At 39.9% G+C, this 72,089-nt stretch overlaps 2 protein-coding genes, 1 long non-coding RNA gene and 1 pseudogene across 4 annotated transcripts in view; 1 reads left to right on the top strand and 3 right to left on the bottom strand.

Annotated features, from left to right (window-relative positions):
* Nucleotides 1-18,281: 18,281 nt before the first annotated feature.
* On the bottom strand, nt 18,282-21,059 carry LOC119767014. Of its 2 annotated transcripts, XM_038254234.1 has the most exons (3): nt 18,615-21,059; nt 18,489-18,501; nt 18,372-18,383 (listed from the first exon to the last, which is right to left on the bottom strand). In XM_038254234.1, the coding sequence occupies exon 1, from the start codon at nt 20,675-20,677 to the stop codon at nt 19,847-19,849; it is 831 nt and encodes a 276-aa protein (XP_038110162.1). In that variant the 5' UTR covers nt 20,678-21,059; the 3' UTR covers nt 18,372-18,383; nt 18,489-18,501; nt 18,615-19,846. The 2 variants fall into 2 exon arrangements, with proteins under 2 accessions (XP_038110156.1, XP_038110162.1); XM_038254228.1 differs by having other exon boundaries at nt 18,282-18,501.
* A 1,575-nt stretch (nt 21,060-22,634) lies between these two features.
* LOC119767043 lies at nt 22,635-23,260 on the bottom strand. The gene is made up of 2 exons (XR_005277287.1): nt 22,982-23,260; nt 22,635-22,892 (listed from the first exon to the last, which is right to left on the bottom strand). It is a non-coding gene; the product is annotated as an uncharacterized LOC119767043 (long non-coding RNA).
* Nucleotides 23,261-40,672: 17,412 nt separating this feature from the next.
* Nucleotides 40,673-42,049, top strand: LOC119767017 (annotated as a pseudogene).
* Nucleotides 42,050-49,232: 7,183 nt separating this feature from the next.
* The window catches only part of LOC6049897 (scoloptoxin SSD14), a 49,407-nt gene continuing 26,550 nt past the window's right edge, over nt 49,233-72,089 (bottom strand). The window contains 7 exon segments of the mRNA XM_001866542.2: nt 49,233-49,513; nt 49,572-49,685; nt 66,009-66,040; nt 66,043-66,078; nt 66,164-66,209; nt 66,271-66,394; nt 66,492-66,537. Coding sequence (XP_001866577.2) covers nt 49,367-49,513; nt 49,572-49,685; nt 66,009-66,040; nt 66,043-66,078; nt 66,164-66,209; nt 66,271-66,394; nt 66,492-66,537 — 545 coding nt within the window. The 3' untranslated portion in view covers nt 49,233-49,366.

The raw sequence follows: 72,089 nt of genomic DNA, 5'->3' as shown, positions 1-72,089 counted from the left end.
GTGGAAAACAAAAAAGGCCTCTTTTGGCCGCCCATCGTTTAGTCTACGAAGAAAAAAGTGCGAAGCACTTAATTTTTCATCGAAAACATCAACATCAACAGATCCAAAATGTTTCATAATAATTCACTTCAGCAGCAAAAAATATGTCACGCTTGAGCTTGAACATAGCCGTCTACTTTGCTTATGTTTACAGCTGTAGTGCAGTTGTATTAGTGGGGAGCTTTCGAAAATCACGCTACGCATTCTGTCTTTTCAGCACCCAGAGTTGTATTAGTGGGGAGCTTTCGAAAATCACGCTACGCATTCTGTCTTTTCAGCACCCAGCTCAAACTAACAAAAACTATGATTTATTTTGAAACTAAAATTTCGTGACGTTGCAACGCAACGAAAAACCCTGTTTTCAAAAACAGTGCGTTGCAACGTCACGAAATGTTAAGAGTCTTTAAAAATCGAGGTTTGATTTTTTAGAAAAACTAATGATTGCATTCGATTTGTTGGTCAATTTTACACTAAAATGGAAGAAGAACTCCAAATTTGCCATTTAACAGAGCAGAGTTAATGGCGAAACATGAATTGGGTCAGGATTGAGAAAAGTCACGCGTTGCAACGTCACGCTACATATTCCCCTCTCAAAAATAGAATATTCGCTTAAAATAATGTTTCAACATTGTTTCTTATAGGAAATTTAATGTACTTTCCGAATCTGTAATAACATATGTACCTTTTCAATGTATTTTTTTAATTACAGCCGAAATACTGAAAAAAGAAAAGTCAAAGCGTTGCAACGTCACGGCGGAATGTGTCATAAGTGTTTTGAGTTCGACATCTGAAATCAGCCATGGCCACTAGCATTTTCACAACAAAACTGCATTTATATTTTATGATTGAATTAACCATCCAATCATTTTTTGACTGATTTTTTAACATTAGCAAGTCGAAGTAATGTAAGTTTAAGGATATTTACTAAAATAAAGCGAAGAAATGCAATTTTCTAGCAAAAATTATGGGGGTCCAATATAGGCCAACGAAAATCCAAACTTTTCCAAAACTGGACCCCTGTTAATTAAACCTTCAAAAATGATGAAAACTGTGTATTCAAGCAAAAGTTTCTCTAAAACATACAATAAATGCTTGTTGTTATCAACCTAAACGCATATTTTTTCAATTATGATTATCAATATAGCTGTTTTCATGTTAAAAGTACCAATAATGCTGAAGCCGTAAGAATTTATAATTAATCAAAACTATAGTTAATTGTACTTAACTGAAGCACCATAATTGCAGTTTGAAATGATATTTTATAATAATAAATCAATAACAGAACTTTTTTTTCCAATAAACATGCGTGGTTTTATCAGCAATTGTAAACAATTCTATTGTTTAGTTTTGGTCAACCATTTATGTAATTAATATGGAAAAATTTGCATCAAGATTACTTTTTTAAAATTATTTTTATGTTTACAGTGATTTTTGAGACGTTTTCTCTGATCTTTTTCGGAAATAATTTGTGTTTAAATGTCTGTTTGGTTTTTGTTGTTTAAAGCCAAATTTGTTAACAAAAAATATTTGTTTATGATGAAAAGTGAGCAAAATCCATCTTTTATTCATTATATCTATCATTAGACCTACACCATGCATCAAAACATCGGTTAAATTTGGTATAAAAATAACAGTTTGCCTATAGTGGACCCGGGTCCACAATCGGATTATGGACCCGGGTCCACTATAGGAAAAGGGGGTCCACAACAGGCAAAAAACTTTTTTTTTCAAATGGCAATTTTTCTGCTCAAAAACAAATAACTGATGAAACAAATAGTCAAAATTGTTCAAAAGACTTCAGATTTTATTGTTTTGTACAAAGGGTTATGAAAAAGTGCTTAAAATATTGAAAATTTGTGAAAAATGTGCTTCGGCTCTACTAGGGGGTCCACTAATGGTTAAAATACCCTATTTAACAACGTGGGTTTTAAAGAAAACCTGGATGTATGGATATCAAAAGATCGGAAATTTTCTGCCCTTTCCGATGCCACATAGGTTGACTTGTGAATCGTGGACCGGTTCGGATGCCGGCGGATTTTCCGACGCCGTAATTCCGGGTTGGTACGAAATTCCAACGAAAAATCTATTCTATCCATACAAAGACCCCCAAAACGGTGTTATTCCTACTCCAAAATGTTTATTTAGCAATTCTATGGTAATATATTGACATTTAGTTAAATTGAAACATTCCAAAATTAAGTTTTGATAAGAGCAGTTCTCTACGAAATCGGTCTTTTTTCTTCAATTTTAGTTTTTGTATTTTTTAATCCTACTGAAACTTTTTTGGTGCCTTCGGTATGCCTAAAGAAGCCATTTTGCATCATTAGTTTGTCCATAAAATTTTCCATACAAATTTGGCAGCTGTCCATACAAAAATGATGTATGAAAATTCAAAAATCTGTATCTTTTGAAGGAATTTTTTGATTGATTTGGTGTCTTCGGCAAAGTTTGGATACAGACTACACTGAAAAAAAATGATACACTGTAAAAAAAATTTGGTGATTTTTTTATTTAACTGTTTATCACTAAAACTTGATTTGCAAAAAAACACTATTTTTATTTTTTTTTTATTTTTTGATATGTTTCAGAGGACATAAAATGCCAACTTTTCAGAAATTTCCAGGTTGTGCAAAAAATCTTTGACCGAGTTATAAATTTTTTAATCAATGCTGATTTTTTCAAAAAATCGAAATATTGGTCGCAAAAAAATTTCAACTTCATTTTTCGATGTAAAATCAAATTTGCAATCAAAAAGTACTTTAGTGAAATTTTGATGAAGTGCACCGTTTTCAAGATAAATCCATTTTTAGGTAACTTTTTTGAAAATAGTCGCAGTTTTTCATTTTTTTTAAATAGTGCACATGTTTGCACACTTTTGGAAATTTTTTTTTTTGAAAAGCTGAGAAAATTCTCTATATTTTGCTTCATCGGACTTTGTTGATACGACCTTTAGTTGCTGAGATATTGCAATGCAAAGGTTTAAAAACAGGAAAATTGATGTTTTCTAAGTCTCACCCAAACAACCCACCATTTTTTATTGTCGATATCTCAGCAAGTAATTGTCCGATTTTCAATGTTAATACATGAAACATTTGTGAAATTTTCCGATCTTTTCGAAAACAATATTTTCAAAATTTTCAAATCAAGACTAACATTTCAAAAGGGCCAAACATTCAACATTACACCCTTTTAAAATGTTAGTCTTGGTTTAAAAATTTTGAAAAAAAATGTTTTCGAAAAGATCGGAAAATTTCACAAATGTTTCATATATTAACATTGAAAATCGGATCATTACTTGCTGAGATATCGACAATAAAAAATGGTGGGTTGTTTGGGTGAGACTAAGAAAATATCAATTTTCCTGTTTTTAAACTTTTGCATTGCAATATCTCAGCAACTCAAGGTCGTATCAACAAAGTCCAAAAGAGAATTTTCTCAGCTTTTCAAAATATTTTTCCAAAAGTGTGCAAACATGTACACTATTTAAAAAGAATGAAAAACTGCGACTATTTTCAAAAAAGTTACCTAAAAATGGATTTATCTTGAAAACGGTGCACTTTATCAAAATTTCACTAAACTGCCCACCATTGAAAAAACGGCTAATATCCACTTTTGGTAAAAACGAGATATTCGCACCAGGTGGAAGAGGATGTTCCAACGCATCTTCTGGAACTTGAATTTTACTGAAATAATGCTTAGACTTGGCTGCCGATGCGAAAAAACAAACGGCTAATATGTCACTCTTATGGGAAATTGCCTTGACGGAGATTTTGTCACAATCACTAAAACGCGTTTTTCTCCGAATACTTGATTTGGCATAATAGCCGAATTTTCAATCATGGGCAGTAAAGTACTTTTTGATTGCAAATTTGATTTTACATTGAAAAATGAAGTTAAATTTTTTTGCGACCAATATTTCGATTTTTTGAAAAAATCAGTATTGATTAAAAAATTCATAACTCGGTCAAAGATTTTTTGCACAACCTGGAAATTTCTGAAAAGTTGGCATTTTATGTCCTCTAAAACATATCAAAAAATAAAAATAGTGTTTTTTTGCAAATCAAGTTTTAGTGATAAAAAGTTAAATAAAAAAATCACCAAATTTTTTTTACAGTGTATCATTTTTTTCTGTGTAGTCTGTATCCATACCTACAACTATGCCGAAGACACCAAATCGATCAAAAAATTCCTTCAAAAGATACAGATTTTTGAATTTTCATACATCATTTTAGTATGGACAGCTGCCAAATTTGTATGGAAAATTTTATGGACAAACTAATGATGCAAAATGGCTTCTTTAGGCATACCGAAGGCACCAAAAAAGTTTCAGTCGGATTAAAAAATACAAAAAAAATCGAATGACCGAAATCCTAGAGAACTGCTCATAAGTTTTATATAGAATTTACAGAGTTACATAAACTTGAGCATGAGCATGAGCATGGTTGACTGCCAATGAGCTGCTACTCCGTTATTGACAGATCAGCTGAAGTTAAACAATGAATCAAAAATGATCAGTGGGAGCCAACCATCCGTTCACTGTTTAACCCCTGAAGACCCCGACTTTATTAGTCAATACCGGCGCCCTCCCAAGAAGCCTGCAGTTCAACAAAAGGGAGGAATGTTAGTCCGATAGTTGAAGTTGCAGACTCATCAAGCACATAGTTTTTCGCTATATACTTGTTGATACCGCTTGAGACCGTTGAATCCACAGCATCTCCTTCAAGCATCACGTGATTAATTTTTTTTGGGTTAGTGGGATAAGGTATTGGCTTTTCGATGCCTCCCGAGCTACGACGCTATGGGGAGGACTTTCATAACAGACCCGTCGGCGAGCCTTCCGAGCAACGATGCAATGGGAAGGTCTTTCTGGTTAACACACAAAATCACTCACACACAGTTATTTTGCTCCACTATTAACTCAACGATCCAAATTGTCAGTGCGTCTTTCGTTCATTATATAGAATTGGCTTTTTCACCGCAAAAAAAATTAAACCTTATTCGAAAAATTTAAACACAATCCACCCGACACCGTGCCTTCCGATCATCGATGATATAGGAAGGGCTTTGAAAATCACAAAAGAAATCACTTTTCTCTCCGCATATTTTTTACGACCACGCGCTCCCTTTGCCAATTATGCACTCTGCACTCGAACAGCGACACAAAAGAGACGGAAAATAACACGAAAAAACAGGACTGCGCGTCCCACAAGCACCGCACCACTATGGGCCATCTCCATACAAACAGGCGGCCAAATTATTTTTATGCTTTTTAAATGTTTTTTCATACAAATTTGGATAATTGTATGGTATTGAAATGATATACGTCCATTTTTATTACTTTTCATGTTTTTCAATAGTTGATTTTTTATAATAAATAGTCTTTTCATACATTTGCAAGTGCAACAGAATTGCGTATATATTGTATTGCAAGTTTATATTATTAAATTATGGATAAGTTAATACATCCCCACTTTAAGGACACAACCCCTCCCTCCTCTTTCTTTCACCCCCGCCCCCCTCCCCTCCTCCCCTTCAACTAAATTTTGTTAAGCGTAATAAATTCATTTTTAATCAAATATTTACTATTTACTGCTGTGTGTTTCTTTTTGTGAGTCCATGCCATATAACTTGAGACACCAACATAGAGAATTTGCAGCAAAGCTAAAAGACACGTGTCGCCACCTATGAACAAATAGCGTAAACCTATGATTTTTAGAAAAAATGTGTTTTTTCCTTCCTAATCAACATTTTTATAAAACTTATGCCGGATTCGGATGAGAAAAATTATTTCCAACAATTTGGTGTATAACTTTCCAATATTTGTTTGATTTTTCTATGAGAAAACTGTAAATTTAGAAAAGATAGTAATCTGGACTATTTGGCAAGAAAGTCTGTCAAAAATCAATAAAAATTTTTGAATATACGTTAACACATCTGTTATCAACTATATAACTGGTTATTTCCTTGATATATACAGGGAAACTCATTTTTTCGTGTTCAAAAACATGTTTTTTAAAGAAAAAGGTCACAATTTTTTGCGCGCCCAAAAGTTGATGTTCATTATTTTAAAGCAAAAAATTTTTCTCGTCTTTTGCAATCAGTTTCATTAAGATTGATGCAGGGAATCATGAGAAATAAGCGATTTTGTTCTTCAATCTAGCTGAAAGGAATACGATTTTTGGCAAGTAACCTCATTTTGGCGCCACCTACATTTGAAACACAGTCGTGCTGCAAAACCTCAATAGAACTTAAATGTGGATCAGTTTCATGGATTGATCGCAGAAATTCATCATGCTGAGTCAATATTTTGCTGAAAACTTTTTTCGGTATCAAACTGAGATTCTCCAGTTTCGCTTGAGAAACTTCGGTACGAATACCTTATTTTGACTAAGGTACTCAATTTTAAATGTAGGCAACAGAAAAATCCAATAACGAATTCTTGAAACCAGGTATTGATTTTTGAAGCGACGATGCCCACGAAGTAGGTAGCAAAGCAAGTGAAATAAACGGGCGCATATTGAGGTTTTGCAGCGCGACTGCGTTTCAAATGTAGGTGGCGCCAAAATGAGGTTACTTGCCTAAAGTCGTATGCCTTTCTGTCGATTAAAGAACAAAATCGCTTATTTCTCATGATTCCCTGCATCAATCTTCATGAAACTGGTTGCAAAGACGAGAAAAATTTTTGCTTTAAAATAATGAACATCAACTTTGGGCGCGCAAAAATTGTGACCTTTTTCTTTAAAAACATGTTTTGGAACACGAAAAATGAGTTTCCCGTATATATCAAAGAAATAAACAGTTATATAGTTGATAACAGATGTGTTAACGTATATTCAACAATTTGTATTGATTTTTTACAGACTTTCTTGCCAAATAGTCCAAATTACTATCTTTTTCTAAATCTACAGTTTTCTCATAGAAAAATCAAACAAATATTGGAAAGTTATACACCAAATTGTTGGAAATAATTTTTCTCATCCGAATCCGGCATAAGTTTTATAAAAATGTTGATTAGGAAGGAAAAAACACATTTTTTCTAAAAATCATAGGTTTACGCTATTTGTTCATAGGTGGCGACACGCGTCTTTTAGCTTTGCTGCAAATTCTCTATGTAGATTGCAGCAAATTTTGATAAAACGTAAATGTTCAAAATGGCATATCTCCGAAAACGCAAAAAATCGCAGGCTGGAAATTTCAGCAATGTTAGATTATGATCCAATCTTTCAAGTGATCTTAGTTTCATGTTTAGCATCGGTTAGCAAAAAAAGTACTCGATTAACAAACACAAAAAAATAAGTTTTGTCAAAAAATGCTCCAGTTATTCGATGAAAACTTCAGTTTTTGGTTTGGAAACAACATTTTATCTATTAATAGTTTCAAAGGTTATCTCATTACCTTTCCAACGATGTATAATTGTCCTAATAAAATATTTAAAATGGCTGAGCTATGTTAAAATTAAACAATCAGCTTTTTTTTACGAAAAACGCTAGTTTTTTACTCCATTTTTTGACTTTCAGCTTGCGTATCTCCGTAATGAACAAACTTAGAGCTTTGAAAATTTGGATTTTTCTTAGTTAGAATGTTTACTTTCGAGAAAAAAATACCAAAAAATATTTGGAGAAGGTCACTTTTTTGAAACTTGGCCACCCAATGTACCATAGTGCGCACTACTGATGCCATTGTTTAATTATAATGACCAATCACCCCATGCACTCGAACAGCGACACAAAAGAGACGGAAAATAACACGAAAAAACAGGACTGCGCGTCCCATAAGCACCGCACTACTCGAATTTCCAGAGTTATATAAACTTTTATACTAAGTAGTTAGTAAACTTTATATTTAATCCAAATTATTTTTTTAATCAGTCAAGGAAGCCTATTTGGAGTTGAGAGACTGGATTTATGGTGATTTGTCAACAAATAACTTTATATATGTTAATTTTTCGAAAGGTGTACAAACTTTTTTTGCACCTTTTTTATTTTTGTAATAGTATTTGTAATACAACTTTTTATAGAACACATCTTTTTATGAGCTTTTTGTAGCAAAATGTTCGGCATGAGTTTCTGAAAAAACGTAGTACTAGGTTTCTGTCAAACTTTAAATTGTCACATGTTTCATCACAAAATGTGCATAGTGCCCAAGGGGTGTAAATACTTTTTTTACATACTGTATCATTTGAGTGGAAGAGACTGTTCACACCTGTGTGTCCTTTTGAAATGTTAGGCCCTATTTGATCGTCAAAACTCCAGTAGATCCTCGATTCGCAACAATGGTCGATACAACCATAATCCGAAAACCGTTAGTTCCACATATTAACGAATTTTGTCCGATATCTTTTCATTATTGATTGATCGAGACTCTATGGAATTTTTGACAATTCAAAATGATTAGTATACCACTTCAATTGAAATCAGAAATTCTGATAGCATTACTAAACTGGCTTACACTTAACTGGAGTCTGGAATTATTAACACCTAAACTTCCAAGCTCGAGAAAATGCGGGAATTTGTATGAAAATTCCCACTTTTTCCCAAGCTTGGGAGTTTAGGTGCTAAACAACCTAGAAAAAGTTACAAAAAAAAACTAACTATTCCTCCCCATTATCAAACAGTTTTAAACCTGTTCCTAACAGATTTTACGAACAAGAATATTGAGACTCAAATAAAAAATTTCAATATCTTGCATTTCAATATCCAAAAACTTTTATAATATATAAATATAAAAGTTGTGAATTCTATCAACACAAGTATATAAATATAAAACAGGGTGGCCACCTCGGGATAAAACCGGGAAAACCAGAAAAAAACCCGGGAATTTATTCCACCGGGAGAAAACCGGGAAAAACTCGGGAATTCGACTGACAAACCGGGAAAATATTTTAAGTTTAGTTAAAATTCGACAAATTCCTCTTGAATGACACTAATGTTTACTTTTCTCTACACTCAAACCCCGATGGTTTGACATCAATTGTTGTCAAACGAACGGGGTCACGTTTTAGTTTGACACCACTTTTACGCGGAGTTCACACACACTACCAAACGTTTGTTTTGATAGTGTGCGTGAGCGCCGTGTAAAAAGTGACAGCTCGTCACTTTTACCTTCTTTTTTTTCATTGTTTTTTTTTTTCACTCGCGTTCGTTGGCCGATGAGTTTTTTGTGTTGTTCTCTATTTATAGTTTTCTATAAAAACGTACCTGTTTTTTTGAGACTAGCAAGTCGTATTGCTGGATTAAGCCCTTTCTATATCATTGATGATTGGAAGGCACGCCGTCGAATATTTTTTAAGGCTTATGATAGAAAATCATTTCAATAAATGAAGCCCTTCCTACATCACCGTTGATCGGAAGGCATGCCGACGGAGAATTTCTGGAGAATCGCGGTCGAATTAATACTATATTTAAATCCCTAGATCTTTCCGCAGCCGGCTGCCTAAGATTTTTAAAATTTCAACCGATAAACACATTGCTTATGGTCGCATCACCTACCACAGTGAATCCTGACCTCATACCCATTTTACTAAACTCATGTGATACTTTGTCGGAGACGCAGTCGATTTGGCGGTCCCATCACTCAAGTATCGGACAAACATTCCCATCCACTTCCTCGTGTCTTACCTCTGGTCGTGGCCGGCGTCGGTATTGATCAGCATGATAGGGACCTTTGAAAATCGCGAAGGGGTGATGATTGGTTCCTACTTTTCATCTGTGGTCCACGGAGCAATGTTTGGGGGGTCCTGGTCAATAACGAAGTAGCAGCTACGGGTAGACACCAATGCTATGCTAGTATTCCATGATATATTTCTTTCGCGAGGGGGGTAACCACAATTACCACTACACCACCGGACCCGGTTTAAAAAAAAAAAAATGTTTGATAAGCTGCAATTTTTCCGATCAAGTTCGCGTGTCAATAGAAAATTTACTCAGCGCTATGATTTTTAAAGTCTTATATCAATAAGTATTGAATTTCATAAGCACAATAAACAATTTATTTTTATTTTATTATTTATTTCAATATCAACTTGAGGGTGCACAGCAGCCAAGGAAGTTGTTGTCAAACTTACGGATTTAACCCTTCAACAATATGATTGTAAAAAGAGTCAAAATCTGCTTTATTATTTTTTTGTAGACAGTAACTTTAGGGAATAAATAACCGATAGTTCCCATAATTTCGAAGATACTAAAATTTGCGTACCGGAAATCGTGGTGATAAAAGCTTAGCAGAGAATACAGTTCAGACTCGATTATCCGAAGGCCTCGGAAAAAAATAAAAAAAATATTTATATTGAAACAAAAAGCCACAGTTTCAACATTTGCATGAAAAAAGTGTTTTAAAATGTATTTTACACTAGTTCAGTTGTTTTGCAATGTAAAATGTAAGATTTGACGAAAACAAAAATTTTAGCGAAAAAAAAAATAAACATCGAAAATTTTCAAAAATTCAATTGATTTTTAAATCAACCCAAACATGCTAAAAATGATTCTGAACGCAGGTGAATGGATCTAACATTGATTTCAGTTGATTCCACTTAAATTTTCATTATAATTTTGAAGTTTTTTGAAAAAAATTTGCCCCCTGATTTTCGGGCCAAAATTTTAAATAAAATTTGTACCAGCCTAAACTACTTTAAATGATTTAGAATTATGAAATCCAAGATTGCGGCCAAAATGGCTGAAATGCAATATTGAAAAAATGCATTTTAAAAATTTAATAGGCAATCAACCACTCAACAGCGACTCAAATTAAGTCGCAGAACTCGAATTTGATGTTAAAAGTAAGAAAATAAAAAAATAGGAATTGTTTTTATTGTTCAAACCTTCGGATAATCGAGACGGACTGTTTACAATTTTTACTGTAAAACATTTGGTGAAATTTCAAAAATCTGTTTTCAGTAGTATTACGAATACGAATTTTTCAGTTCAACCCATATAACCATTTTTATGGTTGTAGTACCTGAACTCAAAAAATCTTATGGAAAGTAGGATATTGAACTCAGAAAATCATGATTTTTGGTAAGGGTGTATAAGATGATGTTTGGCTTCCTCAGTCAAACAAATTATTAAGGACAAATTGCAATGAACTTTGTGTTTGTGTTTTTAAATCAGATTCGAGTACTTTTGTATAATTTTAAAATGTCGGAAATGTTTGGAATTTAAGATATTTTTATATAGTTATTTGAGAATCTTTCAACAGTTAAATGCCTTTCAAATTGTGTTCAAATTCAGAACATTTGAAAAATATTTTCTTTTAAAATTTATATTTTTCTTTTTAAATTTATTTTAAATTTTTGTTTATTTTAAAATTGTAATTTAAATTTATTTATTTTTTGTTGTGACAAATGGACAGTATTCATGACTGCTGAGAGTCGCAGGAATCTCGCCCTTTGCTATTAGTAAGTATCCAACAAAGCAAAAGGTATAGCATGCATTTGATACTGGCAACTCCCATTCGGCTGTGTTCTCGTCGCTGTCATGTTGTAAACTGGAGCCGAGGGAGGTCCTGTTGTGAATTCTAGGTAGAATTCGCCATCACCCAAGACACGAAGGCACGAAGGATAGACCATGTCTTGGGGGGTGAAAGGATGATATGATTTAGTGATAATACCACAATTTTAATATTTGTTTTTCTCTCTTATTTCAGGGGATCTGGTTGGGAGTTCTAAGTGTTGCAGACGTCTTCCACTATACAGAATGAGATCTTCTTTCTATCATTTCCTGTATTTTGTAAAAGGTGATGCGCTGAATGTGGACATATAGTTTATCACACTTACTCCATACGGTGTGAACGTGAAATGCTGTATGTTTGCAATTGGTGCATTGGCTATTTTCAAAAACAAGCTAGATTTTCCCCATTAATTATTGAAAGATAAAATTTAGTAAAATCTATCCATCTATTTATTTTGCTATTGCTATAACTTGTCCCTTACCACACAAACTTCAACTACTCTATTCTTCAAACTTGGAATCGCAATACAATATTGTAGAAATGTAACTGCTGAAAAAAAATTGGTAAGAAATTTGAGCATAACTGTTATTAATATGATTAAAGGTACGTTCAATCTGTTTTATTATATATGTTAACTATTCAAGTTTGTTTGTTTTGTCCGATATTTCACAACTTCAGTTGTTTTCTTGTAAACTTATCGTTACATTTTGGTAGTTCTGTCTAGTTGCAATAAATAAGGGTTCTTTATTCTTTCTATCTGTGTTAGTATGTTATTCAATGTTCGATTTTATTTTACATTGTACTTATCCCATCTTATCTCTTTTTCTCTTTCATGTAACTTGCGAGCATACGATGACCAAAAAAGTCATTGTATCAGCCAGAACAAGTGTATTTTTTACAAAGCCGTGAAAAAGAACAAGTATTTTTATAAGTGTGTGAATAACAATCGGTCGTTGAAGCTAAAAAAATGTGAGAACGATATCGCGCCGTGGTTCAGTGATAATAAAGCGAAGAAAGTAGACGACGATTCCGCATGAAGACTATAGCGGAAATTATGTGTTAATTGCACAATGGATGAAGGTTTTAAGTTGACACTATCAAAGGGAATGGTAAGATGCAATAGTAATATTGCTAGGTTTGATAGTGTCAAAAGGTAAGATCAAGGAATAAGGATTATATGAACCTATATTGTCATAATTATTGTATTGTCTGGCACTGAAAATTCTATCCGCTTTCTACCCCCAATGTGTCCTGCACTGGGGTGCCTGGGGTAACTTCGAGTTGACCTGGGCCGCCCGAGGAATTATGTCGTAGGTGGCTCGTGTACCGGTTCACACACCTCTCCTCGTGGCAAGGTTTTCCGTAGGTCTACACTCGAACATGCAACATGGGACAGCATGAATCTTCAGCTGAAGCCGGACGAATGTATTCCGAAATTACAGAATTACAGAACACAAAAATTGAGTTTTTGTTCGGTTTTATTTAATTCTCATCTGAAAATTCCGTAAAAAAAGGTTGACTGAATTTTGACTGTTTCGGTTGTGTTGTTCAGAAAATCGCAGCACGATCAATTGATTTTTAACCATTCTGTGTTACTCAAAAATTTCAAAACATCCAAACATGTTTATTTTTTCTTTTTTCAATAAATTTGGCACGGCTTATACAAAGGATGTATTGAGAATTATGTTTATGTTTGCGCGATCTGGGAGTCGCGATGAGGGGTTGAAGTACAGGCCAACTCAGAGGGGTTTTTTTGGACAGTTACATTTTTTCTAGAAATCGAATCAGCAAAAAAATTAAGGTACCGATTGTTTAAGTATATGGCACTCTTTTTCTGGAAGAATCGTTCTTCTTGAATTTACAAAAGCTTTTTCAATGAAAACTGCAGAGTATTTGTAAAAATGTTGTTGTCTTTTGCAAATCTTGTCTACACATACTCATACCCAACATTGTAAATGCTATTTCCTGCTTTCCAGTAATAATTTATGTAATTCTTAAATTTAATACAAAACGATTTTTTATTGATTTTAAGTTAAGAAAAATTGTGGAGCATGGAGATGAAAAATCACAAGCATTATGGAAATTAAGGATTTGGACTAAAAACTGTTAAAAACGGCTTCTTACTTTTTGTACTCAATTTAAAAACTTTCTTGAGAAATAAAAATATTGAACCAAATGTATACGTTGCGTATGCGTTCAAAAAGAATTTCGATACTAACGTCAATCTATAAAACAAAACATTGTAATTTGATTTAAAACTATATGGAAAAATTCCTTCTGGCCTCGGGAGAAAACCGGGAAATTGAAAATCCAAATCTGGTGGCCACCCTGAAATAAATAAATGAATAAAATAAATGTGTGATATATATCAACATCGGAAACCATCTTTGCATGCAAGTACCCAGTCACGACGTTCTAGCAAGATTCTAGCAGAATTCTTAGAAAGCTGGATATTCTTAGAGCATTCTAGCAGAAATGTTCCACCGTTCTAGCAGGATTCTGACAGAACCAGCTCTGCTAGAATATTTCGTGACTGGGTAGCCCTGAAACGACGGCACATGTGTGGCTCCATCTCCAGGGCATTATGGATACTTGTTCAAATTAAATTCATTTGAACACAAAACAAACTAAAAAAAAAATTCTTCATGTGTAGCTATCGAGAAATTAAAAGTGCAACATGGAGTTAAACTTTCTGTCGAGCTGCTGTGAAGTTTACCATGACAGCTGCGAAAGTTTCACTCCATGTTACCGGCTCACATCTCTCTTTTTAATTTCTCGATATTTATTAAAATTTTGGGTACCGTCAACTGGGGTGAATTGGGACTCATGGGGCGAATTGGGACAGCAGTTTTAACCATGTTAGAGCACAATATTTTGATTTTTCTGATTGGTTTCGGATAGAACAGACTCAGACCAACAAAATGTGTATACAGTAGTTGTTCGGTAACTGGGCGTTTTTTAACTGGGCGCTCGATAACTGGGCCGTAGCCCAGTTAAAAAACAGACAAACGTCAAAAAACCAAAACAAACCGAAATCACCGAGGGGTTAATGGATGCAAAAATCATGTTCAACAAATAAAAAAAACTTTTTTCAAACTTTTATGTAATTTCAAGTCACAATTAGGGAAATATGAAAAGTAATCATTGAATTTGAGCAACTTTTATTTTTATATTTCACCAAAAAAATATTATGCATCGGTAGTCCCCTCGTTATTTTTCGTTCAGCCCAGTTAGCGAATAGCATTCGGTGACTGGGCTACGTTCTCAGCCCGGTTACCAAACACCTACTGTATCCCAGTCACGGCATTCTAGCAGGATTCTTACAGAATTCTAGCAGAGTTTACTAGATTTTTGCCATCATTCTGTAAGTTTCCTGCCATCATTCTCACAGAATTCTGGCTCAAATGCAATAACCGGTTCTGGCAGAAGCCGGTGAAATCAACCGGTTTTGTTAGAATCCTGCTAGAATTATGCTAGATCCATCTGACAGGCTATTCTGCTAGAATGCTGCTAGAATTTTGCTAGAAATGTTCGGTTAAAATTTTTGTGAGAATCCTGCTAGAATTTTGTCATAATTTTATTGCTGAAAATATGTCAGCAAAATAAAAGCTGTGTTTTGTTTCACACGAAATTTATTTCTATTTGTATTACAAAATTATTGCACTGCACTCAGGTTCCCTGCAATACCAACATTGAGGCAGCTGTTGTTCTTCCGAGACAACTGTTTTGTTCAGTTATCCGATCTGCACGAGTTGAGAAGGTTTTCCTTGATGCCGAGTATGAGGAATCGGAACTCCCAGTTCCAGGCCGGATTGTCGCCAGTACCGCAGAGCCACATCTACAAAGAGAACCAGAGAAGGTCGGTTAAACATGCGGAGAAGTAAGTTGAGGTCATCGCCATAATGATTGAAATTCGTAACAGGTGTCGCAATTTTCGGAGTGGATGCTTACCTGCGAAGGGATTTTGTAATTTGCCAGCAAATCATAGGATTCCGACCTCGGTTCCGATGGGATTTTAAGATTGTCATCGGAGCTCGAAATAACAAAATGGCCGCCGGTGCATGGGATGTTTGCCCAGACGGACACCCGTTTGCGGCCACTTTTGAAGCCCCGTGACAGCGATTTGGCCATAACATGACTTCTGCGATTCTGCTTCCGATTGGTCCCACAAACTAAACCAAGCAGGTTTTCGACGTTGATGTTGCTCCCGAAAAAAACGTGCTCAAATGGTCGAGGTAGAATAAAACGTGTGAAAATTGAACTTGTTGAAACACGAACTGAACCTTCCCAACAAAATGTCGTCTAGATAACACTGGACTCCTTCTACCCCTTTCAAAATACCCTCAGTCATGATAAACTGGAACGCGGAGGCCGCGTTTGAGATCCCGAAGGGTAATCTCTGGTAGGCAAAAAGTCCCTTGTGCGTGTTGATCACCAGATACTTCTGAGAATCTTCCGACACTCTAACCTGCATGTACGCCCCTTGCAGATCGATCTTTGCAAAGTACCGGTAACCACTTAGGTTCGCAAAAACATCACTTATGTTAGGCAAAGGATAATGTTCGGAACATGCAACATGGGACAGCATGAATCTTCAGCTGAAGCCGGACGAATGTATTCCGAAATTACAGAATTACAGAACACAAAAATTGAGTTTTTGTTCGGTTTTATTTAATTCTCATCTGAAAATTCCGTAAAAAAAGGTTGACTGAATTTTGACTGTTTCGGTTGTGTTGTTCAGAAAATCGCAGCACGATCAATTGATTTTTAACCATTCTGTGTTACTCAAAAATTTCAAAACATCCAAACATGTTTATTTTTCTTTTTCAATAAATTTGGCACGGCTTATACAAAGGATGTATTGAGAATTATGTTTATGTTTGCGCGATCTGGGAGTCGCGATGAGGGGTTGAAGTACAGGCCAACTCAGAGGGGTTTTTGGACAGTTACATTTTTCTAGAAATCGAATCAGCAAAAAAATTAAGGTACCGATTGTTTAAGTATATGGCACTCTTTTTCTGGAAGAATCGTTCTTCTTGAATTTACAAAAGCTTTTTCAATGAAAACTGCAGAGTATTTGTAAAAATGTTGTTGTCTTTTGCAAATCTTGTCTACACATACTCATACCCAACATTGTAAATGCTATTTCCTGCTTTCCAGTAATAATTTATGTAATTCTTAAATTTAATACAAAACGATTTTTATTGATTTTAAGTTAAGAAAAATTGTGGAGCATGGAGATGAAAAATCACAAGCATTATGGAAATTAAGGATTTGGACTAAAAACTGTTAAAAACGGCTTCTTACTTTTTGTACTCAATTTAAAAACTTTCTTGAGAAATAAAAATATTGAACCAAATGTATACGTTGCGTATGCGTTCAAAAGAATTTCGATACTAACGTCAATCTATAAAACAAAACATTGTAATTTGATTTAAAACTATATGGAAAAATTCCTTCTGGCCTCGGGAGAAAACCGGGAAATTGAAAATCCAAATCTGGTGGCCACCCTGAAATAAATAAATGAATAAAATAAATGTGTGATATATATCAACATCGGAAACCATCTTTGCATGCAAGTACCCAGTCACGACGTTCTAGCAAGATTCTAGCAGAATTCTTAGAAAGCTGGATATTCTTAGAGCATTCTAGCAGAAATGTTCCACCGTTCTAGCAGGATTCTGACAGAACCAGCTCTGCTAGAATATTTCGTGACTGGGTAGCCCTGAAACGACGGCACATGTGTGGCTCCATCTCCAGGGCATTATGGATACTTGTTCAAATTAAATTCATTTGAACACAAAACAAACTAAAAAAATTCTTCATGTGTAGCTATCGAGAAATTAAAAGTGCAACATGGAGTTAAACTTTCTGTCGAGCTGCTGTGAAGTTTACCATGACAGCTGCGAAAGTTTCACTCCATGTTACCGGCTCACATCTCTCTTTTTAATTTCTCGATATTTATTAAAATTTTGGGTACCGTCAACTGGGGTGAATTGGGACTCATGGGGCGAATTGGGACAGCAGTTTTAACCATGTTAGAGCACAATATTTTGATTTTTCTGATTGGTTTCGGATAGAACAGACTCAGACCAACAAAATGTGTATACAGTAGTTGTTCGGTAACTGGGCGTTTTTTAACTGGGCGCTCGATAACTGGGCCGTAGCCCAGTTAAAAAACAGACAAACGTCAAAAAACCAAAACAAACCGAAATCACCGAGGGGTTAATGGATGCAAAAATCATGTTCAACAAATAAAAAAAACTTTTTTCAAACTTTTATGTAATTTCAAGTCACAATTAGGGAAATATGAAAAGTAATCATTGAATTTGAGCAACTTTTATTTTTATATTTCACCAAAAAAATATTATGCATCGGTAGTCCCCTCGTTATTTTTCGTTCAGCCCAGTTAGCGAATAGCATTCGGTGACTGGGCTACGTTCTCAGCCCGGTTACCAAACACCTACTGTATCCCAGTCACGGCATTCTAGCAGGATTCTTACAGAATTCTAGCAGAGTTTACTAGATTTTGCCATCATTCTGTAAGTTTCCTGCCATCATTCTCACAGAATTCTGGCTCAAATGCAATAACCGGTTCTGGCAGAAGCCGGTGAAATCAACCGGTTTTGTTAGAATCCTGCTAGAATTATGCTAGATCCATCTGACAGGCTATTCTGCTAGAATGCTGCTAGAATTTTGCTAGAAATGTTCGGTTAAAATTTTTGTGAGAATCCTGCTAGAATTTTGTCATAATTTTATTGCTGAAAATATGTCAGCAAAATAAAAGCTGTGTTTTGTTTCACACGAAATTTATTTCTATTTGTATTACAAAATTATTGCACTGCACTCAGGTTCCCTGCAATACCAACATTGAGGCAGCTGTTGTTCTTCCGAGACAACTGTTTTGTTCAGTTATCCGATCTGCACGAGTTGAGAAGGTTTTTCCTTGATGCCGAGTATGAGGAATCGGAACTCCCAGTTCCAGGCCGGATTGTCGCCAGTACCGCAGAGCCACATCTACAAAGAGAACCAGAGAAGGTCGGTTAAACATGCGGAGAAGTAAGTTGAGGTCATCGCCATAATGATTGAAATTCGTAACAGGTGTCGCAATTTTCGGAGTGGATGCTTACCTGCGAAGGGATTTTGTAATTTGCCAGCAAATCATAGGATTCCGACCTCGGTTCCGATGGGATTTTAAGATTGTCATCGGAGCTCGAAATAACAAAATGGCCGCCGGTGCATGGGATGTTTGCCCAGACGGACACCCGTTTGCGGCCACTTTTGAAGCCCCGTGACAGCGATTTGGCCATAACATGACTTCTGCGATTCTGCTTCCGATTGGTCCCACAAACTAAACCAAGCAGGTTTTCGACGTTGATGTTGCTCCCGAAAAAAACGTGCTCAAATGGTCGAGGTAGAATAAAACGTGTGAAAATTGAACTTGTTGAAACACGAACTGAACCTTCCCAACAAAATGTCGTCTAGATAACACTGGACTCCTTCTACCCCTTTCAAAATACCCTCAGTCATGATAAACTGGAACGCGGAGGCCGCGTTTGAGATCCCGAAGGGTAATCTCTGGTAGGCAAAAAGTCCCTTGTGCGTGTTGATCACCAGATACTTCTGAGAATCTTCCGACACTCTAACCTGCATGTACGCCCCTTGCAGATCGATCTTTGCAAAGTACCGGTAACCACTTAGGTTCGCAAAAACATCACTTATGTTAGGCAAAGGATAATGTTCGGTATAGATCGCCTTGTTCACGGTCACTTTGCAGTCCATACAGATCCGTACACTACCGTCTGCTTTCGGCACAACCACGATCGGCGATGCCCACTCACTGTGCTTGACCGGAAACAAAATCTACTCACGCACTAACCTATCCAGCTCACTGGACACTTTCTCCTTCAGGGCAAACGGAACTTCGTACGGCCGGTAGAAGATCGGCCTGGCGTCCTCCTTCAGAACCACACTAGCTTCAAAAGTCTCGATTGGTTCTTCCAAGCAACGTGGTGCGAGTACTGTCCAACTTAACCTCACTTTGATCGACCTCTGCGACCTCGTTCTCAAAAAATTGCCTCCACTCCGGGTACAGCACATCTAACCAGTCTCGCCCGAGCAACGGATGGAACGTACTTTTCCCGTCGATCACGATCAAGGTCATCGTGTACGATCGGCCATCGCACTTCACTCTCACTCGTATTGACCCCGCAATGTTCAACATCGTGCCCGAAATAACCCTTAACCTCACTTCACACTTCTGCAGCTTCAAGCGCGCAAAATTTTCTCGGTAGTCGTTCACACAGATAATAGTATAGGATGCCCCAGAGTCGATCTCGAATTCCAGCCACTTACCGTCTAGTCACAACCTCTTGAACAATGGAACGTTCACCACGTGGTTGACCTCGTCGTCAGAGTCGACCACGCTGTCGTCGTCGCTGCGGTTCACCACGTTCGTCTTGTTGCTCCAGCATGATCGCGCCATGTGGCCCTTCTTTCCGCAAGCGTAGCAACGGTATTCCTTGCGGCCACGTGGTCCTCCTCGCGAGCTGGGTCTGCCTCGCGAACTACTGCGCTGGCCTTTCTCGGGCTGCTCTGGCTTCCGGGACTGCGAACGGTTTCGTCGGTTGAAGTTTCCGCCATTGACTTGGTTGGCGTACTGCTGCTTGGCCTTCATCTTCTGCTGGTCCTCCTCAATCTGCTCCAGATTCTTGGCTTTCGTGACGGCTTCGTCGAACTTCGTGTTATCCGGGCTGTTCATCAGCTCGGCCTGGATTTTGGCGTTCCGTAGGCCGGCGATGAATTTGTCGCGCAGGGCTGCGTCGAGGAACTGTTCAAAGACACAGTGTTTCGACAGGGCTTGCAGCTCGACCGCGAAATCCGCGACCTTCTCGTACTCGTGCTGGCTTCGCTTGAAGAACTCCACGGACTGGGCGATCCGGTTCTTCTGGGGACTGAAGTACGACTTTAGCTTGTCGGTAACCTCCTTGTACGTCGACTGCTTGTGGGTTTTCGGGTACAGCAACTGCTGCAGCTTCTTCAGCGCGGGCAAGCCAATAAAATGGACGATCAGCTTCCGCTTAAACTCGTCATCCGTAATGCAGTTGAGCTCGAAGAAATTCTCGGCTCTCTCCAGGTAGTCGTCGAAATCCGCACTGGGTACGAAATTTTCCAGCGTCCCAATCAGCTTCATCGCGTGTTCCGCCGCGCCGACGTTACTCTACTTACTTACTCGACTACTGCACGCGTTACCAGCAACCTCGTTGCTATTTTCCTTCGTCGCCAATGTCTTTTTGGTGCGGATTAAAAGACTAGTTTCACTTTTACCTTTGAACTTTATTCTTCAACTGCTGGATCGGGAAAGAGCTATACAATAGTATTACAATGGTTTATATAGGGTGTCTACAGGAAGTGCTTAGGTACTAGAAATGCAACACACTTGCAATATAATTTAAGAGATTCAAGATACAACTACTCTGATCTAGACCACCTAAACGAGGGATACTTAACAGGTACAAGGCCAGCCAATCAGCGAGCAGTTTTTCCTGTAAGAAAATTCATACAAAATTCTAACAGAATTCTGACAGGGCTGCTAGAATGATTCTAGCAGGATTCTAACAGAACCAATTCTGTAAGAGAATCTCGTGTCTGGGATCCATTTCCAAATTTAAAACCTTTAAGTACGGTCATCCCACATATTCGGAACACCCACAAATTTGGAACACTTTTGTGATAATTTGTCAATAGCATGCCAATTGCATCTTTTCTGGCGGCCCTACTATTTTTAGGACCTTCATTTGGACATTCTCTTACTATTTCACTAGTAAAAGTAGTACTTTTTAAACAAAAACTACATTTCAAGACGATTTTATTCCGAGCAGCAAAACACTGCCTCCAAATTGCCTGTTCCATGATTGTGGAATGTTATTGTGCCTCCCACAATTGTGGAACACCTGAATTAAACTGATATTTTCACACAAAAAGTTATCAGATCATTCATGAAACATTACTAAGATTGAATTTCGTTGGTTTCAGTACGTGAAGTCATTATTTTGTAAAAAAAATGTACGCGTGGAGAGAACCAAAGTTTGTTTACATCCGTAAGAAAAAAGTGTTCCGAATTTGTAAATTTCGAGGGTCAAAGTTTTTCTTCAAAAACTTCATATAAAAGATAAAATTTGCAGTTGTTCGGTACAGCATTCGAAGGAAAGCTTTCAAATGAAGGTAAAGGCGAATCATTAAGTTCAATTATCGATTTGCTATGATATGTTGAACATTGGCCGATCTGTAAACTGTTCCGAATATGAGGGATGACTGTACTCTAAACACTGCTGTCCCTATTCAGACTGTAGTCCCGATTCACCCCAGATGACGGTATCAAAATCAAACAATAGGTGCGATACTAAAAACTATCGAGAAATTAAAAAGAGAGATGTGAGCCGGTAACATGGAGTGAAACTTTTGCAGCTCTCATAGAAAACGTCACAGCAGCTTGACAGAAAGTTTAACTCCAAGTTGCACTTTTAATGTCTCGATAAAGCTCGTCTTATCCCTCACAAATTTTGCTTTGTCTTCGGTCACTCTTCCGAGAAATTAAAAAGAGAGATGTGAGCCGGTAACATGGAGTTAAACTTTCGCAACTGTCATGGTAAACTTCACAGAACCTTGACAGAAAGTTTAACTCCATGTTGCACTTTTAATTTCTCGATAGATATCTAAAATGATGTAAAAAATATGTAAAATGAGGTCTCTAATAGCGAAGCAACAATAATGTAAAATGTTGCGTCGTACTAATCAGCGAAGCAAGATCCGCCCAGTCACGGCGTTCTCGCAGGATTCTTACAGAATTCTTGCAGAGAAAAATTATTCTTGCTAGAACGCTGCCATCACCTTGCCAGAACTATGTAAGAATTCTCACAGAATTCAAGCTCAAATGCAATAACCGGTTCTAGCAGAATCCGGTTAAGGTAACCGGTTCTGTTAGAACCCTGCAAGAATGCTGCTAGAACTTTTCTGACAGGCCATCCTGCTAGAATTCTGTAAGAATGTTGCTAGAATGAGACGGCAAAATTTTCTGCTGGAATCCTGCTAGAATTTTGTCGGAATTTTATTGTTGATTAAATTTAGGAAAAATCTTGGGCAACATAAAATTTCATTTCGAACAAAATTTATTTCTCTGTTAATTACAAGTCATTTTCTGCTCTATAATGCAAGTCATATCACTTTTTAATACACCATGGAGGCGGCTGTTGATCCTTCGGCAGAACACTGCATGCTTTTCTTTCCCAATCTGTCCGAGTAACCCAGGTTGGAAATATGTCGCGAAACGAATCGATGTCACGATCAATGATGCCGAGAAGAGAATCCGGACTCCAGATCCGGGGTCTGGATGTCACCGAAAGCCATGCCTGCAACGAGCGGAAAAGTAGGTTACGTTTCATAATGCCTAACAAATCTATTCGCAATGTATGCCGAAATTGTGGGAGTGATGGTTTACCTGCGATAGTGTGTTTTAATCTGCCTGCTAAGTTTTGATTTCCGACGGGATCTCCAGATTGTCCTCGGTTCTCGGATTTTCAAAATGGTCGAAACTGAGACAAACGAGCGAAAATTAATCTTGTTGAAGTGTGATTTGAACCGGTAAACCGCCAGCCAATCAGTGAGCAGTATTTTCTGTTAGAAAGTTCTTGCAAAATTCTTAAAGAATTCAGACAGGGCTGCTAGAATCATTCTAGCAGGAATCTTACAGAACCAATTCTGTAAGAAAATCTCGTATCTGGGGGTGAACGCAGGACGGTTGCTTTGTTCAATGGTCGATGACTGGCAGTCTATGATGACAGGCGCAAAATTTTGCGTTTGCGTTCAGGCCTGACGGACAATCCTGGACCTGGACGCAAACGCAAAATTTTGCGCCTGTCATCATAGCCTGCCAGTCATCGACCACTGAACAAAGCAACCCCTGTAGATTGTTCGACTGACAGTTGTTGGAAAAATCGAACTGGCACAGCGTTCTGCGTCCATCACTGCGTCGAACGGACAATCTTGTTCTTAGCTTTACCTTTTGACGGGTGCGACAACGGTTTGCTATGATACCGGTTTTCTATGCGCACCTGGCTCAATTTAGAACTGTCAAAGCGGAACCAACTTACTGTGTGACAAATGATGTCAAGAAGTGGCAAGTATTGCAATAGATCTATAGTTTATTTTGTCAAAAAAGTCGAGGGCATCAAATATCCATAATCTCGTAACTTCTATCCGGTTGCTCTTCTGATTCACAAAATTCCCCCACTTCATACGTAATTTTTAATCACGTTGAAATCAAAAAACGACTATTTGGCCACCCATTGTTTAGTTTACGAACAAAAAAAATCACGAAGAACTTTATTTTTCAGCGTAAACTTTAATATCATCAGATCCAAAATGTTTTAAAAGAGTTACTTCTGCAGCAAAAAATATGTCACGCTTGGGCTTGAACAAAGCCTTCTACTTTGTTTATGTTTACAGCTGTAGTGCAGTTGTGTTAGTGAGGAGCAGTGGGGATCATTCGGAAATCACGTTACGCATTCTGTCTTTTCAGCACCCAGATGCGCACCATCTCGTCACGACCCAAACCCGACACAGCTCGGTAGCTTGATCGAGGGGCAGTTCACTCCGCGTTACAATGACAAAACGCGCCAAAACAAGCTCGAAATTCTAGAACGCTGCGCAAGGCGACGATTTTTTTCACAACGCCGCTGCCCAATATAATGCTGATTTAATGCTGCTATTTAGTGCTTCGCGGTTACTTGGGTATGTTGGTTAGTACAAAACGTCATAAACAACGGACCCAAGTAACCGCGAAGCACTAAATAGCAGCATTAAATCAGCATTATATTGGCATTTAATATCAGCAAATAATGCTTCAAAACATTTAATCAGCACTTTTCCCTTGAGAAATATTTCAAGTGGCGCACAGTGATGCCGGTTTAACGCTTCGACGAAAGCTCGAACAAAAACAAACTGCTTTATCGACGTCAATGCTGTGGGAAAAAAGAACAGCTGCTCCACTCACACTTGGTGGTGGGCCTCCTTTGTTTTTTTTTCCTGTTCCATTTCATGTGTGAGTGTGACACTTTGATGTTATTCTTGCATTTATTTTTCTCGTCGATCTCCAGGATGCGCGCCAGCCAACTGATGTATTCTGAAATGGGTGTTTGTTTTGAAAGTTTTAATCAATGTGGTGGATGCATCGAACATTAATTAAGACATTCTTTCTGCTGTTTCGAGTTTCCGTTGTCATTTCGTTGGACGGAAATTATCGATTATCACTCAGCAAATTGCGGCCATCCAGTCAAGTGCAGTACAATTAATTACGGGTTAAAAGGGACAAGCACTGGCTAACGGCTAACGGGAACTGCTTTTCCGAGGAGTGCTAGGTCCACGGTTGGCAAAATTTCACAAAGTGTATCAGTTCCGGAAAGCAGCTTTTTGCTTGTGAGAAAAGTCATTCAATTTATCAGAGACCTTTGATAATGTCCTTTGTGCTATGGGAATATGTTTTGAAAAATTTGGCTTCATTCCAGGCTGCAGTTTCCCAAAAAAAAAAACAAACAAAAAAACACTTCAATCAGCGGGAATTGAACCCAGTCCATGCCAAAATAAAACTGATCCTCACTTGGGGAACTGCGCCTTAGCCCGCACGCTTATTGGAACGGTATGACGGGAGAAGGATTAAAGTCAATAAGAGCGTGCCTGGTTGAAATGTTTCCCGTATCGATGGGTTACTTTGTTGATAAACATCAAATGCTTTGAAGCACATTTTCAAGGTCGTAAATGGTGATTTAATACCAGTTATAATGCTGCAAAGTTTTGGTACTTTGAAGCAATCGCAAAGCTTATTTACTACTTCAAAACATTCCAGTGCTGATTTAGTACTGAATTAATACTTCAATTTAGTGCTTGTGGTTACTTGGGGAATTATTTCTTCAACTATTATAAATGAAAAAATCTTTCAGCAAGTAAAAAACCGCATCACATGTAAACCAGAACGACTTTTTTAAAGGCCGCTCTACCAGCACCAACCTTTTAGAATTTGTAAATTTTACACTGAATGCAATGCATAATCGCAATTTCGTAGAAGCAATTTACACAGACTTTAGTAAGGCATTTGATAGAATCGACATACCATTATTAATCTTCAAACTGCAGAAAATTGGAATACAACCGATTTTTTGGAATGGCTTAAGTCATATTTGACTAAGCGCGAACAAATAGGGTCCTAAAACGAAGCATAGATTGCTGATATTATTGTTTACAGCGATAAAGCTTATTTTTCTGAGTACAATGACCCTTTGTACGACCACAAAGAGTTTAAAATGGATTTTTAAATCAATTTTTAAAAATTAACCTCGCGGTCCTTCTTGACAGAAAAGCTCCTACTTGACAGCTCGTTCCAAGGGACTATAGTTGATCCATCGAAAAAATGTTGTCTTGCCAAAAAAAAATTTTGCATTAAAATGAAAAAAAGTGATCAGAAATGGTTTTTAATCGTGTTTTTTACCGTTGTACATAAAAATTGGCATAGGGCTTTAGTACCCAATTGGTCGCTTCCAAAATGTGCTATCGGAATCAATTCACTTCACCTCTGCCCAGTCACGGCGTTCTCACAGGATTCTTACAGAATTCTACCAGAGCGAAAATATTCTTACTAGAACTATGCCATCAGCTTGCTAGAACGTTGTGAGAATTCAAATTGCAATAACCGATTCTAGCAGGAGCCGGCGAAATCAACCGGTTCTATAAGAATCCTGCTAGATGCTGCTAGAACTATTCTGACAGGCCAACCTGCTAGAATTCTGTTAGAATTTTGCTAGAATGAGACGGCAAAATTTTCTGCTAGAATCCTGCTAGAATTGTGTTAGAACTTTAAAGGTTGATTATTATCAATAAAAAGTGGGTCATTTTGAATTGCTAGACATTTCTATTCTAGCTGTATGAAACAATGCTTCAGGCAGCTTTATTTTAAGATAATATTTACACTTTACACTGTTCTATACATGAAGTATAACTTATTCACTGCATAACAAAATACAAAAAAAAATCCACGACAGCAGTGCTCTTCCGGAAATGGTTCCTGTGGCGTGTGTTTCGTGTCCCGATTGTTGTTGCAGAGGAGTAGGCTTCTTGCGTCATATCTGGTCCGAAGAACCTGGCCCTTTTTTCCTCGCCGTCGGCATCGGTTCTCGATGTTTTTGGCCACAGTGCTGACATCGTCGTCGTTTTCGGACTAGATCCGGACTGTTCTCCGATGTTACACGGTTCCAGTATCTGTGAGAAGGGCAATAAGAAATAATTTCAAGACATAATAATATATATATACAGAGGCGCCGACTAGTCCATAATGTTGGGGGGGCTCGGTTTTTTTCCGAAATCGTTAGGTGAGAGTGGCGATTTGATGTTTAAGTTTATTGTATATCACGAATTTTACTAATTTGAATATTACGATGTGATAAGAGTTTTTTCATCCGGAATCCATTTTTTTTCTTGAAAAAGATAATTTATTAAAACGTGATTGAGAATGTTTATTGGGGTAATTTTTTATATGTTTGGAAGGCGAATTCCTTCTAATTGGCATATTCTCACTTATTTTTCAGAAGTAACAGTCAATAATAAAAATGATCAGGTATTTAAAATTCAACAACACAAATATTCTAAAGATGAAAACAAACGTAAAAAGCAAAAAATTTGAACTTTAGAAATTGGAAAATACACATTAAAAAAACAACATTTTTTTGAAATCTGCAATTTAGAAAAAAATAACAGAAAAAAAATAAATATTCCAAAATTTTATTTTTTTTAAAAAACCCTAGGGTTAAAAAAACTCATGGCTTAAAAATGTTAAGAAATCAAAAGTTGAAATTCAGAAATTTAAAAAATCAGAAATTTGGAAATTACAATCAATGTTCAAAAAAATCGAAAATTTAACATCAATTTATTTGTTAAGAATTTAAGAATTTAAGAATTTAAGAATTTAAGAATTTAAGAATTTAAGAATTTAAGAATTTAAGAATTTAAGAATTTAAGAATTTAAGAATTTAAGAATTTAAGAATTTAAGAATTTAAGAATTTAAGAATTTAAGAATTTAAGAATTTAAGAATTTAAGAATTTAAGAATTTAAGAATTTAAGAATTTAAGAATTTAAGAATTTAAGAATTTAAGAATTTAAGAATTTAAGAATTTAAGAATTTAAGAATTTAAGAATTTAAGAATTTTAGAATTTAAGAATAACCAAAAGATACACATACGGTTTTTAATAAAATCAAAAAAGCATTATGACAATTTGATACTACCAAAAATTGCATTTTTAAAAATGAAATCAAGAAAAAAATTACCTAAAATTACTCAAAGAAATATCGAATTTATCAGCATTTTTTTAATATAAAGCTGTCATCAAATGACCATTTTGAAAAGTGTTTCAGTTCATTTTCGCTAAATCCTGATCTACAATGGCAAATCGCAGAATGTTGCGTCTGAAAACTTGATGATTGTTTTGGCAAGAGTTTGCGTAAGTTTGCTCTTGTATACTAAGCTTGCTGGTTTTCCTTCCTAGTTAGCATAAGAGAGCGCAGTAGTATAGATGAAACGTTGTCGATTTAGAAAACAACAAATGTTTTTGAACTATTTTACAGATTGCTTACAAGAATTCTATCCAATTCCAATTCAGTTTTAAATATTATTTTCAATTATTCCTGTGATTTTTTTGTAATATTTAAAATAAGAATATTTTTCTTCCAAAATTTCTGGGGGGCACAATGTATGGGCTGCCCCCCCTGCCTAATTTTAAGGGGGGCAAAAAGTACCGTGCCCCCCCAGAGTCGGCGCCCCTGTATATATATAATTCTTACCACAGCACGGATTGATAAAGGAAGGACACCGGAACTAAACAGGAACGGCATCTTTTTCGATTAGAAGACCAATCATAACTTGTGCGAACAAGTTCGCTTTCAAGATGGTGGTCGGGAATTGCCAAGCGGTTCAGCGAAAATGACGTCATTTTCGCTGGTTTTTCTCTGTCAGAGTCTTCTAACTAAATTCTTACAGATTTCTGACAGATTTCGCTCTGTCAGAAAATTCTGGCAAAATTCTTACAAAATTCTGACTGGCCTGCTAGAACTATTCTAGCAGGATTCTAGCAGAACAAGCTCTGTTAGAATTTCTCGTGACCGGGAACCAGTAGAAAAATGCAAAGTAGTACTAGGTGTCATCCTAGACTCACAACTAACTTTTGTAGAACACTATAACACAATAATAAACAAGGCACAAAGTAGGCTTTATAAAGCGCTTTGCATTCAACTTCCAGGACCCGTATAATATTAAATTACTCTACATCTGGAGCAACATTTGAAAAGGGCGGTATCGTAGTATCGTCTGGAATCCATACTATCCCGTACACCAAGCACGTATTAAATCTCTCCAAACACAATTCATACTGTACGCACTACGTAAACTTACCTGGACTGCATTTCCTCTCCCATCGTATGAAGCACGCTGCATGCTCATAAACATACAATCATTACAAGAACGTCGTAAATTTGCCATGCTCTTTTTCATCAACGTCATTATTTCTCAACGCATACAGTTAGCAGCATTATTTTTTTTTAGCTGGATTTTCTGGCATCTTCTCACGGTCATTGGAAACGGTCGTGGATAGACCTAGGGGTTCCCAGATGGAGTGAAAAAATTCAATTTATAGATAAATTATGGATTGAAATTTTGCTTTTTTATCACTTCTCCGACATCAGGAATAATTGTTTGAACATGCTCGCAAATTTTTTATTCGATCGGAATAATATTATTTTTCTTGAAAAAACTTTCATTTTTTATCACATGATCACTCCTAATTCTGGCTCGATGCCGCCATCATGCGACCGCGTGCTCCGTTTGTTTGTCAACAAAGCTGCAGCTGGATGGTGAGACGAAGTGAGGAGGGAAGAGATTTTGACATTTTTATGCCCGCATCTGGCCCGCCGCCTATTTCGTCGGTCGTTGAGTCGCCGGTCGTTTCCAGCGACCGAGTCCAGCTAGGAACTGATCGTACAATATTTCCGGAAATACGCAATAGTATTCATGAACCAAGCCGTACTCTTAGACATTCACCACTTTTTAAAATAACTGCATACACGACAAAATATTTAAAAAATTCGCCATTAAATCAAATGATGCGCTTTTATAATGAAAATTCACAGTACATACATTTCGACATGTCTAAACCGGAACTACGAAAAAATCTATACAATAGAAATAATATCTAGTATTTATGTAAGAAAATTGTAAGTACCGTAATCTGGGGTGAATCGGGACTACAGTCTGAATAGGGACAGCAGTTTTTAGCGCACTTAAAGCTTTTAAATTTGGAAATGGATGTACACATTTTGTTGGCCTGAGTCTGTTCTATCCGAAACCAACCAGAAAAATCAAAATATTGTGCTCCAACATGGTTAAAACTGCTGTCCCAATTCGCCCCATGTGTCCCGATTGACCCCAGTTTACGGTACCTAGTCTACATAAGCTTGAAGAATAAACAATAAACATAGCAAGTGTGCGTGAGAGCGGGCTTAGATAACTCTAATACCATCATTTTTTTTTCTGTGAAGTCCACGAAGAAGTGCCCGTTTCTAAATGCAGGGCGGCACTGGCATCGTTTGCAGCCAAGGAAAGTACCCTTTTGAAAGGGTAAAGCCAGCGAGGTGGATTCAAAGGATTGTGTAGCGTTTAAAAGGATACATTACACCCAAACGAAAAATATATCTCAAAATCTGCAACAGTGGATTTGCTGCAAAAAATGTTATATTTTATTGCATTTTTTGCAGCAAGCCCATAGATCATTTTTGCCCGCGTGTAAACACGTCAGCGATCTGCAGTTCTCACCAACACATAGAATGCTGGCGCGTCCCCGAGCAAAACTCTAGAGAGAACATTATGTTCGCGCTCTGTCCCTCACCATTCAACAAGCGTCCATGGCGTGGTGGTAGCGTGTCGGATCAGCAACCTAGTAGTTGATGGTTCAATCCTCGTTCTGTTAAGATTTTTTTCTGCAATACAATCAATCTGCTGTCGGTAATGTCGATAATTGTCGGTAACGGGCAAAAATGTCATACCCCTATATCGCAAAAAATGCATGAGGACAGTTTTCATGCAGATTCTGATATACTTTCATGCCGCCATGTATCACAATCATGCGACCGCCAGTTGGGTGTACATAACCTCATGATTCGAATTGGTGTTTAAATATTAAAATATTTAAAATATTTTATTTATTTATTCGTCAAACATAAATACGTAGACTACATGATCGTTGCTTAGTTTCTAATTACAAGGGGGGAATATCTATCTTTGATTGTAGAACTGTTTTTTCATGGTGGATTTTGTCATTGTGAAATCGATTATGTTATTATATTTGTTATACGTTTCCATCATTCTATTCATGGGCCCGTGTTTAGCGTAGTCAGTTCTGTGAAAATGCAATGCGAAAGGCTCACGTGCTCTCAATACGCGTGTGGGTTCATAGAAATTTAATGTTTGTAACAACTCTGGAGAATTAATTCGGTTTGCAATAAGATCATTTACGAACGAGAGAGAGGCAAATTCACGACGCTTTGCAAGTGTTTCTGAGCTTATTAACATACAGCGTGCATATTGGAAGGGAAACACTGTCCACCCTAGTTTACGAAGAGCAAATAGTAAAAATTGTTTTTGCACTGATTCAATACGGGTTTCGTGTGTTTTGATGTGTGGACTCCACACGACGCTACAATATTCAAGAATAGAGCGAACATAAGCTATGAACAATGTTTTCAAAGTATCCTTAAAGTTATAACTGAATCGTTTTATGAAGTTGAGCATATTAGTTGCTTTGAATACCATCGTTAGAATCAAGTATGACTCCTAAATCTCTAACATTTGAACAGGTTTCAACTGTCTGGTTGTCTAGTTTTACGTTTACTTACTTTACTTTACTTTTACTGCTCGTACAACCTCCGGGTCATGAACTGTCTCCAGATGCACTGCCACTGGACTCGGTCCTGGGCTGCTACTCTCCAATTCCGCTGCAGAACTCCCACACTTTCCAGATCTTCCTCCACTTGGTTTAACCACCGTGCACGTTGCGCCCCCTCCGCCGCGTTCCAACCGGCTCCGAATCGAACACCAACTTCACCGGATTGATTGTCCGGTTCGGTTGGCGCGCGACCTTCCGAATACTTGGCTTGCCGTAGAGTTGCGCCAGCTCGTGGTTCATCCTTCTCCTCCATACAGTGTTCTCACGCACGCCGCCAAAGATCGTCCTAAGCACTCGCCGTTCGAAAACTTCAAGCGCTTGCAGGTCCTCCTCGAACATCGTCCACGTCTCGTGCCCGTAGAGAACGACCGGTCTCATCAGCGTTTCGTACATGGTGCACTTTGTACGCCGAGAAAGATGACCAGACCGTAGGGTCTTGTGGAGTCCATAGTAGGCACGACTACCGGTGATGATGCGCCTTCGAATTTCTCTGCTGCAGTTGTTGTCCGACGTAACCAACGATCCGAGGTACACAAATTCCTCCACGACCTCGAACTCGTCCCCGTCGATCGTCACGCTCTGTCCTATGCGAGCCCTAAGGGACTCGGTTCCTCCTGCCAGCAGATACTTCGTCTTCGCAACATTCACCTTCAATCCAACCTTATCCGCTTCCCGCTTCAATTCGGTGTACCGCTTAGCCACCTCTTCGAACGTTCTGCAGACAATGTCCATGTCGTCGGCATAGCAGATGAACTGGCTGGACCGGTTGATGATCGTGCCCCGCATGTTGAAGCCCGCCCGCCTCATAACACCTTCAAGCCCAATGTTGAAACAGAGGCCGGAGATACCGTCGCCTTGTCGCAGTCCCGTGCGCGATTCGATCGGGTCGGACATCGCTCCCGAAATCTTCACGCTGCACCGTGCCCCGTCCATCGTCGATTTCGTCAGTCTGATCAGCTTCCCGGGAAAGCCGTTCTCGTACATGATCTTCCATAGCTCTTCGCGATCGACCGAGTCGTACGCGGCTTTGAAATTGATGAACAAGTGGTGCGTCGGGATCTGGTACTCGCGACATGTTTGGAGGATTTGGCGCAGCAAAAAGATTTGGTCCGTCATCGATTTCCCCTCCACAAAACCGGCTTGGTACGTCCCTACGAAATCCTTTGCTCGCTCCGACAGACGACAGAAAATGATCTGAGACAGCCCTTTGTAGGCCGCGTTGAGAATAGTGATGGCTCGATAGTTCTCACATTCCAACTTGTCCCCCTTCTTGTAGATCGGGCATATTACTCCCTCTTTCCACTCCTCCGGTAGTTGTTCTGTGTCCCAGACCTTGACTATCAGCCGGTGTAGACAGGCCGCCAGCTTGTCCAGGCCCATCTTGATGAGTTCAGCACCGATACCATCCTTACCCGCTGCTTTGTTGTTCTTCAGCTTCTTGATGGCATCTTCCTTTATCGTGGGTGCTGGCTCGTCCTCGCCGTCCACCATACCGCAGACGTCGTTTCCCCCGTCGCCCTGGTACTCCGCCTCTGGGCCGTTCAGGTGTTCGTCGAAGTGCTGCTTCCACCTTTCGATCACCTCACGCTCGTCCGTCAAGATTCCCCCGTCCTTATCCCGGCACATTTCGGCTCGCGGCATGAAGCCAGTCCGGGATTGACTGAGTTTCTTATAGAACTTGCGCGTTTCGTTGGAGCGATACAGCTGTTCCATGTCCTGGCACTCCAACTCTTCCAAGCGGCGCTTCTTATCTCGGAAGAGATGGGTTTGCTGTCTTCGCAACTGTTTGTACGACTCCGTGTTCCCACGGGTGTTGTGCAGCAGCCACTTGTCCCGCGCTGCTTTCTTTTCGTCTCAAATCGCCTGACATTCCTCGTCGAACCAGCCGTTCCGTCGAACTCGGTCCACGTACCCGATGGCGCTCGATGCCGCTGCGTTGATAGCTGCTTCCATATGGCTCCAGTAGGCCTCCAGAGGGGCTTCGGCGAGCTCACCCTCGTCAGGCAACGCAGCTTCGAGTTCCCGCGCGTACTGGGTAGCGACCTCATGGTCCTTGAGTCGCACCAGGTTATACCGCAGCGGGCGACGGTACCGGATCTTGTTGACCTCGGACAGGCGTTGGCGCAGCTTTGCCACCACCAGGTAGTGGTCCGAGTCGATGTCCGCGCCACGGTAGGTTCTGACGTCGATTATGTCCGAGAAGTGCCGACATGAGAACATGGTCGATTTGCGTCTCCGTGTCGTTTGGTGATCTCCAGGTGTACTTGTATAGGGAGGTGTGCTGGAAAAAGGTACTACGTATGGCCATGTTTCGGGAGGTAGCGAAATCGATGAGTCGGAGGCCGTTCTCGTTCGTCTGCTGGTGGGCGCTGAACCTCCCAATAACCGGTCTAAACTCCTCCTCCTGGCCGACTTGAGCGTTTAAGTCGCCGATGACAATCTTGACGTCGTGTTTTGGACACTTCCTGTACTCGCGGTCAAGAAGCTCGTAGAAAGCGTCCTTGTCATCGGCGTCGCTTCCCATGTGCGGGCTGTGCACGTTGATGATGCTCAGGTTGAAGAATCGGCCCTTGATTCTCAACTGGCACATTCTGTCGTTGACTGGCCACCAACCAATCACGCGCTTTGACATTTCGCCCAACACTATAAAAGCTGTTCCCAGATCGTGTGTATTGCCGCCGCTCCAATACATAGTGTAGTCACCGTACTCCCGGTGGTCCTTCCCCGTCCAGCACACCTCCTGCAGCGCCACGACTTCGAGACCGCGGACCCGCAATTCGTTGGAAAGAATGCGGTCGCTCCCATCGAAATTGAGAGACCTGCAGTTCCACGTCCCGAGTTTCCAATCCCTGGATCCCCGAAAATCGGGTCGGCTCGCATCTGGAGCTCTCTGCACTACTGTTTTACGGCGGGTGCGTGTAGCCATCACCAACCCCCTGTCTCGCCGGAGAACCGTCGTACCAGGACTGTTTAGAGTCCCACCCTGGCACTGGGACTGTTAATCAGCCGCCTCTAACCTGGGGAACAGACGCTGTTTCGAGCCGCCCCTGACATGGGGAACAGCCGCTCGAGGGGGTCTGAACTCAATCCGCTGTAAGCCGCCCTAACATGGAGAACAGACGCTTACCTCGACTATGGAGCCAGACACTAGTTTCTTCGAGCCGCCTCTAACCTGGGAACAGACGCTCGAAGGAGGGGGTCGCTCACCTCTTCAGAGCCGCCCCTAACCTGGGAAGAGCCGCTCACGGGGAAAGGGAGTCGAAACTTCACGTTGTTTTGAGCTGCACCTAACCTGGGGTGCAGCAGCCCAAAAACAGGATGCGGATGGAGGGGTGGGGGGCTTTGGTGCACGTACGCAACGGTCACTTGCGTTCATTTTCCCTTCAATTTTCTTTTTAATTTTTACAATAAAAAACTTTTTGCCGATTTTTTTTGTCGCTCTACTATTTCACTCCGACCCACTGTGCGCCTTCCAAAACTCTTCTACACTTCCAAGCAACACCACACGCAGACCGTTCGTGACGACGACGGTACGATCACACAACACTAACGCGATGGGAAGGAACGAAGACGACGACGACGACGACGAGCTTCTTGTAGCCGGGGAGCACTTTATTGTTCACTTGTTTGGCCAGATCTGAACCGCATGATCGACCAATTTTTTCGTGCAAAATAATGGCGATTTCGCGATCGCTGGACGCGGAATTTGTTTTGCACCGCTTCACTACAGGTTCCAACACCTGCTGACGGGAACTTCACGTCGCGGTAAACCGGATAACCACGGATTCGCGAGTAAATTCGACGGACCGGCCGAAGTACAACACCGCGTTAGTACGCACGCACACGAAAGTTTTACGTTTATATTTGGCTTATTGATTTTTCTGCTGAACAAGATCGATGTACACTTTTAATGTTAAGTTGTAAAAGGCTACGACAGCACCATTCATAAAATATGTTGATTTCGTTCTGGAATCTTGAAGCGTCAGTTTCGTCTTTAATTTTCATTTGTTAAGTAAGATTTAAGCCATGAAAGTAGATTAGAATCAATTCCGATTTTATCCAATTTGAAAAGAAGCATAGGAATGTCCACTCTGTCGAAGGCTTTGCTAAAGTCAGTATAGAGTGTCTGTACCAAGGTCTGTACAGAGTTTTTGTTATCCATTTCATTCAGTGTGTAGTTTACGAACGAGAGAAGATTAGTTGCTGTTGAGCGCCCTTTGAAAAATCCATGCTGTTTTTGTGTTATGTAGTCTTTAAAATGAGCAAACATTTTGTTGTTAACTATTGCCTCAAAGAGCTTGAAAATACATGAAATAAGAGCAATTCCACGGTAGTTTTTCACGTCAGATTTTTTACCGGATTTGAAAATTGGAACTAAATATGATTTCTTCCAAGCACTTGGGAATATTCCTGATTTTAATGATAGATTAAATAGCCAATAAAGCGGAGAAGCCAGTTCAGAGGCTACAAATTTTGGAGATATTCCATCTGGTCCGGTACTTTTTGAACTGTCTAGAGCTTTAAGAGCCGGCTGAATTTCATCTAAGGATAAGCTATCGACTGTTATTTCGTTATTCGCTTGGGGTATAAAGGAAAAGTAGCTTCGGTCGCGATAGTTTTCATCAAAAGAGGTGTATACGCTTTCAAAAAAGTTTGCGAATAATTCACAAATTTCTGCACTGTTTTTGCCAATTTTATTGTCAAGAGACATATTTGACGGAAAATTACTACTTTTTAATTTTGATTTGACAAAATTGAAAAACTGCTTGGAATCACTCTTGATTTCCGATTCTACCTTTCTATGATACTTTTCAAATTCAAATTGGATGCTTGATTGGATGGTGACTTCTAACTGACTGCATATTTGTAGATACTCATCAAGTTTTTGGCTATTGCTTTTGTAAGCTTTATGAGCTTTTTGTTTTCTATTTTTAAGGTTTTTAACCTCTCTTGTAAACCAGGGCGGGTGTTTGTCAATTGTGCGTCTTTTTCTTCGTATTGGGACGCTTTCATCGAGGATGTCGTATATAATGCTATACACACAAAAAAATATTTCCGAATGTTACATCATTTATGATGTAACATTTTTGCACGTCATTAAACATTTAAATTTAAATGTAATTTGATGTAAATTTGCAACAAATTATACTTAAAATCATGATTTTACGTGTGATTCAACCGTTTACGTCGAATCTCAAGTTTACATCAACTGAGTTTACATGTGATTAATTTTTTCCGTGTCGAGTAAATTCACATATTTTTTTCTGTGTAGAAAGTGTTAACTGCTAGCTCGATGTTCGTTTCTTTCTCTAGTAATGCTTTCCAATCAACTTCTAATAGTCTACGTTTGATTAAGGAATAATTGGCATTATTGTAATCAGGAATTTCTTTGTAATCTGAACCATCTGGTCTGTTAATAGCCTTATGCACGAAAAGTGAAAAATCAATTGCTGTGTGATGAGCTTCATTTTTCCAAAGTGGATTATTTGCTTCAGTCACACAGAAGTCTTCAGTCATGTTAGTAAAAAGAAGATCAAGAAAGCAATTATTTTGATTTTTAACATGATTAATTTGATTTAGGCCGAGAGAGTACATTTTATCAAAAATTAATTGTAATCTATCACTTTCCCCTAAGATGGGAATAAGAATTGACTCGTTTTCTGCGTCAACCATGAAGTCGACAGCACCGAGATTGAAATCGCCATACAAATGTATTTTGGATTCGGGATCAAGACTGGAGACAATTTTTTCAGCGTTCCTGAAGAAATCTTCATATGAGCTGAGTGGCGATAACGGGGGAAAATACACAGATGCAAAGATGTGAGTCTCTTTTGCAATCTGAGCTTTGACCCATACGTGTTCAAAATGTACAAAAACGTCAGAATCAAGTTTTTCTGAGTCGGTTGTCGTAGTCAGTCCAGTCATTTTTTCCAAACCAGCCAGAATTGTCAGTAACGTTGCAGCTTCCTGACCCCGCTGCCAATTCTTCGGCAAGAGTTTTATGCAAATCGAGAGTTTGCTCCTTACCTACCGGGAGGTTGGCTGAGATTGCCTTAATCTCCTCGAGGATTTCTGTGACAGTTGGACCATGGTCACGCTCGGTCAGAAATATCAACTCTTGGTTGATTATTTTTAGATTTTCATCTATTACACACTGACCCTCGCAGATTTTGTGTGTTGCAGAGGTCAGTGAGTCGATTTTAACCATCGTGCCGGTGTTGTCCAATGGTGCCGCGTCATCGATAATTGCCGAAACTTCGGTGCACACTTTGTTGCTCACGACTGTTGCAGTTTCATCAATTTTTTTGTCGAGCTTGTTAACCTCTTTTTGCATATCACTGAGGGAGGTGGAAATTCCCTCGCACGCACCTTGGATTGTTTCAATTTTAATGTCCATTTGTTTAAGCGCTGCGAGGGCTTTATAATTCGCATCTATCAAATTGTGAAGGTCAACCGTCAACGATTGCTGCCGCATAAGTACGGCGCGAGTTGCGATGCCGTCTTCATTGACGCCCTGGCCTTTCCGGCAATCCACGCACAACGGTATCATGAAGTTTGATATGGTCTGTTCGTGATTTCGCTGCGTTCCAGCACACGCACTATGGAAGCTGCGTCCACAAAAACCGATGCACTGCATAATGAACGACGCGTCGGTGGCTGAACAGCCTGAAATGTCGCACGGCATAATTCGCGAGTCAAGTAAATTAAACGACACACAAAAAAAAGGTACGCGATAAATGCTATGCTTGAAGTTAGGCTGCACGATGGACGGTGCAAATTAAAAACACGACCGTTCGATCGGACTGCTCGATTGCGAAAAAAGAATTCCCGGACGCTTCGAAATCCGGACACCTCATCTTGTTTTATCAATTTGGATATAAGTTCGCATAATTATTGTGAAAACCTCGGTCAAAACTGTGTTATTTGATGAATTCTAAAATCAACTATCATTTTAAATATGTTTGGACGCTGCAGTAAATGCTGAAACAATTAAATAAAATAAAAACATGAGTTTACCAAAACTGTGTGTTCGGTCCTGCGACCGAAGTTTTTGACGTTTTGAAGGAGAATGAAAATTTGCGCAGTGTCCAACCCCAAGCCTACTACGATCGCCCAGCCAAACGCATCGATGAACCCTCGAGAAACGCGCGCCGTTAGCGGAGAGTTGTGGAGAGCAAGAAACGACGAGAGAACGAGAGAATAAGCGCGCGCTGAGCGCGCAGCAACGGAATGAGCAGCATTACAGTCCACGAGTTTGTGCGAGAAAGACGTATTAAAGTTTGTTAAGAAAATTCGCGTGTGTTTCAATTCCGGAACCTTTCCGCCCAAGCCCAATCACAAACACTGTGAAACATTGCGCTGAAATTTATCATAGGCGTTCGAAGCACTGGTAAGGCAAATCAGAAATCTATGGTTCTGATTTCCTCAAATTCTGGCAAAATTTGATACAAAATATCGATTGTTTTGATGTTAACAGCTTATTTGAGACCTTAAGAATGCCGTTCACTTAAATTTCAGTCCAAATTTGTGCGATTCATAAGCAAAATCTAGTGTCCGGAATTCGAATCAAAATTGTCCGGATTTCGAATCAGCTTTTATCAGTGTCCGAGATTTGAAGCACAACAAGTTATTTTAGTTATGAAATTCTGATGAAAAATGTTTAGAAAAGACATATTTTGCATGGATTCTCTTAAAATTTATTATTTCATCTACATCCTGATGATATTTCTACATTTCCAACTTGTTACGTGAAATTTTGCCAGCTATAACAAAAATGATATGCTACTAAGTGTCCGGATTTCGAATCATGACGTTATAACCATTTCAACCGGTAACTTTATTTTTGAGTGAAGGATTGTCATCTTACGATTTATAAAACAACTTAATTTATAAAAAAAGTGTTATGGTTTTCTCGCTAAATTAAATTTCTCAGGCTATGATGGTTTCAGAACATAATACAATGTAATCATATTTTTTTAAAGTTAAGTCTTATAACCACAGACAACAGACGTAGCAGCTAGAACAAAATAATTTGAAAATCGTGTGTAAAAACATGGCGGGTGATACACTAACGCCATCTCGTAGTCTATTGCTACTTGCAAGAATAAGCCTGAATGTAGACTGCAGTGCATTACAGTCTCCGCAGGAGCCGACTTCTGATTCTCACCAACTAATTTTGAAGATACATAGTTTTTTTTTAAATAAATTTAATTTTATGCTCTGAAATTAACTAACACTTATCTGAAGCGATACTCAAAATAATTACTTTCGACATTTCAAAACTATTTTTGATCAATTTGATCAATTTTCTGGACGAAAAGAGGCATCAAACTTTTGATTAGAGTGAGAATACGGCCAACCACGTGCTTTTCAATGTTGCTGTTTACACTTGAGATCAGGGCGAGAGAGTTGTCAAATCTCCTTTGCGAAGACAGCGCCACAAATGGCTTGCCATTCTCAATAAAACCGTTGCATGTTTTTACACAGGGGGATGCTAAAGACCGCCATCTTGGGTGGTTGAGATTACCCAGTCACGAAATATTCTAGCAGAACTGGTTCTGCCAGAATCCTGCTAGAACGGTGGAACATTTCTGCTAGAATGCTGTAAGAATATTCAGCTCTGTGAGAACTCTGTAAGAATCCTGCTAGAACGTTGTTACTGGGTAATAACGCGCGCAAACTGCACACAGTGAAAACAAAAGTATTGTTTTATTAATAATTCATTATTTGTTATAAAAATTGCTGTAGTAAAAGTCAAATTACACAGTAGTTAAATAAAACGTTTCTTTCGCAATTCGCAATTTTCAGTATAAGAACGGGCCTTGACCGATCTTATGCACCAGGTTCCCGACGAACACGCTTTGCCCTTACACCTACATCTCACCCTTGCTCTGAGTCAGTACGAGCAGCACGCTAGAACAAGCTTTGAGTGTTCGTGCCAGGCATGCACACCTTCTCTTCCGGTTACGCATTTTAACTTAGTTGGGGTTGGTACATTACGTAGGGTTTGATGTAAGTATAAGCGCCTGACCATAGACTTATTAAAGACTCACTCAGAACATTTTTTTTTCAAAAAAATATGACTCATAAGCTGTGAACCGCGTGAACCCACGTTGTACCGCATCGGCTCGCCCCCCGTATGACAGATTTTCTTGGCCGCACTGTTATTTTCAATTTTGCTTTGGGCGCTGATTTGCGCGCGTGAAACGAGTTTGTTTATGTTTTTATTTTGGCAAATCTGTTGACGGGTGGAATTTTTTTGCCAACTTCTGCTTATTATAATTTCGTAAAATTAATTATCAGCATCACACCTTCAAGCAATCGTTTTGAAACCGATGCAGGTTGTTGGAGTTGGAGTGCACCAGGAGACATGACTGTGTCAGTCAGTCAGGTTCGCGGCTTTACATCTAGCAGGGTGCAATGGAAGTGCCCAACATATAGAAAGTTACGTCGCTGGAGTGAATGAGTGAGAACAGATTCTTGATGGAAATTTGTGTTGTTTCAAAAACAATTGTTACTTTTAGTTTCACCATTTCGTCAGGCTGTTATCCACAAAAATCAAGTGCTAGCTATCACAAGAGGCGGGCAAAAGGCCGCCGTCCGCAAGAAAAGGAAGTACAATTTATTACGCCCAGCCGCCAAATCCAAGATCCAAAAGTGCGAACCGCTGTGGAAACAGGAAGGTCTGTGCGCACCGTCTGGACGCCAGCAACTTTGCCTGGGCTTCGGAGGGATGCACGCTAGGCACGTCGTGATCGATGCCGCGCCGTTTCATCAGTGGTACGAGAACCACTACCTGCAGCCGCTGGACAAGAAACGTGACCTGAAGGCCAGCTAGGAGGATGTGTTAGCCAAAAGGACAGCAAGCATCTGCTCAAGAAGTATGCCAAGCGTCAGAAGACTAACAAGATCGATTCCGACCAGGAGTAGTAGTTTAACGCTAGACGTCTGCTGGCCGTCATCGCTTCCCGACCTGGACAGATTGGCCGTGCCGATAATCCTGCCTTTCGTGATGGTCTTGTCCTTCGGATCGTCGAACATGTGCAGAAGCCGTACGCGCCGGTTAAGACGAAGGTTAACCAGGAACAGCTCAGTGGAATTTTGAGCGTGGCAAATCCAACACAGGTCTAGTCATTGCCAAACTTGGTAAAGTCCGGCTCGCCTTGGCCTGGCGTGGCGGCTGCAGCTGGACCTCGGCCTGACGTACTGCAGATCGTTCCAGCAAAACGAGAAGTGCCAGTTGATGTCTACGCATGAAAGTGTCGACAATCTGTAGGACATCATTCAACGGGACGGTCTGTTCTGGGCTGCGCGGGCGATGGATCAGCGAAGAGAAACGGAAGGAGGACATCTTGTGTACACGGGGAGCAGTTTCGGGAACTCCGATCGCTACAATCTGCTCACTATACGAATCAACCACGAAAGCTACGATAGGATGTGTTAGGGAAAAGCAAATCAAACCAAAAGTATTTGTGAACCAAAATGTGAAGAATCTCTATGGTTGAATAAATTGAGTTAGAATGCAATCAAATACTATGCAATACATTTTAAATTCAGACACCGTTCTGAAAGAAATCCATTCAATAGATGATGTGTTAAAATGTCTGAAATAAAATTATTTTTGTTATTTTATTACAAAAGTGAAAAGCAAGCTAAGCGTTCCGATGCCGATAACCAGCTCGCTCGCACGCGATTCGAGGTTTCCACCTCCGGTAATATTTAGTCGTGACTTGTCGAAGTCCAACCACGATTAAGAACAATGTCTTGATCGGAATCTCCTGGGTCATTCTTTCTTCTTCTTTCGTTCACCGCCGGGTATGCGCTGATTTATTTCGCCAGATTCCTCGCAATTGGCCCATTTCGGCGCTTATTCCGCCAGCATGTCCACCGCGGTCGGTCTCGACTTGATTCCTTTTGCTTCCGGTAGTCGGATGTTCCAAGAGACGTTACATGACATGATCCGGCAACTACTGATCAATCCGAAACCGATGCCGTAAGTGGCCAATCATTCCATCAGTGACTTGAGGTGAAAATGAACGGAAATTAAATGTAAATTTTGAAGAAAACTTCATGGCCATAACCCGGACCATAACCGGATGGCGGCTAAGTTGTCGGTCGTTCCGGTTCTCTGATTCTACTTGTATGGCAAAATCACCCTCCCATAAAACGAATGTGTGTGTTTGTTAAAATTCAAGAATCAAAACAAAAATAAAAAAGAAACGTCAGAAAATCACCAGTGTAGCCAGTTTCTGACATTTTGATCTGTCATTTTTGACAGTGAACCGGCCATGCCGAGGGGTCATAAAAAGGTTGAGTCATGGTTCAGATCCCACTGTGTAGTCTTTTATTAGTCTATGGCCTGACCATTTATAGTGTGCCTATCAATTTTCATTAAAGCAAAAACTGTTTTATTTTTAGTTTGAATTCAAAAACTAATCGTTATTTACTGTGTATTGTTTTCTCCTGAAATCGTCCCTTATGTTGAATCGTGTTAATCTGTTGCTATTTCTTCTGTCGCGGTGTTTTGTTACAATGTTTTGGACCTAAGCATGTTATTCAAAAGTTTACCAAAAGTATTGGTATGTATTTGGTATGTATGTGATCATTCATTATATTACACGCAACCGAGAAACCAGTGTGGGAGCCCCTCTCAATTTCAACCGGTGATTTTCCCAGAGAACTGTGCGTTTAACCCACCCGATCCGAAAAATACGTTTGAAATATTTCATTTCGTTCCGCAAACACTAATACATAATCACAAATTTTTGTGTTTCGCTTGTAGCGTGTAAAAGATTGAACGTGTGTGCGTGCTGGCCAAGCTGACGGCGCCGACACTTTTCTGACAGGTCTGCCATTTCAAAATTAGCTGTTGCTGAGATAAGAGGTAAGTTTTTTTTTGCAGAGATGGTTCCGCCGGAGCGGCCGAAGAGCTTTTTTGCCGCCGCGGAAGAGCCGGATTTTTTTCGCCAAACCTGCCGCTCTGAACTTTTTGATTAAAAGATTGTTTTTCTCCCGGACGGTTCCCGCCGGTTTTTGTTATGCTTCGATCTTTTGTCGTCACCGAAAATTCCAGGGAGTTGCCTCCGATTAGGCAGAAAACGTCCGGGAGAAAACCAATCAATTAATCGGAAAGTTCAGAGCGGCAGGTTTGGCGAAAAGAATCCGGCTCTTCCGTGGCGGCAAAAAAGTCCAGGGAGTGCTTCCTCCGACTTGTCTGACCGGGAAAAAATGAAATTTTCATTGTGTTGGACGCCATTTTGAACAATTTTACGGTGAGATTGTGGGGCGATGATTCAAAATGGCGTCCACCACGATGTATTTTTTTTTCTCCCGGGCGGTTCCAGTCCAAACTCAAATCAATTTGGCGGATTTTTGGAGGTTCACTGCTAGCAGCGGCTTGCGTTCTTTCGGTCGTGTGTTATAAACGTTGGGAGTCCAGTTTCGGGATTCGTTGGCATCGGTTGGCGGTTAGATGATGACCACTTTGGTGCCCAAGACATCGTTCGCGGATGTGGGCTTGGATGGGCGGATTCAATTGATCTTCGGTGGCATACGACTTCGCAAAGCCGTATCCGCTTCGTTTGTGACGAGTTGGCGTTTATTCAGGGAAAGAGGGTTGCGCCTAAAGCTAAACTAAACCTTATCACTAGGGCCGCACTCAGGTTGACTTCCAACAGTTTGTTTATCTTCTTAGCAGATGTTACAACCTGCCCGGTGCGACCTGGAACTGGAGTTTGCTTCAGCAGGAGTGAGACTGCGCGATGCTTACGAGATCGCCTTGACGGTGCCGTCCGGCAGTCCGGCGATGCGCAGGCCGGTTCCATGTTGTGAGGCGTCAGCCGAGACTACAATGTCCAGTTTTGGGTTGTAGTGTGTGAGCGCCAGCGGGGACTGCAGAAAATCACGGAAACGGTTGAACGAGCGCTGGCACGCCTCGGACCACTCCTACTTGACGCCCGCCTTGAGCAACTGGTCCATCGGATACCGGAGTTTGCGCATTTCCGGAATGTACTTGCCATAATAGTTCACGGCGCCGAGGTACGAGCGCAACGATGAGACGTCGGGGGGCGGCGGCATGGTTGCGACGGCCGAAGTCTTATCCGGGTCCGGGCTGATACCATCGCCATCGAGGATCTCTCCCAGGTATTTGTCCTGAGGCATCCGGAAACTGCACTTTTCGATCCGGACGGTGAGGCCGTACTCTTTGAGACGGCGGAGGTCCTGCTGAAGGTTGCGATCGTAATCTTCCGGTGTGTGGCCACGGATTAGGATGTCGTCCAAGTAACCACAGGTTCCGTTGAGATCGCCAACCGTTATGTCCATCAACTGGCAACATCGCATACGCCACGGGACGCTTGGGACGGAACATAGGCTTCGAGTTCTCCTTGAGTGCGAGCTGAACTTTCGTCTTGGTGCACAGTCCCATTTCGCTGGTGAAGCCTGGGAACTGCGCTTGCAGTGCTTGAACGGCATCGGGGGCTGACTCGGCGATTTTGCGGCAGAACGAGCTGAATGGAACGTCCCACAGCCCAAATGCACTAATTCAGTCAGCGCCAAGAATGTTCAAGTCGATTTTGGGAGACACGACGCGGCACAGGCTGCGCTTCATGATTCTGCTGATCTCCACGTCACACCAGAATTCCAATGCGAGGTCAATGGGTGCCCCAGAGGCCGTTTCCACGCTGCACGATGTTTGACACCGGAAGGAATCCCAATCTGCTTCCAGCACCGGTCGGAAATGACGGTTATATCCGACGCTAAGTCGATCTGCAGCTGTACCGGGACCTGGTTGAACTCGATCTCGGCAAACATCCTCGTCTGGCTGACGTTCTTTACTGATACCACCTTCACGCCCTTGGACGGGGGTTTCTTGTTCCCCTTCCTCGCAAAACAGGCGCAATACCCTTCTTTGTGCCCCTTCTTCTTGCAGTCGCGGCAAACGTGGTCCCGGAACTTGCAGTCAGCTGAATAATGCATGCCCCCGTACGACCAGCACGGAGCACTGGGTTGGCCTTTGCTGGGGCGGATGAATGCTGCTACTACGACCTACGACCATCCCGGACAACCTGTACCAGGACCTGGATGGCTGACGGCATCCAACCTGGACCTGGACGGCGTGCTGGACGTGATGCCTAGCCGATGGGACCACCCGGAGTTTGACCTAGACGGCTAGCTGGTTGGTTTTGGTAAGAACAATTTGATAATATCTTCATTTTTAAGTTTTTCTTATGTGCAAAACGTTTGTTTATCTTCTTCACAGATGTTACAACCTGCCCGGTGCGACCTGGACCTGGACGGCTGGCTGGACGATCCGCCAGATCGTTGATACGAAGGCACCCAACCTGGACCTGGACGAGCCGCCAGGCCGATGGGAAAAATCCCAACCACGACCGGGACGGCTGGCTGGAGGGCTGGATGGCCCGAAGACTTGCGGCCAGCGCAAATTGCGATTGGTTCTGGTAAGAACAACTTAAGAACTTTTTGTTGTTTTACCTTTTCTAATGTGCAAAATGTTTGTTTATCTTCTTCGCAGATCATAAACCTGGTGCGACCTCGACCTGGGCCGACGTTGACTAGCCTGGACGGACGGACTCGAAGCAATGGTGGGAAGAGCTGTCTGGACCGGTGGAAGGGGGCTTAAAATAAAGTTTATGTAATTTTGAAATAAAGTTTCACATTCACGCATTTATTTACACTTAGTTTGTGATACTTGCCCAGTCAATTCCAAGGAAAGATCAATGATAAACAAAAGTTAACATCGTTCGCATATTAAGGGAAACTGTTTTTGTTAGGGGAAACACGTTTCAGTATTTACTGGGAAATGAGAGCAGAAGAGTAGAAATATAAGTGAAGCAAAATTAAAGTACAGTACAGTACTTGTTTGACTGGACTACTTGGGCCGGTTCCCACTTAAAAAGCAGACAAACGTAAAATAACCAAACAAACCGGAATGATGAGGGGCCAGTAGATGCAAAAGCAAGTTCAGCAAATTAGAAACCACATTTAAGTTTTAATGAAATGTTATGTCAAAATTAAAGGAAAAATTAAAGGTGAGCTCTGAAAGAAATTTAAGCAACCATCATTTTACATTTGTAGAGTACTGTTATGCATCGGTCCCCTCATCATTTTTCGTTCAGCCCAGTTTGCGAGCAGCATTCGGTAACTGTGCTACATTCTCAGCCAAGTTACCGAACAAGTACTGTTGTTGGAAATGTGCAGAAGAAATACCCCGTGCTGCGATGTTCTAGGTACATCCACAACAGTTCATTCAACATGCTGTGAATCAAAACAATACCTTCTACAATCACAAATGACTTCCCTTTCCCACATTGCCGCTTTGTTATTGTTGTCCATGCTCTGCAAAGAAAGGGATGTTAATAAAATATAAAAACAATAAAATAGCGATACAAATACTTTCCGTAACCTGAGTGCCATCAGGTTGTTGTTTTTGCTGTTGTTTCCAATGTGATAGATATCACACCGGAAACGTCTTGATTCGGTTGTCCTTGTGCGACCGTCCTCCAGTCGTAGGCCCAGGCATGACATAAAAATGAAGACAAAAAAAATGCATTAATAAATGATCTTACTTACGAGTAACCCAATCCCACCCAAAACAACACAGCTAATCTAGGTATGCACCCAAACCAACTGCGTTGTTCCGTGCCCTCCTCATTCGGCTATTTCAATATGATTGTCCTGGAGAATCCTCTCTAAGGTTCGTTGAATTCCGGAGTAACTTCCCAGAAGGGCGCAACCCCTGTTGCAAACAAACAGTTCACTTTGAATGTGACTGGAATAGGCTTCCTGCTCACACCCAAGGCTACGCTCCATTGAAAAATCACTACGGAACTCCCTAGTGATGGCCGTCCACGCAATCATACTTCGTCATGATAGTGCTACCTTGTCACTCGCCTATACGTCAGTTACGCAAATACATGAGACAAGACAGGGCAATCACCACGATTCGAAACATGGACATCATCGACCGCCAGCTAGACAAATGTTCAAGTCATCATCTAGCATACGGGGGACTTGGTTTTGACAAAACCTTACTTACAAGGATCACATTGAAAGTATCCAGGTTAAATGTAACAAATATATTAAATGTTTGTATCCACTTATAAACAGGAATTCTAGACTTTGTCTCAAGAATAAACTGTTAATTTATAAACAAATTTTCAGACCTGCCATGCTTTACGCTGTGCCGATCTGGACAAGCTGTTGCTTAACCAGGAAGAAAAAACTTCAGAGGATTCAGAACAAAATTCTGAAAATGATTCTGAAACTTCCTCCCTGGTTCAGCACCAGTGAACTTCATCAATTAGCCGAAGTTGACACTTTGGATGTTATGTCCAATAAGATAATTGATGCATTTCGACAAAAATCATTGCAGTCTTCAGCTGTATTGATCCGCTCTTTATATAGTTTATAAGTTAGTTTTAAGGTATCCCTTTTCCCTTTTGTACATGTAGGACCTCCTACATTTGAAATCACTGAATAGCAGAAGCTACAATATTTCATGAATAAATTAAAGTTGCTAGTATTTAAAATTGAGGTGAAAAGTCATCGTTTGTGATTGGACATTCAATAATATTTTAACTGAATGAATGTACATGGAAAAGAAATTTGAATAAATATAAATAAAAAAAAAAATCTAGCATACGGGGAGGCATGAGGATAGGGAACTGGTGCAGGACCAGAGCTATACTGTTCAGACTCTCATAACCAGGAATACTAACAACCAACATTTGGCGGATCGCTTCCATGATTACGACAGTCGCGAACAGGACTGCCGAAACAGTCAGTTCCGCTCCTTCCAGGATGTCCTGCACCTGGGCATCCCTAGTATCCAAAGGCATTAAAACATAGTTCAAACTAGCAGGACTGGGAACTTTATTTATTGCACTGTGGATACATGGAATCTTGCAGCCCTTGGCTGACTAGTTAAATAAAACGTTTCATGTGATAAAAGTACAACTTTAAATTAGGTCATCGGCCCGATGTGTGCTTAATAATCTTAACTTTGGTAGTTTATTTTGCAAATAAATTGATAAAAATCACTTCAAAAACATACACTAACTTTTAAACGTACATTGCGGTAAAATTGTTCTTAAAACAATAACCACTTTATTACAGTGCGGATTTACTTTGTTTTGATTCCGCAACGAACAGCTGTTCTTTTTTTCTGGTGCCGAAGTTGACAGCTACCTTTTGTTCTGGTGCCGAAGTTGACAGCTTGTGATGGCTACGGGCGAGCTGCCTGTAGTGAGATATAGATGTCGCCCCATGTTTTTACACAAGGTGGTTAGGCTGGTACAAATATTTTTAAAAGTTTTTGTCACCCCCCCCCCCCCCTTCAAAATTGGCCCGAAAAATCAGGGGGCAAAAAAAATATTTTTACAATAAACTTCAAAATTTCAATGAAAATTCAAGTGCAACCAGCTGAAATCAAATTAAAATACATTCTCCTGCGTTTAAAATCATTTTTAGCATGTTTGGGTTTATTAAAAAATCTTAAATTTTTTGAAAATTTTCGATGCAAAATCTTTTTTTTCGATTCAATTTTTGTTTTTGTCAGATCTTAGATTTTTTGAAAACTAATGATGACAAAACAACTGAACTAGTGTAAAATGCATTTTAAAACACTTTTTCATTTAAATGTGAAGACTATGGCTTGTTATTTAAATTTTTATATTTTTATTTTTGCCCCCTTTACCTCGGCCTGGGCCGAGGGACAAAAACTTTTTTAAATATTTGCATCGGCCTTATCGAGCCAAAACGTCTGTTGTCTGTGTTATAACCTTTAAGTCAGATTTAAATTAGTCTACCTTAAATTTACGCATATTTCAAAACCCAACAACTTCGCCTCCTTTACGGAAATCTGCATTGGCATATATTCCAGTACCATTCTGCGCGATACCACAAACTATGGACCCTCTTTCACGATATCTAAAGGTTTTGTGACCCTTTGCTTCTAACCCTTGCAGAACTCCCTGAAAAGTCAAACATTTTTAGTTTACGTATGTATATAATGTACAGAGACATTCTTACGTCCAAATTTCCAAATTCGTATTGTAGCGCCATTGGAATCAACTGGTGGTGTATGCGAGGGGTGTCAACAGCTTCTTTAATGTCGTTATTGAACCATAACATTTTGATAATTATCTAAAATTAAGGATAAAATATAATGAAACATTTTAAAAAAATCATAAATATACAGCAATTCCCAACGAAAACAACAAAAGTTCTCCGATCGTGCTCCATTTTTTTCTGGAGTTTCTTTGGCCGAAATAATTAGCCTCTTTTTTGTTTGGCCATTAGGATGACCTACACCGCGTTAGGGTGGTCTGAAAAATGGCAATTTTCGTCGATTTTTGCAAAAAAACGCATTTTCAATAAATCAAAACTCCACACCATCCCAACCGATTTTAGCTGTCTTGGGCGTTAAAAGTTTCAAATATCTATCCTAACATTTGAAAAGGTCAAATGAAAACTTAAAATGCTCTTTTGAAGGTCTCGGGACCAAAGAGCCAATGTCTTTAAACATTTTTATCAGATTCCTCGAAATTTTTTACATAACATATCAAACGATGGTGAAGTTATGTTTTCAATATTCCGAGATACGAGGATGCGTAAATGTCGCGTGAAGATGGTAGTTGTGATGGGTAAAGGTCTGGGAGTCGCCCTAATTAAGCGATACGACCATTGGCATAAATGAAGTTATCTGTTAGATTTTTATTCTCAAGGCAAGCAATCGGATGCTACACTGGTAAACAGCATTACACTTTTTTCAGTTCACTTTTACACACTTGTATGGGATTTTTCAGTTCAAGTATGATTACACACTTTCGTGTAATCATACTTGAACTGAAAATGTAAAGTGAACTGAACAGTGTGTAATGTTGATCATCAGTGTACTGTTGAGACAATTCCGTATCCAGGTTTTCAAGCGAAGATGGCGTTCGAATGGTGAACGCCCGAAATGTCAAAATCGCGCAGTAGCACCAACATTAGAAAAAATGTGGCTGTCATGCCATGGTACACTTGTTCCGTAATGTTGGTACCACTGCGTGATTTTGACATTTCGGGCGTTCACCATTCGAACGCCATCTTCGCTTAAAACCTCGATAGATTAAGTGAGGTTTATTATTTGAACTAGAGATCCTAAACAGGGAGACTGGACGAAGTGAATTTGACGTACCCAAACAGACGCGAGTTTGACGTATCCAAACGAGCATTTGTCTTTACGCCCAGCAAAACATATCAGTGTTGCCAAGCTCAAAACATACGTTGCCAGATCGATTTAGCAAGCTTAGACCAGTCTCCCTATTTAGGGTCTCTAATTTGAACAGGATTGAAAATTTATTCTCAAAGCAAGCAGTCAGATGCGGCTGCTGAGAAAGTGTTATTATTATTTCAGTGTGTTTTATATTTTAATCCCGACGCGAATATTTGTTTGAGATCTAATCTTAGACAGCCGGCTGTGGAAAGATAAGATCTATGCGCCTAATTTTTTTTTCGCGTGGGAGTCGCTCAACCTGCTTTCCTGTCACACATGAGGTCTGCACAGCTGATTCCACGTAGATTTTTCCCGCCAGGAAACGCTGACAAACGGAATATGTGCCAAAATCATAAGTGGTCTTGTTAACACATCGTGAACTGGAACTGCCGGTCGTTAGCCCGGGTAAAGTGGAAACGTTGAGATGACTGTTGTCCTCTGCTCTCATCTCGCAAAAAGCCATACATAGAACCACGTCCCATTCCCCATCCCCAATCCCTTTCCCAAATCCCAATCCCCAATCTACAGTGTCAAGCGATCCGTGCCAAGGGATGTATGTCTGGAGGGGAGCAAGAAGTATCCAGGTCTGAACGGAGCCTGCGTGGTACCAAGACGCCCCACACAGTATGTAGTCTCCTCTGTGTCTTTGCAGGCCCGAGTCACAGTTGATTTTTGTAGGAGTCCTGAAAACAAGGTTTATCAACATGGAATATGATCAAAACCAAAACCCAAGTGCCAGCTGCTTCCCTCAGCTGGAACCAACGCGGAAGAAAGGAAGAAGAAGCATGAAATCCGCCGGAAGAGAGGACACCACTAGGAGAGAAGAGTCGGCGGAAAACTGTAGAGAGCAGTTTGCGGTGTCGGAACGTATGAGAGACATGCACAGGAAGGTTCACATGTGGAAGGAAGTAGGAGAGTTATCCAGTACCAAACGAGAACCTTCTGTTGTTCTTCGGAGCAATTCCGCGAGAGATGGTAAGGTTACGCAACAGTCTTTGACGAAAACTAGGCAACCACAAGCATATTTTCGCTTTTTTGCGAATATAGCACCGGTACAGCTGAACATTCTGAAAATTCACGCAACAACCTCACCGCTAGAGCACCCTCGCTACGATGAGCACGGTATTTTACCACTCGTCAACAGCATTTCAGAAAACTCTCAGGTGCAGATATACAATCCAAAACCGACCTCATGTGGCCTTCCAGTACTTCATGTACTATACAAGAGGAACCCGCATCCTCAACACACATCAAATACAAAGCTGCAGGACACTGCCATCCTGTTCCCGGATCAAAATCCTTGGACTGTCCTGTCAAAGCAGTAAATTTATCTACAGCAATACGCAGGCAACACCAAGAACGTCCATTCTGCTGAGCGGAAACATCAAGTGTACTCCAATCATGGAATTCGTCCAACGAGACATCGTTGCAGCAATGGTGACCGTCCCGACCACCAAGGGAAAGCAGGAGATGGTTGTTGCATCTGCTTACTTTCCTGGTGACCAGGACGATGTTCCACCGCCAGAAGTGGCCGCACTTGTGCGATACTGTAGGGCTGTCAATAAACCGTTTCTCATCGGTTGTGACGCGAACGCCCACCATACGATATGGGGAGCACGGATGTTAACGAGAGAGGTGAGCGCCTTCTTGAATACTTGACGTTTAACAACGTCAATGTATGCAATAAGGGCAATGAACCTACTTTTGTTACTGTCGCAAGACAGGAGGTCTTGGACCTCACTCTGTGTAGTGCTGCTTGTGCAGACAAAATAAAAAAAACGGGCATGTCTCTGAAGAAGCTAGTCTGTCTGATCACAGACAGATTGTCTTTGACATTGAAGCCAGTCAACTGAAAAGGGAAACGTTTCGTGACCCAAATGACACGGACTGGAACGCCTTTCGAGGTCACCTTTGCCGGTCCAAACAAGACGCTCCTTCACGAATACGAACCCCCGAAGAATTGGATACTGCAGCGAATATTCTTCAACGCAGGATCACGGTAGCCTGCCAGGCAAGCTGCCCTAAGAAGGTAAGGGAAATCTGTCGGGACGTACCGTGGTGGGGCGAAAGCTTGAGCAGTCTCCGCAAGAAGGCTAGAAGGCTATTCAACAGAGCTAAGCTCACTTCCGAATGGGATGCCTACAAAGCAGCCCTAACGAAGTATAACGCGGAGTTGAGGAGAGCCAAAAAAACTAGCCTGGCTAATTTCTGTGAGGACATAAGCTCGATGTCTGAAGCAACCCGACTCCAAAAGGCGTTGTCAAAAGACCATTCCAACGGTCTAGGACAGGTGAGAGACGAGCAAGGCACTCTCACTGTCACAAACAAGGAAACACTGCAAGTACTCATGAGTACGCACTTTCCAGAATCAACTGAAAGAGAGGAGGATGCAGCTAGTACCCGGACTGCAGATGGCGTATGGTGTCGACCATCAAGAGAGTCAGTCCACCTAGCCCGTCGAATGTTCAACCAGTCTTCAATCAGATGGGCCCTCGGCACGTTTGAACCACTGAAGGCTGCAGGACCCGACGGCATCCTTCCAATCTTTCTCCAAAAAGCAGCCGACACCATAATGGCTGAGTTGATCAACTTACTTCGAGCCAGCTTCACCCTGGGCTATATCCCTCGAAGCTGGCGCAAAGTTAAGGTGATCTTCATACCTAAGGCCGGCAGAAGTGACCCCACGATGCCAAAGCCTTCAGACCCATAAGTCTGACAGTGACGCTGCTCAAGCTTATGGAGAAAATCACGGATAACCACATCCGGGCGGAGTTCTTGGAGGACTTCCCTTTGCACAAACACCAATATGCATACCAAGCGGGCAAATCGACCGAAACTGCCCTACACGCGTTAGTGTCACGTATCGAGAACGCACTGAAATATAAAGAATCTGCACTTTGTGCTTTTCTTGATATTCAGGGCGCTTTCGATAACACTTCGTACACAGCCATCAATGAAGCGCTCCGGTCGAGGAACGTCGATGGAACAACTGCGAGCTGGATTCATGCTATGCTTACGAGCAGAGAGATTTCAGCATCGCTAGGAGACACATCTATCACAATAACAGCAGCCAAAGGCTGTCCGCAAGGGGGAGTACTATCTCCTTTGCTTTGGCTGCTGGTGGTAGATAGTCTTCTAAGAAAACTTACACTACTTGGTTATGGAGTCATTGGATATGCTGACGACGTAGTCTTAATCATCCGGGGGAAGTACGACGGAACGTTATCGGACCGTCTACAGTCAGCTCTAAACTGCACCATGTCGTGGTGTGAGCAGGAAGGGCTGACAATAAACCCCAACAAAACCGTGATAATCCCGTTTACTAACAGGAGGAAACACGACCTTAGGCCGCCTACCTTGAAAGGAACCCAACTGACCTTCAGTTCTGAGGTCAAATATTTAGGAGTAATCCTTGACAAAAAGCTGAACTGGAATGCACATCTGGACTATGCGATAAAGAAGGCAACTACTGCTATCTGGGCGTGCAACAAAATGCTCGGCAAAACCTGGGGACTTAAACCGAAACTTGCATTCTGGTCTTACACCACCATCGCTCGACCTAGGGTAACCTATGCGTCGACCGTTTGGTGGCCGAAGACTGAACAGAAGACATGTCAGTCAAAGCTGATCAAGCTCCAACGACTGGCATGTCTTTCTGTTACGATTGCAATGAAAACAACCCCCACCGCGGCCATGGAAGCCATGCTATGCATTCTGCCTTTACATTTACACGTGAAGCAGGAGGCAGCGCTTGGCGCTCTACGACTACAACGGTGTAACAACTGGGTGGAAGGAGATGGAACGGGTCACTCGCGGATCGTGAAGGCTTTCAACATTTCCCCCCTTGTAACTTCAGTCTCGGACTGCATGGAGGTGAAGCCCAACATGGACATTACATACGAGGTGATTGAAACAAATCGCCAAATGTGGAGTAATGGAGGACCTACACTTCCAGAAGGAACTATTCGTTTCTTTACGGATGGTTCAAAAATGAGCACTTCTACTGGAGCTGTAGTCTTCGGTCCTCGAACCAGGGAAACCATATCTATGGGAAAGTGACCTACCGTTTTTCAAGCAGAAGTGTATGCCATACACATCTGTGCGAGGACGTGTATTATGAGAAATTATAGGCACGCAAAAATCGGTATTTTCTCGGATAGCCAAGCTGCACTATTGGCATTAAAATCCTCTAAATGCGAATCCAAACTTGTTTGGGAGTGCGTCGCTTCCCTCAGGGAACTTGCTTCTCGGCATAACATAGTCATGTTGTTTTGGGTCCCAGGGCACTGCGGCATTGAAGGCAACGAAATGGCTGATGAACTTGCCAGACAAGGCTAATCAAACATCTTCGTGGGTCCCAAGCCGTTCCTTGGAATCTCAAAAAGTGCCGTGAAGCAAGAAATAACTAATTGGGGACAATCGCAAATCGCTTCAATCTGGGGCGATATGCGAGGATTGAGACAAGCTAAAACTTTTATCACTCCAAGTCCTTCAATTGCCAGGAAACTTCTTGGCTTAAACCGTAGGGAACTACGAATACTCGCAGGGCTTCTAACAGGACATTCTCCTGCCAGATATCACCTGCACAAAATCGGCAGGTGGCCTAACAACCTCTGTCGTTTTTGCTTAACTGAGCTGGAAAACTCGGCACATTTACTCTGCTTCTGCGGAGCACTTGTGTCTCGAAGGCTGCGGTTCTTTGGATCGTACCTTCTTACGCCTTACGATGTATGGCACCACACCCATCCCAAGAAGGTCATACAGTTCATCGACTGTATTGCGCCGAATTGGGATAAACCATGTCTGCAAAATAACCCCTCGTCTTCCGATCCAATGTATACGAGTAATTTGTAGTATGGACAGTAACCAGGGTACATCACAAAAGATAGCCTTCTCAGGTGGTCGCAGTGAACTTAACCCAATGCCCATTGGGCAACAAAAAAAATGCGCCTAAATTTCAATCATCATTTATTCCAATACGATTAATTTTTACGTTTACGGAAGCGGCTTTGCTGTGAGCAAAATTGGGTACTAAAGCCCTTTGTCAATTTTTATGTGCAACGGTAAAAAACACGATTAGATACCATTTCTGATCACTTTTTTTTCATTTTAATGCAAAAAAATGTTTTTGACAAGACAACATTTTTTCGATGGATCAACTATGGTCTCCTTGGAACGAGCTGTCAAGTAGGAGCTTATCTGTCAAAAAGGATCGCGAGGTTAATTTTTCAAAATTTATTTAAAAATCCATTTTAAACTCTTTGTGGTCGTACAAAGGGTCATTGTACTCCGAAAAATAAGCTTTATGGCTGTAAACAATAATATCAGCAATCTAAGCTTCATTTTAGGACCCAATTAATAAAAATGGGACCATCCATAAACCACGTGGACACTTTAGGGGAAGGGGGAGGGTTGCTGGCGAATAGCCACGCTCCCCACAGAAAAGTTTTTATTAGTATGGACAATTGACCACGAGAGGGGGGAGGAAGGCGGTGGAGGGGGTTTGAGATTTCAAAAAAAGTATCCACGTGGTTCATGGATTGTCCCAAACCGAAAACTAACGTGTGTTAACTGCTGGAAAATGTGCATTAGCAAACCGACAACGACCACAGCACTTTTTTTGAATGAATCATCCAGTACTTTCCTCTCTTAACCAAGCCCACTAGAGCAGCAGAAAAGAGAACAAAAAAGAACGCTCTCACCCGATCATCAGCGACATCATCGAGTCCAACTGTAAACAGAGAGCCGCCGGGCCGGCCCCGCTCAGCAGCTCTTCACACCAACAAATTACACAGCCTCTCCTTATTTTTGCTTGCCAGAGCAAAAGCTCTTTTTCTGCAGCACACACACAATATCCGTTTCTTCGATTTTTCTTCATCTCTGTAAATGTCATCTCACGGCCAACCTCTCGCAAGCTACTCGAACCAATACACTGAGCAAAACTTACACAGCTCAACGAAGTGTTCTACACATGATCTGGCCCTGCTGTACAGAGCACTCAAATATCAATCGCAAAAAACTTGAAATTTCAATAGCCAAACACTTGAATTTTAAATGGTGTTGAAAAATAAAAATACGTACAAGCGAAATACAGGTTCTCGCTTGCTAGTCGTGCACGCTTCCACTGCGCCGGCTGGCCAGTTGAAGACGGGTGAGTTTTTTTGCGCTATTCGTCCTAGCCTAGCTTCTAGCCTTCGATGAAAGCTGCTCTAAAATCAATCAGTGAAACACATTAAATTCATGTGGACTTTACGTTGACTTTGAATAGTGCCTGTTTTGGGTAGATCTTAAGATCAATTTCAAGTGTTTTGCTCTTCACTTTGAATAGTTAAAGGCAGTGGGACAAATTCATGAGCAAAACACTTGAAAAGCTTGAGCCACCCGAATGACAATAACATGTCAAAAAATACCAAAAATTCAATCGCCTAAACACTTGCATTTGATAATGGTTTGGAATGATGTTGAAACACAAACCAATTAAATCTATGATGTGGCTTTATTCAATCATTCAAGTGTTTGGGCACTTGAATAAAACGTGTGGCGTATTTTCAGTGTACTCTCACCCAACACAAATCTCTCCAACTATAGAGTTATCTACGTGCGCATGTATTGCGTGTACGTACACGAAAAAAGTGAGGTTAAAATTTGTACCAGCCAGCAAAACAAATGGTGTGCTAGTGTGCGTGAGCACGGGCTTAGATAACTCTATGCTTCTCTTCGTCGATTTTTCTTTCTTCTGTTTTCCTCCTGTCAAATATGGCTGAACAATTTATACCAAAACAACACAATTTAAATCGCGATAAAACTGATTCTAACACCTATTATCACTGATATTCCACATTTCCCGTGTGACTCTCTTCACTAACAAACGAATAAAACCACTTTTGCCGCGAATACGCCAATTTTACGCCGAAAAACGCGAAGATACCGGAAGCATCACACAAACGCGTCATGCTTTTTTCCTAGGGGTTCGCCCATTCATTTCAGCGATGACCTACACTGAGCAAAACTTACACAGCTCAACGAAGTGTTCTACACATGATCTGGCCCTGCTGTACAGAGCACTCAAATATCAATCGCAAAACACTTGAAATTTCGGTGATTGGCTATGAAATAATGTCAATAGCCAAACACTTGAATTTTAAATGGTGTTGAAAAATAAAAGTACGTACAAGCGATTTACACGTTCTCGCTTGCTAGTTGTGCACGCTACCACTGCGCCAGCCGGCCAGTTGAAAAAGGGAGTGTTTTTTTGTTCTATTCGTTCTAGCCTCGCTTCTAGCCTTCGATGAAAGTCGCGCTAAAATCAATCAGTGAAACACATTAAATTCAAGTGGATAATCACGTTGACTTTGAATAGTGCCTGTTTTGGGTAGATCTTAAGATCAATTTCAAGTGTTTTGCTCATCACTTTGAACAATTCAAGATAGTGGTTTAGATTCATATTGAAACAAAAACCAATTAGATCTACGATGTGACTTTTTTCAATCATTCAAGTGTTTGGGCACTTGAGCGAGTTGTGGCGCTATAATCACGGCAAATAGTGTCCAGGGCATTCGTGGAAATACAATGTCCCATCCCAGAGGGTCCCGGAGTACCAAACCTTCTTAGCATGGTGCTCCCAACGAATACAACCAAAATCTCGGAGCGTATGGTGGTGTGTCCCCACGCTTCTTCCTCCCTTGTCGATTCAGAATTGTGTTGTTGTTCGAACACTCAGTGCTCAAACTCAACCCAATTACGAGTCCTCTCTGCGATACGGCTTTACGCAGTAGGCCTGGCCGCTTTAACGCTTGTGATGTTTCAATGCATTCCGATGCAATGGTGCACTACAAATGTTAATAAATGACAAGAAGAGTGCTAGGCGTCATCTAACTTAAGGCACTCTCCAGGATCCCTTCGAAAGATTGGCTGCGCTAGGGTCTGATTAGATTAGATTAGATTAGATTCAAGTGTTTGGGCACTTGAATAAAAAGTGTGGCATATTTTCAGTGTATAAATAGAGTTATTTACGTGCGCATGTATTGTGTGTACGTACACGAAAAAAGTGAGGTTAAATTTTGTCCGGCCAGCAAAATCAAATGGTGCGCTAGTGTGCGTACGCGAAACGTCATAAAGCATGTTTGGGTACAAAAGTTTTCGTAATTGAAAGAAGTACCCAAACATGCACGCAGAAAAATGAAGCATATTTGAATCAACAAAACATTTTGTTGATTTGAAAATCAAGATTTTTGTTGAATCAACGCTAAACGTCAAAGCAACTTTTTCAAAACAACAAAAGATTTTTGTGGAATTGAAAAAATCAAGGTTTGTTTCAACGCAAAATCGGCGTTGATTATATTCAACAAAAAAATTGTTGAATCAAACCTCGTACAGGCTGATCGCACAAAATATTTTTCTACGTGTGTATAGGTCATCGCTAAAATTTTCAAGTTATCGCAGTTTTAGTGAAACAAGTAGATTTTTTGCCGTTTTCGTCATTTTCCCGTTTTTGAAAAATGTGGTTCTTGCTGCAATCGACGAAAATTGCCAATTTTCGGACCACCCTAACACGGTGTAGGTCACCCTATTGGCCAAACAAAAAAAAAATACGGGTCTAATTATTTTAGCCAAGGAACCCCCAAAAAAATGTGTAGCCCGATCGGAGAACTTTTTTTCGAATCATGCTGTTTTCGTGGGGAATTGCTGTATAGAACTATTAGGGGAAGGTGGGGCAAGTGTAACGAGCTAAGGTGCTCGTTAAAACCCATTAAAAAAAATAAATCATTCGGATGATTTGATAATCATCTTATTCCAGGTCTTGACTAAGATTTTGATAGAACAGGTTTCTAAAAAATCATTTTTTTACTAAAAAAAACTAATTGTAAAATTATTGATTTTTCGTGCAATCTACTCAACTAGTGGGGCAAGACGAACAACACGTTAGGGCAAGAGGAACATTTCCATGGTACAACATGTTAATTTGCTTACAATTGAACTGTTATCACTTAGACACATCAGATTAGAATATATTTGAACGGTTACTTTATGTTGAGAAAAAAAAAACAATATTTTACTTATACAGGGTGTTTGGTTCATGGATGCGGATACTTGGTGGTTGCCTAAAGGACCCCGAAACATGAAAAAAAGTCTTCTACGGTATGGTCGAATTCTCATCCTAAACCGAGTTAAGTAGAATTTACTGTTTTGAGGAGTTTCTACACTAAAATCGATTTATCTCATGATTGTGATCACGAAAAGCTTCGCTTCTGATTTCATGTGAAAGCTGAGTAAATTTCACGATAAAAAATGATTTTTGAAATTTTTTAAACATTAGTTAAGTCTGCCTACAGAGCCTTTACATTTTTTCCTTGCCCTAGTGTTGTTGGTTTTTTGCATTTATTTTGCGTAAATGGCAGGTAAATGGTTTGTTTTATGTATCAAAACGATGCTCCTAGATCCTCTCTACAATTCTCTCTAAATAACCATTTCCCGAATTCTTTTCCTAAAGCCGCTATTTTAATTTTATTGGTGAAAAAATCGAAGCCAGAAAACCTGATATGGTACCTTAATAAATCAAACCGACGCCTGACAGAGCATCGCGCAAAGCATACTTGATCAACGCGCGCGCGGCCGCATGTTTGCTGGAAGGAGGGTGACAGTAAGAAAACAAACCACGTGTGCCCATCGCATTGTGGAAAAAAGTTCGTTTCAGAATTGTTTTATTACCGCAGGTATTTTGTCTCGCGTTCTTTTGGCAAACAGGTTAAAACAAAAGTTAAGGGACGGCTATTTAATAGAGAGCCTGGAGCTTATTAGAGAACAGACATCTTAAACCAAAAGTACCAATCGAAGCACAAGAACTGTCAAACGGAGGTACCAATCGAGCAAAATCCTTTGTCTTATGCTCGATTGGTACCTCCGTTTGACATTTCTCGTGCTTCGATTGGTACTTTTGGTTTGAGATGTCCGTTCTCTAATAAGCTCCAGGCTCTCTACTATTTAAGGGAAAGAAGGCGTTAATTATTAAAATGAGCTAAGATGCAATAAGTGCGGCATAGGGTCTCGTTGAAGGATTTCCACTGTTGTTCAGTGTGCGGATCGTTTGATCCAACAATAAATAATTAAGCTGATTAAACCAAACATTTTAAAAAATCCCATTGACAATGCAAATAAATGTTCAGTTCGCAGGAAGTAGATACTTTGCTTTTTTAGAGTTCTACTTTTTTTTGCATTACAAAAAGGATAAGTTGGATTGTTTCTTGCGTACATAGGACAAAAGCATACATTTCAATCAAGCACCAAATGTTGGCATATCAACACCCTTTTGTTTATTTAAAACTTTTGAAAAGGGTTTTTAATTGAATAGCTCAATCAAGACCTAATTCGGAATGTGATCTTACTTTGATAAAAATATCGAAAATTTCAAAATAATGGTACATTTATTTATTTTCTGAGAATTTAAGAATTTCAGAATTTAAGAATTTAACAATTTAAGAATTTAAGAATTTAAGAATTTAAGAATTTAAGAATTTAAGAATTTAAGAATTTAAGAATTTAAGAATTTAAGAATTTAAGAATTTAAGAATTTAAGAATTTAAGAATTTAAAATTTAAGAATTTAAGAATTTAAGAATTTAAGAATTTAAGAATTTAAGAATTTAAGAATTTAAGAATTTAAGAATTTAAGAATTTAAGAATTTAAGAATTTAAGAATTTAAGAATTTAAGAATTTAAGAATTTAAGAATTTAAGAATTTAAGAATTTAAGAATTTAAAATTTAAGAATTTAAGAATTTAAGAATTTAAAATTTAGGAATTTAAGAATTTAAGAATTTAAGAATTTAAGAATTTAAGAATTTAAGAATTTAAGAATTTAAGAATTTAAGAATTTAAGAATTTAAGAATTTAAGAATTTAAGAATTTAAGAATTTAAGAATTTAAGAATTTAAGAATTTAAAAATTTAAGAATTTAAGAATTTAAGAATTTAAGAATTTAATCGTTTAATCATTTAATCATTTAATCATTTAATCATTTAATCATTTAATCATTTAATCATTTAATCATTTAATCATTTAATCATTTAATCATTTAATCATTTAATCATTTAATCATTTAATCATTTAATCATCATAATTTTTTTTTTTTTTTACCAAAAACATTTCAAATCCATCTATTGGATAGCAAAAGATTTTATTGAAAGAATGTTTAATTCGATAAGAATTCGTGCATGGTGGTTTATCATGAATAAATTAAATAAATAAACACTTCCTTAAATAAATAAAATAAGTAAGCACTTCCTTAAATAACTAAATCAGTTCTTCCAAAAGTTTTTTAGGTTTCTTTAGAAGTTTTGTTATTCTATGCGTGCATTTTTTTATTTGAGCAACTCTCTACGAAATCGGCCGATTTCGACCATTTTTATTTTTTGTATTTTTTGATTTGACTCAAACTTTGTTGGGGCCTTCCCTATGACCAAATATGCTATTTTGTGTCATTGGTTCACCCATACAAGTCTCCATACAATTTTGGCAGCTGTCCATACAAAAATGGTATGTAAATATTCAAACAGCTGTAACTTTTGAGAGAATTTTTTGATCAATTTGGTGTCTTCGGCAAAGTTGTAGGTATTGTTGAGGACTTTTGAGAAAAAAATAGGTACACGGAAAAAAATTTGAGGATTTTTTATCAACTTTTTCACTAAAACTCAATTTCCCAAAATACGTATTTTTTGATTTTCGAGATTTTTGATATATTTTAGGGACAAAATCCGCAACTTTTGAGCCATAGAGAAACATGGTCAAAATCTGCCGCCGAGTTATGATTTTGAAAAATAGTGATTTTTGGAAAAAATCGAAGTTTCATGCAAAAACAAGTTTGACATTATTTTTTAATGCAAAATTGAATTTGCAATCGAAAAGTACTTTACATATTTTTTGATAAAGGGCTCCGTTTTCTAGATATAGCCACCGAAAGTTTGATTTTAGCGAAATATTTGCAGTTTTTCAATTTTAAAAATAGTGACCATGAGTGACCATTTCCAAAATATTTTTTTGAAAAGTTCAGAAAATTTGCTATAAAATTGTCTAAGAGACATTGAAGATTGGACCTCTGGTTGCTGAGATACAGCGGCTTAAAGAAAAAGAAACACGAAAATTGAAGTTTTCTAAGTCTCACCCAAACAGCCCACCATTTTCTAATGACGATATCTCAACAACTAATGGTCCGATTTTCAATGTTAATATATGAAACATTCGTGAAATTTTCCGATCTTTTCGAAAAAAATATTATGAAAATTTTTAAATCAAGACTAGCATTTTAAATGGGCGTAATATTCAATGTTTAGCCCTTTTAAAATGTTAGTCTTGATTTTAAAATTTTCAAAATATTTTTTTCGAAGGGATCGGAAAATTTCACGATTGTTTCATGTATTAACATTGAAAATCGGACCATTAGTTGCTGAGATATCGTCATTAGAAAATGGTGGGCTGTTTGGGTGAGACTTAGAAAACTTCAATTTTCGTGTTTCTTCAAGCGCTGTATCTCAGCAACCAGAGGTCCAATCTTCAATGTCTCTTAGACAATTTTATAGCAAATTTTCTGAACTTTTCAAAAAAATATTTTGAAATGGTCACTCATTCACTATATCGAAAAACCAAATAGAAAACGGAGCCCTTTATCAGTACGATTGCAAATTCAATTTTGCATTAAAAATAATGTCAAACTTTTTTGCATGAAACTTCGATTTTTCCAAAATCACTATTTTTCAAAAATCATAACTCGGCGGCAGATTTTGACCATGTTTTCTATGGCTCAAAAGTTGCGGATTTTGTCCTAAAATATATCAAAAATCTCGAAAATCAAAAATACGTATTTTGGGAAATTAAGTTTTAGTGAAAAAAGTTGATAAAAATCCTCAAATCCACCTAGTTTACCTACAACTTTGCCGAGGACACCAAATTGATCAAAAATTCACTCAAAAGTTACAGCTGTTTGCCAGCTGCTTGTATGGAGACTTGTATGGGTGAACCAATGACACAAAATAGCATATTTGGGTATAGGGAAGGCCCCCACAAAGTTTGAGCCAAATCAAAAAATACAAATAAAATCCATTTCCGGTTTTGGTAGAGAATTGCTCATTTACTTTAAAACGAATTGCAATGTTTGAAAATGATTGAAAATATCAATTCACGTTTATAAACAAAAATCTCTCATAAAACGATTTTCAACATGTTATGATTAAAGCACAGAGGTAAGAAACCCTTTCTATTAAATTGGCTGATTTTACATTTTTATCAAATTATGATCACATTCCGAATTAGGTCTTGATTGAGCTAGCCGGGAACCATGGTGTAGGGGTAAGCGTGGTTGCCGCTCACCCAGTCGGCTTGGGTTCGATCCCAGACGGTCCCGGTGGCATTTTTCGAGACGAGATTTGTCTGATTGCGCCTTCCATCGGATGGGGAAGTAAATGTTGGCTCCGGTCTAAACTAGAGGTTAGGTCGTTAGCTCAATCCAGATGTAGGAGTCGTCTCCCTGGGTCCTGTTTTGGTGGAGTCGCTGGTAGGCAGTTGGACTAACAATCCAAAGGTCGTCAGTTCGAATCCCGGGGTGGATGGAAGCATAGGTGTAAAAAGAAGTTTGCAATTGCATCAACAATCAAGCCTTCGAATACCTAGTTTCGAGTAGGAATCTCGCAATCAAGAACGCCAAGGCAATGCTGTAGAGCGAATCATTTGAATTTTGATTGAGCTATTCAATTAAAAACCCTTTTCAAAAGTTTTAAATAAACAAAAGGGTGTTGATATGCCAACATTTGGTGCTTGATGGAAATGTATGCTTTTGTCCTATGTACGCAAGAAACAATCCAACTTATCCTTTTTGTAATGCAAAAAGTAGAACTCTAAAAAGCAAAGTATCTACTTCCTGCTAACTGAACATTTATTTGCATTGTCAATGGGATTTTTTAAAATGTTTGGTTTAATCAGCTTAATTATTTATTGTTGGATCAAACGATCCGCACACTGAACAACAGTGGAAATCCTTCAACGAGACCCTATGCCGCACTTATTGCATCTTAGCTCATTTTAATAATTAACGCCTTCTTTCCCTTAAATAGCCGTCCCTTAACTTTTGTTTTAACCTGTTTGCCAAAAGAACGCGAGACAAAATACCTGCGGTAATAAAACAATTCTGAAACGAACTTTTTTCCACAATGCGATGGGCACACGTGGTTTGTTTTCTTACTGTCACCCTCCTTCCAGCAAACATGCGGCCGCGCGCGCGTTGATCAAGTATGCTTTGCGCGATGCTCTGTCAGGCGTCGGTTTGATTTATTAAGGTACCATATCAGGTTTTCTGGCTTCGATTTTTTCACCAATAAAATTAAAATAGCGGCTTTAGGAAAAGAATTCGGGAAATGGTTATTTAGAGAGAATTGTAGAGAGGATCTAGGAGCATCGTTTTGATACATAAAACAAACCATTTACCTGCCATTTACGCAAAATAAATGCAAAACCAACAACACTAGGGCAAGGAAAAATGTAAAGGCTCTGTAGGCAGACTTAACTAAAGTTTAAAAAATTTCAAAAATCATTTTTTATCGTGAAATTTACTCAGCTTTCACATGAAATCAGAAGCGAAGCTTTTCGTGATCACAATCATGAGATAAATCGATTTTAGTGTAGAAACTCCTCAAAACAGTAAATTCTACTTAACTCGGTTTAGGATGAGAATTCGACCATGCCGTAGAAGACTTTTTTTCATATTTCGGGGTCCTTTAGGCAACCACCAAGTATCCGCATCCATGAACCAAACACCCTGTATTTCGATCGTTTTTACGAAAAAAATAAATTACGTAGATGATTAATAGTAATTTTTCATAATATCACTGTATTTTATACGGACAATTTATTTTAATAATTGTTTATCAGTTTTTAAATAACTTCTTAAAAACGAGCCCTAAGTCTTATTTTGGGCTTTCTAAATGTTATAAGAAAACAAAGAATTTCCAAAATAACACAATTCAATCTTGTGTTCCAAGGCGTTTACATAGTTTTGGTGGTTATGTGGTAGTGGCATTAACTAATTGCATTGCTAGTAATAATTCCTCATATTGGAAATATTGGAAATAGTAAGAATAACGATCGTACGAGGATTGTTCCTCTTGCCCCATATGGTCGTCTTGCCCCACCTTCCCTAAGTAAAAACAACAAATCACTTTCAAAATACCATTGCAACTGCCGTTGTTATTTTTGTACCCCAGCTGCTCCAACTACCAATTTGACATTTCCGTCTTTCCCTAAAAAAATGTTTTTAAGATAATAATTTTATATTTCCACTTTTTATTTTCTCCATTTTATCACAGATAATCCGTGCCATCATACCTACTACAATCGTTGGTGCCATCGAGGAAAGGGCTCTTTTCTGTGGCTGGTGAGTGATAAATATTCTTAATAATTTATGCAAAATAGAAATTTTATGGCTATTAAACCTGAATATAATTTCGCTCCGACCCCGGTAGTCCAAAATAATTCAATAATCCCGGCGAAGAAAAATCATCCATCCCACTGTTGACAATGATGCCTGTTCGATTACCAGTCATTGCAGCCCCAAAACTAGTGTTGTAATAAAAAAAATGTAATGCAATGAGTTAAATCAAGTTTTTTTTAAATACAATTTTCAAATATCTTCGAAATCTTTTTTTTAACTTACTAGAAGTTAACTGAACTGGTTACAGATATAGCATCTCCATTGGGTCCTAAAACAGATAAAAATATGAATGTGTTGTTCGTAGGGTTTAAAAATTCTTAACATGGATACAAAATAATAAATAAAAACACAAAGTAATAAAAAAAAACTCAAAGAACCGGTAAAAAATAAAGGCGCAATAGTCGTCCAATCTTTATCAATTCTTAGATATAGGACTTTCATTAAATTTAGAACAACTTTCCCGAAGACATTATATTTTTATGATTTTTTGCTGAAAAGATATTAGCTTTTAAAAATTACCATTTTTGCGCAGACGTAGGCTGATCTTTGACCGAGTTATGAATTTTTGAGTCAATACTGTTTTTTCCAAAAAAATGAAATATTGGTCGTAAAAAATTTTCAACTTAATTTTTCGAATTCGCAATTAAAAAGTACTTATAAATAGTCACAATTTATTATTTTTTTTTAAATTAGTGCCCATGTTTGCCCCAAGGTTTGTCCACTCTTGAAAAAAAAATATTTTTGAAAAGCTGAGAAAATTCTCTATATTTTGCTTTTTTGAACGTCTGAAATTAAAAAAAAAATCAAGACTAACATTTCTTTTTTTTAACTTATTTTTATTAGGTCCTTTTAGGTGCTGTGACCAGGTTGGGACCGAGGATCAGTAAAACAATATATAATAACAACAAAAAAACTCCTTAAATTCCATACTTGGAGATCTTGTAACTGACGAGGGTTACTTGGTCCAAGCGGGTCTTGCAGGTCTTGAACCTGCCGATGTACTCGGAGAAAATCCCCCACAGCTCAGCCGAACTGTAGAGTACCTCCCCGGCTTCCTTCTCCGTGGCTCCACCGTCTCGGGGGCCACCTTGGCTGCTTCCTGCGGGACGAGGGTGATCTTTGGATTTTCCGTCCGAACTGCGCCCGGCAGCGGAGGGAACTCCGCCGGCGTAAACGCCGGAACTGCTGGACTCTGCTTCTCCGCCTTCCTTGCCGGCGGTTTCGGTTTCGACGCCTGCTGGCGCCTCCGGATGAAGTCCGCACGCTTAGGGCAGCTGCGGTCCGTGGCTTCGTGGGCTCCAGAGCAGTTGGCACACCGCTTCGGCTCGGCTTCTTGGACTTTGCACTCGTCCGTCTTGTGGGGACCCCCACAGTTGTTGCACCTGCCTTTCAGGTGACAGTTCCTGGTTCCATGACCCAGCTGCAAGCAGTTCCTGCACTGGGTCACGTTCGGCCGCTTGTTCCGGTAGGCCTCCCACCGGATGATAGTGCTTGCCACAACTTTCATTGCAGAGAGCTTCTTCAGATTGGTGTATCCCTTGGGGAAGACCACAATGTACGGAGTTTCGTCCACGGTGGACTTTTCCTTCCGCTTGATGATATGCACCTCCAGCGCGTCCAGCTTGAGATCCCTCTTCAGAAGGTACTTGACCTCGTCCGGTTTCAGTTCATCAGGAAAACCACGAAAAACCACCCGAAGATTTCGTTCGCTCCGCCGATCGTGGGTGTAGAATTCCACTTTCTTCTTCTTGAATAGCTCTTGCAACTTGTCAAAATCTTTGACAGAGAAGCTGGACACCTTGGTTCCAAATCGGGTTAGTTTGTAAATCGGTTTGAAACTTAATTTACAACTTTCCACGAGCTTGTAAAAATCCGTGGTGTTCTTCACCACCAAAGGTGGTTGCTTTTGTTTACCTGCCGACTGGCCGGGTGGTGGAACCGCCGGGGCGTCCCCTCCTCCTGCTGGGCTGGCATTGTTGTTGTTTTTGTTATCCGCTAGCGGGCTAAACTTGTTGTTGTTGAGCAGGGTCTTCTCAACTTTTTCTCCTTCGATGCCGATTCCAGTGACCTCGCTGGACTTCTTCCGCTTCCGATTCCCGCGGACGGGACGAAAATCTTCCTCCTCGGAGGAATCCTCCACCTCCATCTGTCAAAAACTTCCAAGCACGTGAGATGACAACACGAGCAAAACACGTCTTAACTTGTCGCTGGCTGGCGACTGAGTGGCTAACATTTCTTGCGGAAAGCCACCTGGGGCTGCTCATTTTCATACTTTTTGTGAATGAGCTCAACACTTTGACGGGTGATTGGTGCGGTGGAAGTGGGGACGCGAAGTCGTGATTATTCAGGTTAATTTTTTTGGTGTGCTTTTGTGTCGCTGTTCGTATGGGATGAGTGATTGTGCTAATCGAAAAATAGCATCATTGGTGCGGTGGAAGTGGGGACGCGAAGTCGTGATTATTCAGGTTAATTTTTTGGTGTGCTTTTGTGTCGCTGTTCGTATGGGATGAGTGATTGTGCTAATCGAAAAATAGCATCATTGGTGCGGTGGAAGTGGGGACGCGATGTCGTGATTATTCAGGTTAATTTTTTGGTGTGCTTTTGTGTCGCTGTTCGTTTGGGATGAGTGATTGTGCTAATCGAATAATAGCATCATTGGTGCGCTGGAAGTGGGGACGCGAAGTCGTGATTATTCAGGTTAATTTTTTGGTGTGCTTTTGTGTCGCTGTTCGATTGGGATGAGTGATTGTGCTAATCGAAAAATAGCATCATTGGTGCGGTGGAAGTGGGGACGCGAAGTCGTGATTATTCAGGTTAATTTTTTTGGTGTGCTTTTGTGTCGCTGTTCGTATGGGATGAGTGATTGTGCTAATCGAAAAATAGCATCATTGGTGCGGTGGAAGTGGGGACGCGAAGTCGTGATTATTCAGGTTAATTTTTTGGTGTGCTTTTGTGTCGCTGTTCGTATGGGATGAGTGATTGTGCTAATCGAAAAATAGCATCATTGGTGCGGTGGAAGTGGGGACGCGAAGTCGTGATTATTCAGGTTAATTTTTTGGTGTGCTTTTGTGTCGCTGTTCGTATGGGATGAGTGATTGTGCTAATCGAATAATAGCATCATTGGTGCGGTGGAAGTGGGGACGCGAAGTCGTGATTATTCAGGTTAATTTTTTGGTGTGCTTTTGTGTCGCTGTTCGTATGGGATGAGTGATTGTGCTAATCGAAAAATAGCATCATTGGTGCGGTGGAAGTGGGGACGCGAAGTCGTGATTATTCAGGTTAATTTTTTGGTGTGCTTTTGTGTCGCTGTTCGTATGGGATGAGTGATTGTGCTAATCGAAAAATAGCATCATTGGTGCGGTGGAAGTGGGGACGCGAAGTCGTGATTATTCAGGTTAATTTTTTGGTGTGCTTTTGTGTCGCTGTTCGTTTGGGATGAGTGATTGTGCTAATCGAATAATAGCATCATTGGTGCGCTGGAAGTGGGGACGCGAAGTCGTGATTATTCAGGTTAATTTTTTGGTATGCTTTTGTGTCGCTGTTCGATTGGGATGAGTGATTGTGCTAATCGAAAAATAGCATCATTGGTGCGGTGGAAGTGGGGACGCGAAGTCGTGATTATTCAGGTTAATTTTTTTGGTGTGCTTATGTGTCGCTGTTCGTTTGGGATGAGTGATTGTGCTAATCGAAAAATAGCATCATTGGTGCGCTGGAAGTGGGGACGCGAAGTCGTGATTATTCAGGTTAATTTTTTGGTGTGCTTATGTGTCGCTGTTCGTATATTATCGTGTGAGCAGCAGCGCCGAGAAGATGGATTTTTGTGGCGTTCTTTTTGTGCTGTATTCGTGATCGTGTTCATATCATGCAAAGATGGATTTTTGTGGCGTTCTTTTTGTGCTGTATTCGTGATCGTGTTCATATCATGCATGCGGTGAGGGGGGTCAATGTGCTAATGAATATTATTGCGCGTCAGTGTCGTGTGAGCAGCAGCGCCGGAAAGATGGATTTTTGTGGCGTTCTTTTTGTGCTGTATTCGTGATCGTGTTCATATCATGCAAAGATGGATTTTTGTGGCGTTCTTTTTGTGCTGTATTCGTGATCGTGTTCATATCATGCATACGGTGAGGGGGGTCATTGTGCTAATGAATATTATTGCGCGTCAGTGTCGTGTGAGCAGCAGCGCCGGAAAGATGGATTTTTGTGGCGTTCTTTTTGTGCTGTATTCGTGATCGTGTTCATATCATGCAAAGATGGATTTTTGTGGCGTTCTTTTTGTGCTGTATTCGTGATCGTGTTCATATCATGCATACGGTGAGGGGAGTCATTGTGCTAATGAATATTATTGCGCGTCATTATCGTGTGAGCAGCAGCGCCGGGAAGATGGATTTTTGTGGCGTTTTTTTTTGTGCTGTGTACGTGATCGTGTTCATGTCGAATTATGTGGAAGGTGCGAAGCCGCGTTTTAGGATTCTTGTGTCTTTGTTGTTTTATTTGTGTTTCCATCTGGAGTATTAGTTTTAAAATTATTTTCATTTTTTACAGCTTCCTGGAATTTTTTTAAATCAAATGTTTACATGTAAATTTGTCTACTCACTATATGATTTATTTAAATGTTCATATTATTCCTTATCCTATTCCTTTCCTGTAATATACCACCTCCTCATACCATATATGATCAAATTGCTTAAATTAACGAAACTTTCTAAAACAGCATGGAAACCATCTGGAGCATTTATGTTTTAAATAACTGTTTTTTTTTTACAGCTTCCTGGAATCATCTTGATTGTATTTATTATATTTATTTTATTTACTATATTTATTATATTTATTATTTATCATTATTACAAAACTATATGCTTATTAGATAATACACTACAGACTCACATTTACACTTACAAACATTCAAATCATTAAATACATTACGCACTCAACCATTTTCATCGGCCCGATGAAATTCCCCTAACCCCCATTCCAAACCTCCCAAAAATATTCCGTTCACTTTTAAAAGTCGCATGGGTTCCCTGCACTTTTGCCACTAGTGAACAACAAAAACATCCCCTCCCAAATCCCCACGGGACTGTATGGGCGTAGCCTTGGAGCACAGTGTGGAAATTTACGTTCTTAGATATTCTTGGTTGTACCGGGCAGCAATCAAATTGTCTAAGAATATTGAATTGACCATTGTGGCACCCCCTACAGCGTGGTGCAGACCCGTTATGCTATGCTATGAGCTCAACACTTTGACGGGTTCAAGTACGCTTATGTACGCCGACGATCTTAAACTCTACCAAACTGTCAAATCTCACGTCGACTGCCTCGCTCTACAAGCAGATGTTGACACCTTGCTGCACTGGTGCGACCGGAACGGGATGACACTGGTGCGACCGGAACGTGATGACGCAAAGAAGTGTAAGGTTCTGTCATTCAGCCGTTCGAGGAACCCAATAATCTCGGACTACAGCATGAATGGACAACAACTAGATCGTGTGGAAAACTTTAAGTACCTAGGAGTAGTTGTTGACAGTAAGTTGATGTTCAAGCAGCACATCGCCCTAACGACAGCCAAAGCTTTTGCCATTTTGGGCTTCCTGAAAAGGAGTACTAAGCACTTCGACGATCCTTACTCGCTAAAATTGCTGTTTTGCTCGTTAGTAAGAAGTGTTTTGGAGTACGCAGTCGTTGTATGGGCCCCGTTCCACGAAACTCAAATCGCCAGAATCGAAAGAGTACAGCGGGCTTTCGTACGGTACGCCTTCCGGAAACTTCGACGTTCTTAGGGACAACATTGACTGTAGCAGCATCCGTGAACTGGTCCATTTC

The sequence above is a fragment of the Culex quinquefasciatus genome, chromosome 1 (assembly GCF_015732765.1).
Source record: "Culex quinquefasciatus strain JHB chromosome 1, VPISU_Cqui_1.0_pri_paternal, whole genome shotgun sequence".
Classification (NCBI taxonomy): Eukaryota; Metazoa; Arthropoda; class Insecta; order Diptera; family Culicidae; genus Culex; species Culex quinquefasciatus.
Note: the sequence above shows the minus strand (reverse complement) of the source record. Positions and strands in the feature narration are given on the sequence as shown.

What these genes read in the sequence shown, in the direction of transcription:
- LOC119767014 (XM_038254228.1), bottom strand. Translation starts at nt 20,677, where the DNA reads ATGAAGCTGATTGGGACGCTGGAAAATTTCGTACCCAGTGCGGATTTC.